General features: G+C 32.6%; 7 protein-coding genes, 1 long non-coding RNA gene and 2 pseudogenes across 11 annotated transcripts in view; 6 read left to right on the forward strand and 4 right to left on the reverse strand.

Moving 5' to 3' along the window:
- The first annotated feature begins 386 nt into the window (after positions 1–386).
- On the forward strand, positions 387–6,672 carry LOC100787310 (uncharacterized). The gene is made up of 6 exons (XM_003532629.5): positions 387–623; positions 855–984; positions 1,423–2,010; positions 2,958–3,447; positions 4,477–4,558; positions 6,308–6,672. The coding sequence occupies exons 1-6, from the start codon at positions 594–596 to the stop codon at positions 6,518–6,520; spliced, it is 1,533 nt and encodes a 510-aa protein (XP_003532677.1). The 5' UTR covers positions 387–593; the 3' UTR covers positions 6,521–6,672.
- A 6,667-nt stretch (positions 6,673–13,339) lies between these two features.
- Positions 13,340–17,316, forward strand: LOC100787836 (zinc finger CCCH domain-containing protein 17). Its single transcript, XM_006584995.4, has 3 exons — positions 13,340–13,737; positions 15,035–15,145; positions 15,271–17,316. Exons 1-3 carry the CDS (start codon positions 13,609–13,611, stop codon positions 17,161–17,163), a joined length of 2,133 nt encoding a protein of 710 aa, XP_006585058.1. The 5' UTR covers positions 13,340–13,608; the 3' UTR covers positions 17,164–17,316.
- Positions 17,317–22,184: 4,868 nt separating this feature from the next.
- Positions 22,185–28,068, forward strand: LOC106799713 (uncharacterized). Its single transcript, XR_001389443.3, has 2 exons — positions 22,185–23,113; positions 26,385–28,068. It is a non-coding gene; the product is annotated as an uncharacterized lncRNA (long non-coding RNA).
- On the reverse strand, positions 23,538–28,667 carry LOC100781243 (tobamovirus multiplication protein 3). Of its 2 annotated transcripts, XR_415428.4 has the most exons (12): positions 27,892–28,667; positions 27,707–27,797; positions 27,545–27,597; positions 27,354–27,446; positions 27,165–27,236; positions 25,742–25,814; positions 25,596–25,641; positions 24,963–25,026; positions 24,816–24,869; positions 24,660–24,737; positions 23,769–24,030; positions 23,538–23,683 (listed from the first exon to the last, which is right to left on the reverse strand). XR_415428.4 is itself a non-coding variant. In XM_003531073.5 (11 exons), the coding sequence occupies exons 1-11, from the start codon at positions 28,054–28,056 to the stop codon at positions 23,938–23,940; spliced, it is 882 nt and encodes a 293-aa protein (XP_003531121.1). In that variant the 5' UTR covers positions 28,057–28,667; the 3' UTR covers positions 23,538–23,937. The 2 variants fall into 2 exon arrangements, 1 of the variants encoding a protein (XP_003531121.1); XM_003531073.5 differs by having other exon boundaries at positions 23,538–24,030.
- A 5,384-nt stretch (positions 28,668–34,051) lies between these two features.
- On the reverse strand, positions 34,052–36,670 carry LOC100788376 (glutamate decarboxylase 1-like; annotated as a pseudogene).
- Positions 36,671–39,099: 2,429 nt separating this feature from the next.
- On the reverse strand, positions 39,100–41,834 carry LOC100781791 (glutamate decarboxylase 1). Its single transcript, XM_003531074.5, has 6 exons — positions 41,422–41,834; positions 41,050–41,254; positions 40,510–40,925; positions 40,138–40,391; positions 39,989–40,041; positions 39,100–39,876 (listed from the first exon to the last, which is right to left on the reverse strand). The coding sequence occupies exons 1-6, from the start codon at positions 41,505–41,507 to the stop codon at positions 39,409–39,411; spliced, it is 1,482 nt and encodes a 493-aa protein (XP_003531122.1). The 5' UTR covers positions 41,508–41,834; the 3' UTR covers positions 39,100–39,408.
- A 5,829-nt stretch (positions 41,835–47,663) lies between these two features.
- Positions 47,664–50,415, reverse strand: LOC100782330 (glutamate decarboxylase 1). Its single transcript, XM_003531075.5, has 6 exons — positions 50,079–50,415; positions 49,742–49,946; positions 49,174–49,589; positions 48,830–49,083; positions 48,654–48,706; positions 47,664–48,376 (listed from the first exon to the last, which is right to left on the reverse strand). The coding sequence occupies exons 1-6, from the start codon at positions 50,162–50,164 to the stop codon at positions 47,909–47,911; spliced, it is 1,482 nt and encodes a 493-aa protein (XP_003531123.1). The 5' UTR covers positions 50,165–50,415; the 3' UTR covers positions 47,664–47,908.
- Positions 50,416–57,206: 6,791 nt separating this feature from the next.
- On the forward strand, positions 57,207–62,218 carry LOC100782872 (protein NRT1/ PTR FAMILY 8.3). Its single transcript, XM_003531076.5, has 5 exons — positions 57,207–57,562; positions 57,962–58,067; positions 58,150–58,367; positions 59,016–59,572; positions 61,093–62,218. Exons 1-5 carry the CDS (start codon positions 57,512–57,514, stop codon positions 61,913–61,915), a joined length of 1,755 nt encoding a protein of 584 aa, XP_003531124.1. The 5' UTR covers positions 57,207–57,511; the 3' UTR covers positions 61,916–62,218.
- A 155-nt stretch (positions 62,219–62,373) lies between these two features.
- On the forward strand, positions 62,374–66,798 carry LOC100788904 (protein NRT1/ PTR FAMILY 8.3-like; annotated as a pseudogene).
- Positions 66,799–68,306: 1,508 nt separating this feature from the next.
- LOC100783406 (histone-lysine N-methyltransferase ASHR2) overlaps positions 68,307–70,993 on the forward strand; it is a 3,141-nt gene continuing 454 nt past the window's right edge. Inside the window, exons 1-3 of one of the 3 annotated variants that reach the window (XM_006585000.4) lie at positions 68,357–68,430; positions 68,537–68,601; positions 69,494–70,993. The exon at positions 69,494–70,993 is cut by the window's right edge and continues 28 nt beyond it. In XM_006585000.4, coding sequence (XP_006585063.1) covers positions 69,742–70,993 — 1,252 coding nt within the window. In that variant the 5' untranslated portion in view covers positions 68,357–68,430; positions 68,537–68,601; positions 69,494–69,741. Of the gene's footprint in view, positions 68,602–69,493 lie in introns of all 3 variants that reach the window. The other 2 variants (XM_006585001.4, XM_006584999.3) reach the window with 2 other exon arrangements.

The following is a 70,993-nucleotide window of genomic DNA, read 5'->3' on the forward strand; positions in this document are numbered from 1 at the left end:
GTTTGATATTCTCTTAAAACATGTTTTTTTTTTTAAATGGTTTTGTATAGTAAACTAACCATATAAAAAAATTTCTGAACTTTAGATGAATATATCATGCTCACTTTAATAATGAATTAATCTCTCATAAATTTAACTTTAATGAAGTAGTATTACTGTGTGATGCACAATCATGTGGCAGCATGATTGGGGTGATCGGAAGTTAAACTCCTCTCTTATCATGATTTGCCCGTTACTAAACCTGCTAAATTTGATGGATTTTGCATTACAAGACAGATAATAACTGCACATACCAGAAGGAACTTAGAAGTAACAAAAGGGATTAACATTATATGGGGTGGGGAAGTGGGCCACAAAAGCCAATGTAGTACAACAACAGGTCAGACTTCAGAGACAGGTCCGTCTATTACTGCATCTTCTTGTCTTCCAACTCTCTCTCTCTCTCTCTCTCTCTCTCTCTCTCTCACTTTTGCAACTCAAAAGCTTCAAACCCAAAGCAAAGTAGTACTTAGCTTATAGCCAGTGAGGAACACTAACTGCATTATGTAAGGATTGCATTTTTGCTCCCACAAGGACAACCTCATTTGTCAAATATGGATTACGAAAGGATCCAAAAGCCTCAGGTATGTATCTCTTCTATTTCTTTCATCCCACTTCACCTGTTTTGTTTTTTTGCTTGATTTGCATTTTTCAATATTTCTTCTCTCTTACATGTGTTGTGGTGGTGTACTTGGAAAGTGAGTATCACTGTCAAAGTAGCTTAGTGTTCTGCAAAGTGCAAGCACTTGTTTTGATCTGCTCATTTTTGGGGCTCTCTGATTTGCCTTTGGCTTTATGGGAACTTGGGCTTGCAGGGTGGTGGGGGATTTTCACCGGGAAAATTGAGGAGCATGCTACTGGGTGTGGAGAAGAAGAGGAAAGAAGAGGAAGAGCTTGATTCTACTTTCACCACGAGATCTCAGAATTCAGACATGGATGAATCTGGTATGTATGCTCTTTCGTTCTTAATCTTGACAATTATGATGCTGCCTTGAAGCTAGAGAAGTTGTAAATCTAAGACACTGAGTTTCACAAAATGTAAGATTTGACTGAATGTGGTGATTTATCCATCACCATTGTTGCCTATGATGTTTTCATTTCACTCCCTTATTTTTGTGGAGATTTAGTAGTATACTGTGATTTAAATTATATGCTAAAAGGGAACAATTTTTTCTTTGATACATAATGTACTTAATATTTCAAATATGGTATACTATTTAAACCTTGTGTCTATCTTTCTTTTGTTTGATGTTTTTGATTAGTTTATACTTTATGCAATGATACTTATATGCAGTGTCATATATGTATGTGTATCAAGTGCTTGTTAATTGTGACTATTATAACAGAATGGCTGGTGTTTCCTATTTGACATATCTGTTACAGGTGGTAGTAGTTCCGATCATTGCAAAGATGTAGATGTTGTGAGTGTCCTTCCTGAATATTCAACTTCTGCTATAGTTCGCACTAGTAGCGTAGAGGCAGTTGGTGGTGATCGTTTTGTGAAGGCTAATGCAGGAGTGAATTCAAGGAGTAGAATCTTGGAAGACCCTTCTTCAGATTATGATAGTGGGCACGATAATATGAGCATGTCCTCGTCAATGTTTGAATTTCAAAAGGCCGAGCGTGCCCCACAGAGGGTTCCCGTGGGGCCATTCTCAAAACCAGCACCATCTAAATGGGATGATGCACAGAAGTGGATAGCAAGTCCAACTTCAAACAGGCCAAAGACAGTGCAGAGCCAGGGGCAAGGTGGGCAAAGTGGGCATGTAGGACCGCGAAAGGTTGGTAGTCTTGGTTATGGAAGCCGGCAATCTTCAATGAAGGTTGTTGTTGAAGTTCCAGATCAAAAAGAAATTGCTTTAGATGAACCAGATACCAAGCAAATTGATACAGATCAGACTAAGATGGAAACTGGAGGACAGAAATTTGTGAGTTGGGAGGCTGATCCCTATGCAATTGCAAGTTCTTGTGGTAAATGTTTGTTTGTGTTTTAGAATTCTTTACTGGATTTATCAAATAAACTACTTTTTGTTTGTTTAAAATGTATAAATTTTATTTTTCTGCTACTTTTGTGAAATATAATATGTTTTTTTCATCACTTCTAGTGTGTGGAGCATATGTTGGTTCTGCATCTAGATGATATAAGCTTACAGATCACAATTAAAATTCAGGTAGGTTAGTGTTAATTCATTTAAAAACTTATTTTCAGGAAGGCATTTGTATGGGCGCTTTTTTTAAAAATTATTTTGAGGGTCTTTATGTTTATTTGGGGCTGGTTATTCAACCTGGGCGTACCACCAATTGTGTGGATCAACTAGCGTGGGGTTGTTCCAACTTAAACCAGATGTCTCTGGTTCAAGTCCTGGGTATGCAAATGCGTTAAATACTTGGAGGGAGAGTTTTGCCGCATATAGTAGTCCTATCTGGCTCAAACAGCCTCCAATGGAGGATACCTGTGATCTAGACCAAAAAAACCTGGGCCTTAAGTTACGGTTTACTTGGTCCCCATGTATGATGGGCCCTGTATGAATGATGTAGTTAGCTATCAAAAATAGAAAATAAAAGATGAAGTGTGACTCCCAGCTGCTAGGTGTGTGATGCATCCCTTTCTCTTTGGAAAATTTGTAGTCCCATGGTACTATTTTTTTTTTTTGGTACAATGGTTACACTTAGATTAGAACCTATGATCTCATGCATACTACTCAAATCCCTTAACTCTAGGCCCAACTCTAGTGGGTCTCCCACAGGTCCTACTTATTAATGAAGGAGTGGGTACTACTGCAATTCTTATTCTTCTTTAAGGCATTGAAGTCATTTTCAAAGCTTGTTCGGAGTTGAATGCTAATTTAGAAGAGAGCTAAGTGTGTGTGTGTGTTAAAAAATATTGCATGGTAATAGTACCCACTTTTTCTGTACAGTTAGTCTCAGCCAGCACAATTCATCTCTTGCAATCCAAAATGAAACAACATTTGTTCCTCCCCCTTCAACAGCTCGGTCTGTATCAATGAGAGATATGGGTACCGAAATGACCCCTATTGCTAGCCAGGAGCCATCAAGAACAGGTACCCCAGTGAGGGCAACAACACCGATGCGCAGCCCTAATTCTTCCCGGCCTTCTACTCCCCCCAGAGCCTCCCCTGCATCTACTTTAACTGATCTGCATAGTGACAATCTGAATCTCAACATGAATGAGTTGTCCGAAAAGGAGCTACAAATGAAAACCAGGCGAGAAATAATGGTTCTCGGGACACAACTAGGTAAAATGAGCATTGCTGCCTGGGCTAGCAAAGAAGAGGAGGATAAGGATGCATCCACTTCCTTGAAAACAAAAACAGAACCACCTAAAAGTGTCGTTGTAGCACGTGCAGCGGCATGGGAGGAGGCTGAGAAGGCCAAGTATATGGCCAGGTCAGTTTATACTAATTATTAGTGTTAACATTATCTGTTAAAGTTTTGATTTCTATCCTGTAACTTCTGTTGTTTTAGACTTTAGAGGTATAAATCCATTAACATGCCCAATTTATTCATAATTAAATTCAATTTCATCAACTATAGGGTGCTGCCCAACTCTTGCATGAGGGGCCTGTGACATTTGAAACAGTGACAAAAGACCATTTATATATATAGAGAGAGAGAGAGGAGGGATCAACTTACACTAAGAGTAACTCCTCATCCCCACCATTCTTTTTCTTAAAATCTAACAGATAAGATTAGGGACTTATTAGAATCATTAAATTTCAAGAAAATGAATGGTGAGGATGAGGAGTAACTCTAAATAAGTTGATCCTTCCTCATATAAGCATCCCCAATATATATATATATATATATATAGTGTGTGTGTGTGTGCGCGCTTAAATAAACAACTGGTGCTTATTTTGAGTAGCGCTACAATGGCAGATTCTTAGGAAGAATGGTTTTCAACAAGTAAGAACGCAAATAAGCATCCCCAATGAAGTTGCTCTAACAGTTTTTTATTAGGTTTAAAGTGACTCAATTATATACCCATCCCTCAAGAAGCAAAAACAAGGAAACAAATAATAAAAGGCAACAGAAAAATTTATAAACCAAGGAAGCACCTAAGTGTCTGAATTCTCTGACAATATGTGGAGTTTATAGCCTATAGGAATATAGGTATGTATTTAAATTTGATGTCTTTCAGTTTCTTTGTATCTCTTAGAGACTTAGGAATAATAGCTTAAAATTTTTCTTCCCTCCTTTTATCATGGATATTTAGTACATATTTATGAATGTGTTTCTTATTTGTGACAAGATGAAGAAAGATGAATAAGATTTTGCTATATAATTAACCAGACTTTTGGAACATGAACCAGTATTTTACGGGCATTTAAACAGTTTCAGAAACACATTGGTTAATATTATTTTGTATTGCTACATTCTGAAATTCTCTGAAGCAGGAATATGTTTTTTATTACACAGGTTTAGGCGTGAGGAGATGAAAATTCAAGCATGGGAAAATCATCAGAAAGCAAAAACAGAAGCCAAGATGAAAAAAATTGAGGTATACACCTGTTATTATTACTGATTTTGTTGTTTCCGACATGGCTGTTTAATTTAGATTTTTGGGACAAGCCTTTGGACATTAACCTCTAATCCTAATATGGAAGAATCTCTGAGTCAGCCTAACAATAGCAACATCTGCGTAAGAAGTTGAATAAGTTACCCTAAATAGGTATAGAGTATGTGAACTGAAACAAGAGAACATCTAATATATTTTAGTCCATATTGTACCATAGTTTATGATCTTACAATTGACTTCATAGGGTCTAATAGAAATATATTTCAGTTTAATAATTCAATTTCGTTTATACTTTGTTCGAAAATATCTTGCATGGACCATTTGATCAGCCATTTAATGTTCTTCAAAAGAGGACAGTTTACTGAAACATGTTTAGAATGCAATAGTAATTATTTGTACGATATGATTATAATTAATCTTTGAAGCTCTATTTTTGTATTTCTCTACTTGTATTATTCTATTGTTTACTCTCTGTTATGCAATGAATGACTGACAAATGTCTGAAAATTCCATAGATGAGATATTGTGATTCATGATATTGTCTAGTAGTAGGAACGAGGAAGGTGAAGTAAATACCTATCCTGATTTGTATTGCTTCTGAAGACAAAGAAGGAAGCAATAGATGTTTAGGAGATTGAGGGCATTTTGTTTCAAAGATTGGCACTTTATGCCTTCTGCTTATCAGGAGGGGTGTTAACCATTTGGGATGCTAGAGTAACTACACAGTTGATTTTCTCTTCACGAATCTATCACTTTGTATGTTTTGCTGGATAGAGGTCATAGACATTGGTAGCTAATGTATACTAAATAGTGATATGTAAAAACACTGAGATTTAATTCTTAATTGGTATACTGTTATGGCCTTTAATGAACAGTTTTTCTTGCAACTTGCAAGTATGATGCATCATGCATGCTCTGGTGCTTTGGTAGTTATCAGTCTTGTGCATAATAGGACATCCTATTTGTTGCTATCTGATGTGATGAGACATTTGTCTTGTGCACCTGATGGCTTTGGCTTAATGCGTAAGATGTGTGGCCCAGTATTGCTCTCTTGTGTTACTAATTTGAGAAAGCTTTAGTAAAATTCTAATGAGTAACTGTAGGTGAAGCCATTTACTGTTCTCTTATTGGTCAAGACTAAGGTACATTGTCATTCATAAGGGTATAATAGTATGATTATCAAATAGATGTGCATTTTGTCCCAATTCCAATAAAGAAACAAGTGGCTATCCCTTCTGGTGTAATAAGAGAATGTGTTTGTGCTTATTTCTTTAGTCTGTATATTTTCACTTTAAATTGGGCATTATGTTCACACCAAATCAACTATCAGGCTTTTAGGAGAATTAGTTATTGACATGGAACTAGAGCCTTTATGACCATGTCATCAGGAGTTCAATCCTTATGCTTGTAAATGAAATTGAATTTCAGCCAAAGATAGAAGAGGCCTTTGAGTTGCATGCACTTCAAAGTCCAAAGAACTCTTGTGTGATGGGGTGCTGAAGTTTTTATGAGAGTTGGTTGCTTTGCTTTGACTGATGCACTTGAATAGGAAAACCAAGATGTTGATGCTGAAAATTAAGCAAGCAATGATGACCTCTATTAGATTTCTAACATTTTGGCAAACTTTCCCAGCAATAAATGAAGTAGTCATATTAATACATTGTATTACCAAAAAAAAATGGTTAGTTACCCAAAAATGTAATTTTATAATAAATAATAATTTGCTTGCAGGTAGAAGTTGAAAGAATACGAGGTAAGGCGCATGATAAGCTAATGAACAAATTAGCAGCTGCAAGGCATAAAGCCGAGGAAAAGCGAGCAGCAGCAGAAGCCAATAGAAATCATCAAGCTGCAAAAACTGAAGAGCAAGCAGAGTATATACGAAGAACTGGTCATGTCCCTTCCTCATATTTATCATTTTCTTGCTGCAATTGGTGCTCTTAAAGAAAGCCAATCCTTGTCAATGTTTGTTTTTACATAGGTATGCAATGCCTTTTGCTGCTTACACCCAAGCATGTTAAATATGTCTGTTGCATTTCCCTCGAGGTGTAAAATGTTACATTGTTCTGCTGAATAATTGCAAATTGAAAGTGCTATGTTATTTGTCCAGTTTTTATTTTATGAATTTCTTTTGGGGTTGATAATTATGCTTAGAATTTGGGTTTTGGGCCTAATTCAATCTAAAAGTTAACTTGTGAGGACCTATTTTTTGGCTATATCGCTAGTCAATACAGAAATTTCAACACACTCTTCTTATGTCAGAGGACTGTACATGGTTTTTACACATGTATCAAAATGATTTGTGAATATACTAATTAGTCGATATTAAATTCATTCGTATAGTTTGTGACTATTTTTTTTTTTTTTTGAAAGGAAAGATAGTTATATTATTTCATTCAAGAGTTGAGAAACAATACATGATGAGATATAATCAAAACTATGAGAGGTAGCATAAAATTTTGAAGTCCTAGAGTTGGAAATAAATTGACTTGCCTCTTCACAAAATTCACCCTAGAGTTGGAAATAAATTGAAACTCCGCCCTACATCTATTCAAGATAAGATTGAATTCTGTAATTTATTTAGAGCAGCTGTTGAATGAATCCGCAACACTTTTACAGTCAAGCTCAAATATGACATTATGTTGAGATGATGGATCCAGCTAATGGCCTTGGAGAGTGCCCAAACTTCAGCTTCCTTTGGGGATGGCATACCTGATACGTTGAAGGTTATTGCTTTCATGAAATTTCCTTTGCTGTCACGTAAACAAGCACCAGCACCGAATGATTTGTTATCCTAGAAAGTAGCAGCATCAAGATTGCATTTGAAGTAATTTTGTTGCAGAGGAGACCACGATGTGATGTTGCTGCTCGTTTGAGAATATTGCTGGATAGTTTGGTTTTTGGACTTCTTCCCATTGAGTGATGTTTTGCATTGCAGTGGAGTAGGCAACCCGAGGTGTAGTGGATATTTGTTCCCAAAGCTTTGTGTTGCGTGTCTTCCAAATACACCAAAGGACCGCTCCAATTTTGACTCTAATTTGTGGAATGGATTCCTGCAAGAGAGTAAAAATAAAAGAGAGAAAGCGATCTCCACTATCCCACTTTTGTTCAATGATGTTCCATAGTCCTGCTTCCATCCATACATGTTAAGCGTGATCACAAGCTAGGAAAAGATGCCATTCATTCTCAATGTTTTTTTCACAGCAAACACAATTCAAAGGGCACAAGATTTGCTTCTTTCTAAGATTTGATCGAGTTGGAAGGCAACACCTTAAAAGTCTCCGTAAGAAGTGCTTTATTTTTGGAGTTGCCGAAGCTTCCAAATGAGCATCCAATCCCCTTCACTTCTAAGATGGCTATTATCTAGAATATTCTCAATGGTATTGTGATAGGCAGTTCTAACAATATAGGTACCCGTAGGGGAGAATTTCCAAATTACCTTATCATTCTCCATCACGTTCAAGAGGGGAAGAGCTAGAATTTTTTCAGCATCATGGTGGCTAAAGATTGCTTCCACGAGATATTTCTTCCATGCACACTTATTATGATCTATTAAATCATCCACTCTTAAGCCATAATTTTCATTTGAAGGAAAAGTCGAGACATAGGAATTGTTATCATTTTTAAGCCAAGGTTGGGACTAAGCATGAATAGAATTACCATTTCCAATCCTCCATTGCTAAACTCCTTTTATCACTACCCGTGAAGTATGGATACTACGCCATACAAAGCTTGAATTATGCCCCAATTGTGCATCCAAGAAATCCACCGACGGAAAATATTTGGCTTTGAAATTTTTTGCTATTATAGTACTTGGTTGGCCATAAATCTCCAACCTTGCTTTCCCAACATGGCAAAATTAAAGGCATGCAAGTGTCTGAATCTCATACCATCATCTTCTTTCTTCATTGTCATTTTGTCCCAATTTAGCTGGTTGATGCCTCTCCTTTGTTGCTTATTAGGGACCCACCAAAACGAATTTATCATTTTCTACAAGTCTTCTTCAAGAGTAGAAGGGAGCAAACAAACACCCATGTAGTATGTGGGAATAGATTGAGCAATAGATTTAACAATACTTTTTTTAACCAACTTTTGATAGATGCTTGATGGTCCAATGGTTGATGTGATTCCAAAGTCTATCCTTGATAAAGACAAAAATTACTTTTTTCTCTTCCCTATAATGGTGGTTAGCCCCAAGTACTTGCTAGAACCAATGGTTTCAGAGACACAAAGATGAGAAAAAAGTTTCCTCCTAACATGATGCTGAGTATTGGCGCTAAAGAAAACTTCTAACTTTTGGTAATTGATGAATTGACCTAATGCTTGATCATAAGTGTCAAGAATCTCCTTGATAATAGAGATTTTTGTGTTATCCGCCCTACAAAACAGAAAACAATCATCAACAAATAAAAGATGTAAGAGGGGTGGAGTCCTTCTACACACTTTCACATCATGGATGTCACCTCTCACCTCTCTATTTTTTAGTAAAGCTGAAAGACCCTTAACTCACAAAATGAAAAGATAGGGTGATAATCAGTCACCCTATATGAGTTCTTTCCTTGAAGATATTTGCCCTACAAGATCTCCATTGATAAGAACAAAATATTGGACAAATTGGAGACAAAGTTTAATCCATGAAACCCATTTTTCATGAAAGTTTAGTCCACTCTATCAAAGGCTTTATTGATGTCAATTTTTAAAGTCACCTCTCCTATCTTTCCTTTATTTTTACATCTCATGTGGTGGATAATTTCCAAGATTAAAGGGACATTGTCAAGGATAGGACGGTCTTCCACAAAAGCTGACTGCTCTTGTGAAATACATTTGTGGAGGATAGGTTTAAGGCAGTTGGCTTGGACTTTGGAGATGATTTTATAGATGATATTACACAAGGAAATAGGTTTGAAGTCTCTCATGATGGTGGAATTTTTTTACTTTGGGAATGAGAACAATGGAAGTTTTGTTTATCTGAGGTGGGAAATTTCTAGATTCAAGCCAAGAGACACCAGAATGGAATAGTTTTGGTCCACAAAGGTGCCAATTTTTTATTATTTAAAAAGTTGGATTTAAGCCATTCGGACCAGGTGATTTGTTTGAATCCATCAAGAAAAGGGCATTTTTGAATTCATCAATGGTGAAAGTGGCCAATAAGGAATAATTGTCATAAGATGAAACACATGCAAAAACTTTATTAACCACTAGAAGGAAATCATTACACCTATTGCCAGATTGAAACAAATTTTGAAAATAGGAAACATCTACATCAAAGATTCCATTGTGATCATTAACCATGGTGTCTTCATCACGTGAGAGGCATGAGATGGAATTTATTTTTTTCCTTGCATTGGCAGAGGCATGGAAAAATTTTGAATTTGTGTCTCCATCTTTTAGCCAGTAGATCTTAGCTCTTTGTCTCCAATATAAATCTTCTTGAGCAACCAGATGGGAGAGCTTTTCCGAAAAAGCTTGGTATTGAATACCATCATCAAGGGTTTGAGAGTGATGAAGGAATTCAAGGTCTGTTCTGCAAGTTCCAATCTATTCTCTGAATTGCCTTTGAAGATGCTTGCCCCATATGTTCATCTCATCAATGCAATGATTATAGTCATTGATTACCTCTATGAAGCCAATAAGAAGCCAATTTAGATGGTCTATCAAGCCAATTTTTTCATCGTTTGATAAAAGGTCATTGAAGTCTCCTATGACACACTAGGGGAGAAAAGTGTCATTTGCTGGAGTGAAAAAAAGAGTCCAGGGATCCTTCCTTCTACCTCTTTCTAGGAAGCCATAGAAGCTTGTGAGCATCCAATAAGGATGGTTTTGACTATTAAGAAGTTGATATGTATATATGTGCATATAGAGATCAAAATATTGTTTATTCTTGGTTTGCAAATGTAATAGTTATTGTTCCGGTAGTCGCAAAGTCTCACATCGTTAATGAGTCGAGACCATAAATCATTTATAAACACCCTTTCCTCTCAATCCATCTAGGTGCCTTTTACAAGGATAAAGCCATGACAATCATAAGCACCTAAGCGAACAATACCCAGATACAAGGACCCTAATGATGTCTACGGATTTGAGGTTAGAACATTAACCCTAGAAGAAGGGATCTAGACTACTCTTACCCCTAGTCTCGAAACTTCAAGGACTTGACTTATTGTTATTAATTTTAAAATATATTTTAATTATTTTTTTGTTATATTATACAAAAAATCTATTTATTTATATATTTATATAAATATTATATATTAATAACATAAATGCTAGGTTAACAATTTTCGTTTTCTAAGATGTGTTTTATAAAAATAAAAAAAACTTAAAATCTTAATTAAATAACAAAATAGTGTCATTTTATATAAGAAAAGAAATTTATTTATTTATATATTTGTGTAAATATTCATTAATATAGTCAAATGCTACATTAATAATTCTTTTCAATTCTTGTTTACATATATCTTATTTTCTATATATAATAATTTAACTTCATATTGTATTGAGCGGTATATTTTAGAAAATATTTTTAAAAAAAATCACATAATATAATCATATAAACTATTAACATTAGAGTATTTATTCCAATATCTCTCCAAATCGTCTCTAGCTTATCATCATTTCCCTATCTTTTTTCCCTTTTATTTTTGTATTTTTTTTTTTTGTTAAGCAAGAGAGCAGGAGAAGTCCATATTACTTTTCCATTTATTACATATTCGTGCAAAAAAAATTCATACTAAATAACACTGCTAGTTCATGAACTTCTTAGATTTTATTTTGAATCTATAGGATGTTTCAGGTTGAAAAAATAAAGAGTTATATGAAGTAGGAGTTTTATTACAAATTTACCACATGAAAACAAGAAAATAATATGAAAACATATTTTAACTGCTTTATTTTTCTTATTTTCGAAAACATGTCTCTATAACTCAAAATAAAAACAATTGATATCAATTATTATTTCTTTTTTACTTTTTTTTATAATAAAATTACATGTATTTTCTTACAAGAGATAATTTTGTTTCAACTTACTAGAATTATTATCGACAATAAAATTTACCCTATTTAACACAAGTGTATATCTAAAGTTTAAATTTGATATTATTAATTAAATTAGAACAACAACTTGCACCATTAAGTAGTAATAATTTTTTTTTTGAAAACTAAAAGTTGTTTGTAAAAAATAGTACTCCGTTCCCAAATAATAATTAGAAGAAAAAAGTTATAATTTTATAAAATTAACCTTAGATCGTTTTAATTTATTTATAAAATTTATAGTTTATTATTTATCAAGAAATATAAGTGCAAATAATAATTAATTCAAATGATAATTATATTAAGACAAAAAATATTTCTTAGACAATAATTATAATGAGAGTATTAAAAAATCCAAGTATTTTAATATTTTTTCTGTGTTATCAATATATTCAAACCCAAATTGAAGTAGGAAGTGTACACAGGAGCTAGCTAGTCCCTTAATCTTAAGGTTGGGGAATTGAATTTTGTACCTTTCTTATTGCATCTTGCACCTCATAGTTTTTTAAGAACCCCAATCTATCCCTTTTATTTGACCCTCTGCTTCCCTTATTCCTCTTTTTTATGCTACACTTAGTGCAAGTCCAAATCCTCTCCTTTCTTGTTCTTCTCTTTTTCTCCTACTCAATTCTTCTTCTCAACTCAACTAAACTCTTCTTTCCGGAATTGGCGTTTCTATTTTGAGTTTTGGATATGTTTTTGGAACAGACATTCTGTAATGGTATAAATAATATTATGGAATGACCCTTTTGGAAGGACAAATTTTATGGAATACCTTTTCCATAAGCAAAAGTAATGCTTCTGAAATTATCATTCAGAAAGATATAAAATGCACTTCTAGAAAAACTATTTTGGATTGTAATTTTTGCTTCTAGAATGATTCTTCCATACGCTAAAATAATGCTTTTTGAAAGATACAAAATAAATTTCTGAAAAGGCTACTCTGGATTGCAGTTGTAGGTTTCGAAATGGATTTTAAGTACAATAATGATTTTCGAAACTCCCTTTCCAAACTATACAAAATACACTTCCAAAAAGACTGCTCCGGTTTTAAAAAAACTGCTTTTGAAATTGTCTTTTTGAAGTAAAAATTCTTCCATAATAATCATTCCATTAAGCATTTTTTGTTTATGGAAAGACCTTTCCAGAAGCATTTTTGCTTACAAAAAGATCATTTTGAAAGCTTTTTTTATAGTTAATTAAATTTGACAAAGGGAGAAGGAGGAAAAAGAAAAGAAAAGAAAAGGGAGAATGAGCCACTTACCTTCATGGAAGGAGGAAGGAGGATGAGGGAGCGCGAGAATGAGGAGAATGAGGAAGGAGTCTCCGGGGAAAGGAGGTGTGTCGTCACTAAGGGCGTGTCGTTAAAGAATGAATGTTGTTATGGGGTATGCCATTGCATGTTGAAAGAATGGAGAAGAAAGGTGTTAGGGTCACATGGGAGATGAAATTTTCATTAAAGATATTGTAGTTTTACTTAACAATGGGGGTGCAAGACTCAGCTTGAGGAGTGTAGGAATAAGTCCCTTAAGGTTGATGCCACCATTAAACATTAGAGAGAAAAGATGATGAACCAACAGATACAAGGCAAGTGTCCCATTACAATTTTTCAGGTATGAAACATCGAAAAAGAATCATTAACACACAAACACACAACAGTCACATTAATTTCAATTTCTACAAAAATAATAAATAAATAAATAAAAGAAAAAAACAGAAGCCGAAACCAGGCTCTCACCCTTACCTCTCTCTCTCTCTCTCAATATAAACCCATCGCATTCACATACTCGAACACACACACTCTCTCTTTCTCTCTCTAAGCTCTGACCCCAATTTCTGTGGCGGCTCTCTCTCTACTTATTTTTCTCTTCTGAGATTGAGATTGAGATTTGGATCCACCCTCTTCTCCTTCTCCTTTTTCTCTGATTTGATCTTTTCCTTCTTCTTCTTTTCATTGGGTTGGGTTGGGGTCTTCAGCTTCAACTTCAACAACAACAACAGCTATGGTTACCCAACAACAGCCACAGCCACAGCTTCAGGTCCAGCCCACACCACCCTCTTCGCAAGATGAGGCCTTGAAGAGGAACACCGATTGTGTCTACTTCCTTGCATCTCCTTTGACATGCAAAAAGGTTCTTTCTCCCACCTTTTTTCTGTTTTTCAAAGAGAAACAAAAAACCCTTTTTTGCTTTTTTGGGAATTCTGTTCTTTAGGGTTTCTGATTCGTGTGCTTCTGGAAATAGTCCTGGTGGGTGGTTTTCTTCAATGGGAAAAATTGAATTTTGGGAAAAAGGGGTTGTGGGAATACCCCAAATTCGTTAATTTGGGGATAATGATGGGGAATTTTGTGGACATAGGGTGTTTTTATTTTTGGATTGCGTTTTTGGGTGTCTAGTTTTTGTGAAAGTGTTATTGATCAATTGGTTTATTAATTGGATCTTTCTTGGCGTTACTTTTTTTTGTATTTTTTCCACTTTTTTTCGTTTTATTTGATAAGGTGAGGGGAATGAGGGAGAACGGGGTTCTTGAACCCTATTGCGATTGGGGATATGAGGAAGAAAAAAAAATCTTTTAATTTTGTTTGAATTGGATCAATCCTATGGATCCTGGTAGAAAAACGTAGGATTGGATCAATCAAGTTTAGGGTTTTTTTATGTATGGTTTAAAGTGTTATTCAACATGTTCTGATTGTATCTGAAAGCAAAGCAACAATTGGCATAGTGACTGAACTTTTCATTACAACAAAATGTTTTAACAAACTACCATTACCTGGTGGCAATAGTTTATGTGTATGTGAGTCATGATGATAGATTCTGCATAATGTTCTATTTGCGAGATCTGTGTTGTCCGTTGGTGTTGCCAGCACTCTGTTACGTAATGCTTGGAGTTTTTATTGTTATCATTAAAACATTTTACTTAACATAGATGCTTGTGTATGTGAGTCATGATGATAGATTCTGTTAAATGCATAAACTTTTTCTACAATTATTCTATTGAATGTGTAATGCCTTTTTTTTGTGCTGTGCAAATCAAGTATTTACTGTATGTATCAACAGATTGTTGTGCGTATGCTTTCTGCATAGTGTCCTGTTAGCAAGATCTGCAAGATATCGTATTTTACTATCACACAATTTTTTTGTGCCGTGCAAATCAAGTATTTTACTGCTATGCCATGTTTTTTTGGTACCTTTCAAGTGAAGTATTTTACCATCATGTCGTGCTGTTTTGATGCCGTGCAAATCAAGTATTTTACTGTATGTAGCATTGCAACGTTTCTTGTATACATTTTGCATATTCAAAGAAAAAGTACGAGTTATCAAGAATATGAGGATATCTGGTCAATTGGTCATCGAAACAGCTTTGATATTTTGAACTCTGGATTCTGTTGCTGGGCATCATTTTGATTTGTTTTCTTCTTTGTCGGAACAGGGAAATGAATGTGAGTACCGCCATAGTGAGTATGCACGTGTTAATCCTAGGGACTGTCGGTATTGGTTGAGTGGCAATTGCTTGAATCCCAAATGTCCATTTCGACATCCGGTGAGTGCCTTTTTGAGAACCAATTTTATATACTTTTCATGCCAATTTTTGGACTATTTTGTATATTTTCCTGTTATTCGTTCTTTGTACGGCTTTTGCTAACAGCATTTTGTTTTTGCATGCAGCCTCTTGATGGCTTGTTAGGAACACAGGCAACAGCGGCTGGTGGACCATCTGTACCCCCATCACAGATTCCAACAGCATCTGCAGCACATGCACCTTATAATTCCAGTAAACAAGCTGTCCCTTGCTATTTCTTCCAAAAGGGGCTTTGCTTAAAAGGTGACCGATGTGCCTTCTTGCATGGTCCTCCTGCTCCTACTCCTAGCACTGGTAATAAAGTAGCTGCTCAGGTTCCAGTGACTATTCAAGGAGCCGAGAATCCAAGTTTTAAGAAGCCTTTTGTCAGCAATGAAAAGTATACTCAGGAAAGGAAAACTTCCCAAGGAAATTTTGCAAAGTCAGGTGGAGCTCCTGAAGCTAAACCTTCCCCCAAAATTGAAACTGCTCCTCAAAGAAATATGTTTGAATTGGAGAAGAAAGTGCCACCACCATCTGCAGAATTCAATAATGAGGCTTCTAGATTTAAGACAATTTCTCCACCAGTGACCAATGGGCCCATTGTGGCCCGGTCAAACCGTCTGCACCAAGCTCGTGTGCCAGATGATCACAATTTCCAGAGTGGCAAGGACAGTGATGAGTTTCTCAGAGAATCATCTCCTGGGTTTGATGTTCTTGTAGCTGATGAACTTAGGAATTCTGATTACTACCATGGGGAAGATGAATTCGGTAAAGCAAGAGGTCAAGATGAAAGGAACTTAGACTCTTTGAATGAATATGATTTAGGACATTCTGGTGATTATAGTTTAGCAGCTGATATTGATCGAGAAAGATTCCGTGGGCCTCAAGGTTATGAGTCATATGATCACATGCAGGAGCCATATGCTTGGGAGCAGCATAGGAAGCCCTCATCCCATTTAGGCAGGAGGACTCGTCGCAGATCTGACAGTCCTGAAAATGCTGAGGTCTCAGATCTTCGACATCATTTATCCAAGCGCAGGAAGGGTAATGGTTTGAAGTCGGTTATCAGTCATGATCATGCCCATGGGGGCCATGGTGAGGAACAGAGTCGCCGGTCCTTCTCTCGGAAGGACTCACTTGAGTTACCGCTGAATGAGAGCTCCCTTGGTAATCGCTTCCGGGGTAGAATAAAACTTCCGGAAAATGGTGACGGTGATCACCCAGAGAGGGAAGACGGGGGAAGATTTAGGAACAGATTACCTTCTGGAAGGTTGCCAGCCACTCACCATTTGTCACCTAGAGAGGGAAGGGTCCATGACAGAATAAGAGGAAGGTTGCAAGATGATGAGAGGAGAAACTCCAAGGATCGATTGATGGGGAGAGAACTACCGGGTGATAGGAGTGATTTTGCTGCGCCAAAAAGTCTTTCTGAACTTAAAAATGGGAGGAACACCGAGAATAGGGAGCAACAATCACTGGGAAGGAGAAGAAGTTTAAGGGACGATCACCCACAATCTGACGATGATTTTCTGTTTGAAGGTCCAAAACCTCTTAGTGAAATTCTGAAGGAGAAGAGAGGAGCTGGAGCTGATTCAGACTCTGGGAATGGCAAATCATCTGACAATAAGAATGTAGAAGTTACCCATGGCTCGGATCCTATGTCTGTTGCAAACACACAAAATGGAGTGCTGTCTGAGACCAAGGAAGATGACAAGAATCTTCTGCTAAATAATGAAGAATCCAAGCTTGAGGTCACTGATGCAGCTGGAGGAGACAATGATGGTGAATATGAGGAGGGAATAGTGTACAATGAATCGGGTGAGGATCAGTATTATGAAGGTGATGATCAGAGAGATGCGGACTATGAGTATGAACAAGGTGAAGAGGGATACTATGAGTATGAACAAGGTGAAGAGGGTGAAAATCAAGAGGAAGATTACATGGAAGAAGAAGATGGGGATGATTTTGCTAAGAAGATTGGTGTCGTTCATTCATAATTATTATGGAGAAACTGAGAAACACGGGAACGTGTCCTCCTTATGATCAACTCTCATATAGGTCTCTTCTCTGACTGAGCAGCATTTCTGCTTAAAATTTGCTTGTAGAACTCAGAACTGCTCTATGATTATCAATTTGTTTTCTTGTATTAATTAGTCCTTTTATTTTTACTGTATTTTCATCAAATTTAATGGATATTTTTGTGATCAGTGGGGCATTTTGCTGTGCTCTCCGCATATATAAATGTCATGCAGAGTGCAGGCCTTTTTAACCTTGGAAAGTTAATAATAGTTGCATTCACTTGTGAGTTTACTCTAATACCTTTGTTGATCTGGTTAAGCCATTGCAGCATTTAAGTTTCAGCCTTAATCATTGGTTAGTTCTTTATACTCTTCAGTTAACGATTCTGATCTCTCAAGTTATGACCAATAAATGCCTGGACTTTTTCTTGGTATAAGTCATTGTAGCATTAGGGATTGGTGCTTCAATGATTTGATACGTGTTCAATAGGATACTTGGTGGCTTTAGTAAGTTCACAAGAAACAAAATTTAAGATGAAGTTATAGTAAATTCTTAGGACAAAAAGAAAAACGATTTAGCTAGAGAACTCAACAAGATTGTGTTATTGTTCACGTCAACTGTACAAGTTAGCGGCTGGTGTGTTTGATTTCATTTTCAGTTAGGAAAAACATTCTCCATGTTAGGATTATTTCTACAAACAAGTAAAAGTATATTCATTGTTTGGTGTGTTCTTTGATTTCATTTTCTGTTAGAAAAAAAAATCCTCCAAATTAGGATTATTTCTTCAGACTACAAAACAAGTATAAGTATACTTATTCTTGAAATTTAATAGGTTGAAATTATAATATAGTTTATAAATTAAATTAAATGAAGGTAGAATCACCCTTATTTATTTATCTTAGAATACTCTTATCTTTTTAATTGATATATTTTCATTAATAATTATAAAAACAATATTTTGTTTTTACTTTATTTTTAAAATTCACAAATGAAAATGGCTAAAATAAATTTGATTGCTTTCACAAGCTTTTAAAATAAAAAGTAAAATAAGAATAGAGTGAAGTATGTATGATTATTAATGAAAACATAGTAAATGAAAAAAAAAACATAAAATAAATCAATCGTATGTATGTAATCTAGTCATTTTTTGTTTAATGGGTACAAGGCTAATAAACTCTTTCTCCTTCAGGTTTGAATGAATTGTAACCACAACTCCCAAATTAATGAATGTAGCAATTAAGTTATTGAATTCTAATATTTGAGAGGAGTTAAATACTTATAATTAGGTTGGGTGCATAGATTTGAAGACCCGAGGGTAGTTACACTTATGACACCTAACTCACCTTCGAAAAAATATGAAGTCAAATTGTGTGGTAACAGCTTTGCCTTATGAAAGTATTATAGTTACTATTTTATCGGTCAATTATAATATTTAAAAAAAAATATTTGTTCTTTTTTATTTTTATAAGATTCTTTTTTTAATTTTTAAATATATTAATTTTTATTTTTTTTCATATTTTTATTTAATTATTCTCTCTTAATATTGATGAGAAATAATTAAGAGGATATAGAAACAAGAAAGAGTAATTTTAAAATAATACAAATAATTAACAGATTTAATATGATTAATTAAATTAATTTGTTGTAAGATGAATAAATTAGTTAAAATAATATTATAATTAGGAAAATAGGAAGTAACTACTAAGAGATCACGTTGGTTCGTCAAAATCCCACGTAATTAAAAGGTTGCAACTCTTCACGAAATCTTAGTTTCAATCAATGTTGCCCAACTAAACTTTTTATACTAATAAGGTTATATCACTTTATCAAAAAAAAAAAAATGTTTCTTTATCCGGTACACAAATGTATTCTGCCGTTACGGTTACTTTGAGTGCACGAACGAAAAGAAGAAAAATCAAACTATAACCTTAGAAAGTAATAAAAAAAATAAACTATAACTTTGCAAGTTACATAATATTATTATTATTTTTACTAGAGTTTTATAAATGCAAGTCATACTCAAGGTCAAAGATCTTCATTGTATAAAGGAAATTAACCATTAATCCAAGTTACACCAAAGGTTTAAAATAAAATACATGGAATTGGAAACAAACTAAGCCCAAAGAAAAATATTGCTTACGCCTTAAATACTATACTTCTTCTGCTGCTCTTTTAAAAACCATAAGAACTTCACGTTAATTTGTTTAAGATAGTTTTTATCAATTAATACTTAAAATCATTTCTTAACTAACTGGAGACTTCAAAAATACCAATCATACATATGACTGTTTAGATATAATTAAGCATTTCTATAGCCAATCATAAAAATAAAATTATAAAAAGCCCTATATTTTATGTCACATGCCAGTTGGGATTCCCCTCTTCATTCAACACTATGGCCCTCCAAGCATGTCCTATGTTGCTTTCAACATATTGGACCAATTTTTAGATGCCCCAATTTCTCTTAATAACTAACGAGAGTAAATGGAGATTAAAGAATGATGACGACCAAGCACTAGTTTGCGTTCCAAAACTCGTGCTTACGTAGACTAATAAAAATGAAATTTAAAAGAGATTAAATGCTTATTCTTTTGTTATTATTGAAAAAAAACTGTTTAAGGAATTGCGACTTATATTATGAATTTAATTATAATACATTGGTAATATACCTTTTTAATTATTAACTAATCATAAATTATTCACGTTCAAAATTGTTATTCATGACATTATCTAACATTGTAGATATTATGGGATATTTATATAATGCATCAAAATTAAAGCCTTAGCTTTTAATCCACCGAACAATCCTTTGCTTTTTGCTGGAAGATCTCAATGACAAAACTGTTTGAGGAATTGCTACTTATAATCCTTTAGCACTTCTTTGGTGATAACATTAAAAATAAGCTAGGGAATCGTTTTCAGCAAAGTTTTCATCCTTGAATGCATTTTTATCCATCAATTTTGTTTTGTTACGAGCCATGTGTTTGGCAAGTTTGCTTGGTTGAGAATGTGATAACTTGGTTTTGGATCCTTTTGGATTTGTAGTGCTGATCCATGCCCTGAGTGTTTGGTTATTAGTTTTCTACTTGGAAATTTTTGTTTCTTCTTCACCTTTTCGTATCTCTATTGGATTCTTTGATGCATGTTTCTATTTTTGTTGTCTGATTAGAGGGATCAATTTTTGTTTCCATTTTGGTTATTGGAATATGAATAGTTTGTCTCAATTTCCTGATTTTCCTCCATTTCAAGCTGACCTACAATCTACTAATACAAGTCCAGTTGGTGCAGTGTGTATTATCTTTTCATCATGTTGATTGAAGCATTACCCTCTTCAACCGGATCTAGCAACCATTTATAATCTATTAATGGAAAAAAAATAAAATGCGTTGTTTGCAAATTTTTTGCATAAGAGTTTTATTCTTTGTAATTGAGTATATGATTTAATTTAGTGTAAAAGAATTTATATTGTGAATCTATTAAAAATCAATTTATACATGACTTTAAAAATTTAAATCAAATCTCAACATTGAATATAGTGCTTAAGCCGTATCTAATTCTAGAGCCATAGTTTTATCATCGCCTTTTGAAGAATTACATAGGTTTTTATAGCCAAACATGTGGAATACGCAAGTCAAGTCATTCGTTTGTTTGATTCGTGTAGGATTTCGGGTTTCCTACTTTACTACTTCTATATTGCATACTTCTCTTCTCTGTGACTGTGTCCTTTCCTCTTACTTCTATCTGTGCATGGTAGTTGATATATCATATATGGATGTACATGTACTTGCACTATGTGTCGATCCTAGTAACTTTTGATTCAAAGAAGGAACAAATAAACAATAGACTGGGACAGAGGGGTATTCAAAAAATTTACCTCCGCACCTGCTTAATATAGTTAGGGTAAAATAATAAATATGTACGTGATTTTCTAATAAATATATGAAAATTTGTGTTTTTTCTTTTATAATTTTTTTATTTGTATTGAGTATTTAATAAAACAATAATTTTATTTCTAGTCTTGTATTCTTTTTTTAATCATTGATAAATTAATGAATTTGAAATTTAGTCCCTGATCATTTTTTTTATTTGTCATTAGTCTTTTTCAAATGAACTAATAATAATGATTTTTTTTATCAGAGAATAAATATAAAATTCTTTAATTTATCATAGACTAAAAAAGTTTTAAAACCAAAAATAAAGTTTAAATATTTATTAGAAATCACAAATATATTTTAGTCTAATTGTAATGAAGAGTGCCTAGGTCAGAAATAAAGGGATGAAAGCTTTTCTATATCAATTTTAAGGAAGACAAATATTTCAAAAATAATCACGCCATATCTAATATCTATTTATGTTGGTACTTTATGAACACTTTAATATGTTAGAGTATAAGTGTGAGGTGAACTTTAATATCGTGTAGAAATAAGAAGATTGAACACCTTATAAATATAAGACCGTAATTCTGGGCCTTAAGGTTGTGGACTAAAATATGGTATCAAATTCACTTATATGTTTATTGGTATAAATTTTTTTGATATTTATCCCTCGGTTGCATAACATTATACATATTTTTTTAAGCTTTTATCTCAATGCAAATAAAGATATCATAATAATTAAAATACTGTAGTCTTTTATTATGTTTACAATGACTCAATTATTTTTTAAAATATTTTTTTTATGTATCAAGGATAATTCATAATTAGAGACTAATTTACTCAAAACAAAAGATCAGCTTTTGTTTCAACAAAGTTTTTTTTTTATACATAAAAGACTTATCTATTTCAATTTGACATTTGTGTTTTATGTTAATCTTATATCCTTATTTTTTTTTGTTGAATAACCTTGCATCATTATATTATTGTTGTATCATGTCTTGTGATTTTTAAAACTAAATGTATTTTTTTTAGAGAGAATTTGTAGAAGGATGTAGTATTGCTGAATATATATATATATATATATATATATATATATATATATATGTTCCAAGGCCCAAGCTCATGCATGATCTTTCTTCTCTCCCTTCTTTCGCACAAGCATGAAATAAGGTCTGGTTGAAAATTAACGGGATACAAAGATTTTAAGTTTGTTTATTTAAACTTCTCCCCGATACCAATAGGAGTTTGAGGGAATATTAACTTCGATAATTGTCCATGTTTTTACCTTGAATTGAATGCTGTGCCTTCTTACCGTTTTTTTTTTAATAGAAGACACATGACTTTCAGCACTTCCTTGATATAAAACCGATCCAAATTTGTAAATTGTAGTGTAATTAGTTAATGAGTTGTGTTTCTTTTATCTTCTTTTTTAGATGAGTTAATACTAATTTTTAACTTCTGTTTTTTTTTTTTTTTTGCACCAACCAGCAAATGAATTTTAGTTCTAAAATTTTCACCCCATTTTTCTACATACAAAAACATGCATAACCTATAAGGCTATAACCAATTCATGAAAGTTATTTTTTTTCATTATCTTTGGGTGAACACAACTCTAGACTCCAACGCAGTGGATACCTCATACTCCCACTCCTACATACACACACGAGAAACACATTTTTAAACGCATCAACGGAACGTTCTTGACGTTCCCGTGTTTTGTTCAATAACTCAAACCTACCATTCTTTTTGTGAACGAAGTCAAACCAAACATTCAAATACTGACTGGCTGTTATTTGATACTTATACTTCTTTAAGATGAAATGAAAGGCTAAAGTGTAGCAAATCCACAACGCCCGAGTCCTCATCAAGCAAGAGAGCATCTATTAACCCCAACCAAAAAACATCGAATTCCAGCACATATGCCCCATGTATGAATTATGATCTTCTAAAGTTCTTGCAAGCATGCTTCAGAATTCTGAATGCTTTTGTTTTCTGGGCATTTTAACAATTATGTTGATTAATGGCATCATCGAATTCCAACAAATATGCTCAGGTATGAATTCTGATCTTCTAAGGTTCTTGCAAGCATGCTTCTGAATTTTGAATGCTTTTGTTGATAATGTTAATAATCATGTTGATGTGGAGAGTTCATGATGGTTTATCAAGAAGGAACAATTCAACTAGGAAAATTTCGTTATGCATTGCTACTATTGAAATTTTAGAGTAATAGCCTGGTAAAGAGCTATGCTTATGTTGGATTTAAACATGGCTGCTAAAATGTGAACGTTTCAAAGAGGAAATTTTAATTTCACTTAGTCGCGGTTACATTCTTAGGAATAATCAAATACATCCGTGAAATTCCAAAGCTAGCAAAGTATATCTGCCAAAAATAGAAATTTAATTTAGCCCTCGTCAAATTCACAAAAGACATGAAAGAAATGATATGTAAAATAGAATTGAATGAATTAGCAGGAACATGACTGAAAAGGAACAATACATTTCACCAACTAGTAACAGTTACAAGACTTGAAAAACTATTTTACAATATATCAGTGTCCTTTTCTCCCAAAAAAGGTTGCTCATCGTGTTGAATTGCAGAACCTCAAACAGCAACCACATTTTCCTAGAGACAACACAAATATCACTTATACAACACAAGCCAACGTGTTTGACAATCCATAAAATGTCACGTTTCAAAACCTACAAACCTTATGAGAACTTTAAGACAATGATATTAGCTTTGTCACTCAACAGAAGAAAGACCGACTTCTCTGTCCTCTAGAAATTATCCTTGCGGAGGGGAGAGAAACATCAAAGAAAGCAGAGGAGCATGCACTCAGGAAATCCTGACTAAATTTTCTCCATATGCTAATCTTTTCAGCGAATTGGGTGATATTGAGTGATACCACGCTTGGGAGGAAGCTTCCTCAAAATGAAAAGGACCAAAGTAGAAGGCAATATTTCCACCAACTGCAGCAACAATGCGAAAAAGATGAGAGAAGTTACCTAGGGCAAATAGAACAAACCCCCTTTGTAATGACTTACCCTTGAGATCAAATTAAAAGCATCTAAAAGAAAATTAACTCAAAGCGTGGGGAAAACTACAATAATAAATACCTAAAAACAGCAATTCAATTCCTTTTAAATTGACTTCAGAAAATTAATTAGCAATTTTTCAATAGAAAAATTTCCATCAGAGGTTGAAAAGTTGCTCAGGATATATCCCCTAATAATATGAATTGGAGGATTTGAAACAGCAATGACTTGATTATCCAATTTATCAATTCCCTTGCTTCTACTGTTTCAGGTAAAAATAATCTTACTAAGAATCAAGACTAAACTCAAATGATGTGCCATAAAGAAAAGATGAATTTATGTAAGGTCATAAAACTAATGCACAGAATTTAACCGAGTCAAACAGAATTCAGGCAGGGAATGTCAGATTTCAACACTAATCTTACACCAAGATTAACCATATAAAGCCCAAAATAGACCTACATGCATAACCCAAAATATAAAAATGCTAACTTAAACACCACAACAATGAGCAACAGTTGTATGGCAAAAAAAAGTACCGCGATGAAGAAATACAAACTCACCAGGTAATACATAAAATTCAGAATGGGATGGTACAAGACATCAAGGTCGGCAGCTTTATCAAATGCATTAAAGCACATCTGACACAATATAATCAAACTCAATTTAAGAACCATGCAACAGGAATTGCTGAGGTTTTTAAAGAAAAAGGGACTGACCATAACACATCTGATAAGGAAGCATGAAAAGCATATGGTAGTCACATAGCCAACCTGCAATAAAAAGATCAGGTAGATTAACTTTGGGAAGGAGTGAGGTGAAGACAAGATAAACAGAAAAATTTCTTAGTAAAACACAAAACAGACCTCTTGTAGCTTCTTGCGTCGACCTTTGGATTCAACAGGAAAGCGTTGCAGCATCAAGAATAGTCTATCATAGAACATGGTCAGAAAAGAAATACAAATAAATGGATAAGGAAATGAGAGGATACTAAAGATACATACACATGATACAAGTACACAAATAACATTTAAAATAGAATATATAAAGTGCCTTGACACATGACTGAAAACTGATAGCATAGTATGGACCCCAGACTTTTCTGGTTTGTTGTGTCTTCAGGTAAATCCCCATTTCATTTTCCTAATTGTTCCCCAGGCAATCAAAGCTTCATCCTTTACAATCCCATTCAGAAATCTTTTGTTCGGAGTGCAATACTTGATAGTATCTACTCAAATTATTTATCACATCACCCTCTACGCGAACGTGTTATGTAAAGCATAAGCTCTGAAATTATGAACCACTTATTCGTGCATCTTAAGGTAGCTACTTTCTTCTGGAACAATCATTTTTTTTTATGAGAAAGTACTTTAGAGCTGATAAGGGTTTTGGTCCAAACAAAGGCAAAATTCCAAACTTAGTGCTATTCTTAAACCCAGATGCATTAATTTCATTCCACAATCCAAATTACAAAAGTGAAAATTGAAATAGACAATCACCTTCCACCGTAAAGAAGAAAACCAAGGGCTGCAAACAAAGAAACCCCTACATACATGCATGGAAAAAATTATTAACGTCATGATCAATAAAATCTGATAGTTAAACCCTCATAACAAGAAGAAAAAGGACTCTTGAACATATAAACCTGCAAAGAACATCTTAGACAGGATGACTAGCACGCTGATAGGTTTCCACCATAATATTAACCATAAAGTAATCTGAAAAACATAAAATGATTTACTGTTAGAGTGGCATGACAAAGAGTGAAGTAAATAAAAGAGGAATCTACAAATTCAAAACCAGTCAACATAATAAAGTAGCAGCTATTTAATACTCCGAATAGATCTTATAGTAATAGAAGAAAAGCACTGATGCCACAGAAAAGTTGAAAAATAATAAAGGTAAATTGACTCAATAGTAAAACATCAATTTTAGGACAAAAATGAAATGAAAGGCAAACATATTAAAAAAATTCTTAATCAATCCTGTTGGAAAACATTTTATATTATCTTAGAACATTTTTCTTATTAGGTTATTAGCCATATTGGTAGACTTGGGCTAGCACAAGTAGTACCAGTACATGACTTAATTATTAGTATAAACAAAAGAATTAGGCTAAGGTATTGGAACATATTATATCTGTCAATTATATTTTCATTTGATTACTTTTAATCTGTCTTTGTCATTTCCTTCTTCTCTAACCCTGAAACTATGACTATATAAATTGATATCAGATCAGTAATTTCTTTGTATTTTGAACCCCACCCCTGAAAAATAAAATTCAACAGACAATGATGTAGAACACATTTCAAGGCTAGGAGTGGAGGGATGGTGAAAGTATGGATGGCCAATGGTTAAGAGCTGCATTGGGGGGGGGGGGAGTCTGTAGGGATTATGGGCACATGCTTCTGGAAATGTGGTGGCTGGTGACTCAGTTCCAACACAGGCAACAACAATCAACGGCTCACCCTCATTTACTCCAGAAACAAATTTTTTATAAGCCTTATCCTACTAGGTGAAACCAGTTACATGGATCACACAACTCCTCCATTAGGCTAGGTTAGAGCAGAAGCAATGATTCCTTCATCCCTGACAAAGTGACAATTAAAAACTGCAAGGATTTTTTATAACCCCCAGCACAACACCCCATTTATGTTTAATAACTGGTCACAAAATAGATCTGATAATGAGTGTGATAGGTTTCTGCTGGGGAAAAACCTGCAGACAGATGGATAGGTTCAACTTGCATCAGATCTGACAAAGAAAGAACTATGGATCTTGGGGCTTCTATAAGTAATGGGCACAGCTAGAAGTATTATGTGAAGGACTATTTCTACAAAGCATTGGGTGGGGACGGCCAACCCATCTTATACAGCTCTAGCTGTACCCTAATAGCTTCTTTATCATATTGATTGGCACACTGTCAATTGTAGTTTCTACATAACCTGAGAAATGCAAAATGAAAATGGAAAAAGACTGATTGCAACATTCATGGCCTCAAAAAGAAGTTCAACCACTGCGCTGAGTGGTAACAGTAACATGTGCAATCATGGGCAAGATTTTTTCACCTGAATAACATAAACCACAGCATTAATCGTATAGAAACTTGGTCTGAGACCATCAGTAGATACGGCACGTGCCTGCAAAACATGTAGCATCAAAGTCATAAACTCATAATCAGGCCACCAAAATAGCAATATCCCATACTCATTAAAAAGAAAAATAGTAAATGTACATATACCACAGAATGAACTTGCCTGGTAATAAATCTCAGCCCAGAACAGTACCAACAGCGCATAAGTTGTAAAGAAAGCAAGACTAGGCATGTCAAGTAAGATATGTTGGACAATCTGCACACACGAAGCTGAGCATTAGCTATGAGATTAAAAAACTTAATTTATAAAGGAATTGAAAAAAAAAAAAAAAAGCTGAAACAAATCATTTCTACCTCTGGCTGCAACTTCTGCACATCCCGACGGAAGACAAAAACAAAACACCGAACTGCAAAACCAGAACGAGCATCAACTTTGCACCAAAAAAACGTCAATCATGAAACAAATACAAATAGATTAAAAAAATAATTAGAAAAAAATATTAGAATGATACAAACCCCCATTCACAATGAAATTGAGAAAGTGAAAGACCTTCTGCGTGGTCCAACCATACTCCGGCACTCTCCATTGTATTCGAACTAATTGAACCTAAAATCATCATATTATTAAAAATATCATAAATAATTGGAAAGGAAACCCTAACGGAAGTGGAAATAGAAATCTGGCGGAAACGGCGTCGTACTAGAGCGACGGCGGCGACGATTCCGTAGAGGATGGAGAGGAGGTGGAAGATGCGATCCTGCCAGAGCGGGGAGCGGTTGATGTCCCGCCACCAGTTGGAGGATTCCGTCAAGTCAAGGGCGGCAACGGCCACCACCGCCATCGCCGGCACGCCTCTCGCCACCATGGAATCGCTGAATGGAATAATGGAAGGAGCCTTCGTTCGATCTTCTTCTTCTTCTTCTGTTGATGAAATAAAGAAAAAAAAGAGTAACAGAAATGCAACTTAATCTATCTAATAATTATTACTACCACTACTTTTTTTAACGTTTTCTGACAAATATTCAAATGTTTTTCTTTCGCCTTGTTCTGTAACAATTTATTTATTTTATTGTTGCTGCGGGGTTTTTGATTTTGTGGCCGGCGATTGCGATATAATCTGGATTCAGACAGAAAAAAAAAGAGAGAGAGGGGTAACGGAAATCCAAACGTCGTGCTGGATACACGTAATTATGTAACTCACTCTACAATTAGAACGTAGTAGTTAATATTCAGTTAACTTGTCTTAAAAAAGTCTTTAACATGAAAGATCTTTGTTGACAATTTTGAGGGGGAAAATAATTTTATAAAATAGAATTAGAAGTGAAACAATTTACATTCAAAAGTTTATATTTTAGAAATTTGGAGCAAGTCAATACACTTATGAGCACATTTTTGTGCCAAAATGAAAAAAAAAAAAGAAAATCTATTCTTGATTTTTAACTTAGAATTATTTCTCTAATGTAGATTAAGCGCATGTATGTTTGGGACGACTTCATATGACCAAGTTGAATACTATAGTCACGATAAATTTATTAAAACAACGCATGGATGTGAATCTTTATTTAAAATTATATTAATAAATATTTCAAGGTGAATTTGAAATATTGAATGTGAATCTAAATACACACTTAATTTAATCTAATGAATTGGAATTTAAATTCGCAAACAATCAAACTAATCATCTATATTATTTAAACATTTATTAAGTGTAATTCATAAGGTTGCTCCATTGGTATAAGATTTTATTGGTGAAAAAACGAAATATTTAACAATAATAAAAACTTGATGTTTAATTGTGTAATTGAAAGATCAAATTTTAATTTTAATTTATTTGATTTGATGGATCATGGCAACTCATAGTTGCATGCGTCACGTGGTCCCTATAATATTTGTTTAATCCATAGAAACTAGTGTCTTTTGATTCGCGTTGGCGCCTCCCTGGCTGTTCAGTTTTTCCTACGAACGTCATCAATAATAACTTGATGTTCGTGTAAACGGTGAATTCTATCAAATTTTACAACAACCCAACTTTCTCCCGTCTCTTGCTGCATTACAATAAATTAACTGATTATACTTGGTGTTGTTGGGAATCTAGAATTTTCCTTCAATGGAGGAAAAAAATAGTTTATAATATTTTTATTAAAAAATATTATAAGCTTTTACAAAATATATATATCATGATATAAAAAATCCAAAATGCAGCTTTTACAAATTATAATTTCTCTAGAATTACAATTACTCTACACATTTTCATATTTTAAAAATGCATAATGAATTTTTTCATTACCAATACTATTAAAAAATTAAAAGGTAAAGTGATAAAATAAATATCAAATTATTCTCTTTTATCTCTTATACCTTTTTTAGATTCATTGTTTAACAAAATAATTTGTCTTTAAGGGGACAACAGAAATTTTTTGGAGACAAAAATAAAAATTGTTAAATATATTAAAGTAAATTAAAATATCTAGTGGGAGCAATTACCCCACCAGCCCCTCATCTCTTAAAAGCATACTCAGTGTGCGAGTATCAGATGACATGAAATTGATCATACAACTATACAAGTATCGTTGCTTAATCAAAATTACGCGATAAAAAATATATTTTTCAAACATTATAGGACTTGCCAAATGAAGTTAAGCACTAATTTTATCAAGCTTAGCATTAGATCAGGGAATCTATGTAAAGTAATAAAATATATGTAAAGTTGTAAGACTCACAAGATTAAGATAAACAATCTATTTAAACAATAATGTATTGTATATGTTCAAAGGTGTTTATGATATCATGTGTGCTACCTATCTATGGTCTTTGGCAGCAAATCTTCACACAAAATACCGTAAGATTGATTCTCAGGTCAAGCAAGGGTGGTTAAGTAAAGCTCTCTTTAGAGTAATGCTCCAAAGATGAAAACCTTCCAACATTATAGGTAAATTTTTCCCGGAGTCAGTTTATAATCACTGTGACCAACCATTAACAGGTGTATGTGCTAGCTTTAAACAAAAAAATTAATGCATTTGATATATTATGCCCGAAATTCTCATGAAGGCATAACTTGACTGAACTCAAACAGATGACTAACCAAACCGTTGGCAAAGATATACAAAATATACAACTAAACTTCTAACAAATTGTGATGGAAATATTTGACATATCATATATCTTTCTCAAGTTTAGCAAAAAAAAATTAAATAGGTTATTTTCTTCAAAAAAGGCATGCCAAATTGGAATAATTTTTTAGGTCAAAGAATATTTAATAATATCAAAATATATTGTCTCCTGATTAGATTAAAAAATTTAAGAGAAATTATAATAGCCCCTATTCAAGGAGAAAAACTAGGTCTAGATATTATGATGATTCAAAATTAGAAGAATTTAATTCTTCTAGGCTTAAGGAAAAAAGTTAACAAATTTATAAAAAAAAAGAAATATTTGTTATCGAATCAGTTCATTTGTCTATAGAAAAATAATAAATAATTTTTTATACATCAAATCAAATTATAATTATAGGTCTTTCATTAATTCAAAAGAATAAACATAAAATTTATCACAAATATCCAGAAAAAAATCATGTTAATAAGAATTTTTTTTATAAATATATTACAAGAATCCAAGACACGACCCAACATTTCCTTGCAAGCAGTGGTTAAATACTCGGTTTGTTATATTATCTCAACCTGAAGTCCGGATCATGATCATGATGTATACAACCACCATGACATCTTTCACTATCAGCCTCTGAAATTAACAACATGCATCATTATTACAAGAGATTGGACAATAAAAATTATTTTAAAACTGAACGAGAAGAAAAAAGCAATTACCAGGGCAGCTAGTCAGAATAATCTTCATCCTCAAAATCTGGAATTCTACGAAAACGAGCTAAGGACTGACCATCTGGGTTGACATTTTTATCTGGCATTATTGATCTCTTTCTCTTAATTGAAAAACCACATCCAGAAACTGAATCATATAAGCCTCCCATGCTTATGTCCTTTCTAGAGTTGGCACTTTCATTCAGAAAGCTGCAGAACAATCCCCCATAATATTGAATTATTGATTAAAACCAATTAGTAAACAATTACTTCATTACCAGCTCTCAACAAGATGTTCAAAGCATATACCAAACGTGTAATTTGCCACTTCATCTTATGGGTAGCTAGAATGGGCCCAATTAATGTTTTCCATATCTAGCACAACCTCTTATGAAAGAGCCCCTCTGGGCTTGATGCATAAACAAAGCCCAGACCCGTCCAACCAATCTATGAGTTAAGATTTAACCCCTTTTTATTTATAAGAATAAGGATAACAAGGATATGCTCTACCCCACATAATCATAGAATTTATAATACCATGTCACAACATAGCTCTACAATCGTGTAAGGGCCCATTATGGTTTTTATATCAAACACCCACCATTGGCTTTCCGATCACACTATATACGTTACAGACTTCAAGATTAATGGAAAAGCATCAATTTGACAATCATATTATTCCCTCTTAAGATGACACACCTGTACTGTACCTATTGATTTGCACTTTCATGCTTAAGTATTTTACGTTTCAGTCAACATAAATTTTATATGTTAATATAAAACTTTGACCCCTATAATTGACACATTTGTGTTTTACTCTTTTCATTAAAAAAAAACTTTACATTTTGGTTCCTACATGAAAAATGTTTGCGAGTTAGTCCTATCATTTGCCGAACTTATAACAGTTTGTGGGGATCACAACAAAAAACGGTGTCAGATGTAGAGACCAAATCATAGAGACTAAAACTAAAAACATTGTCAAGTATACTAGCATAGGGACCTAATTTATCACCATTATAACACTAACAAACAGCAAGAGCCAATTTCTAAACATTTTTTGATGTAACGACTAAACTGTAACGTTTTTTATGTAAGTACTAACAAAAAACAACGTCAGGTGCAGAATGAAATTTTTAATTTAAACAATTTTATATTATAGTAACTTCAATAAAAAAAATAAAAAAATCACTGGGGTAGGACTGGTCCAGAAGTCACCTTTCTCTGGAATATTAGACCAAATCACTCCAGGAAAACAAAAACAATAGACTAGATTAAATTCTCAAAAATATAGTTTAGCCAATCTATTGTAAAATTATAATCTTATTAAAAGAATAAAAAATTGAAATATATGTTGTTAAAAAAAATTATATGAAAAGGGGAAATGTGACAAACACAATTTGCAAACAGAATAGTCATACCGTTCTCGAATTATTTTAAAAGCTTCTTTTGTAGCATATGGCAGGCCAGTCTTTGGATCACGGTACCTACATTATTCCAGAGAGAATTCCTTAACAATATGTGAACAGAATGGGAATAGACTCAGGAAAATATTCCAACTGATATTCTGAAAATGAATGACAATCATAACAATGGTTTAAGGATTCAAGCAAGAACCAACTAGTGTTACAATCTAGTAACTTTGTCTACATTAGAGTTACAATCTCTTGAACAATCTTCAAACCTGGATCTCCAAACCATAATCAACTAACAATCATACCAATTCATAAATCACTTACAGAGGAAACCAAAATCTAAAACCATCAGATATAGTAGGGAAAAAAACTATCAAGCATTTCCAATTTGCACACACATTGTCTCTCATCCAAACTAGAATTGAGAAGAACAAAGCAAGAACCACCAAATTGGTAACTGAGCTCTTACTTGGCAGGCAAACCAGTAATTGGGCAAACAGGTTGTTCTGAATCTGCAAAAAAAAATATATATAAATAAAACCATAAAAGTAAAAGAAAACTAGTAAAATAATGTACTTTGAGTCATCTATTGCTTGATTATCAGAACAGAAGATTAAAACACACTTGATTGAAGCTTTATCTTAAAAATATATCAAACTAATGAGAAAAGCATAGGCAAGTAATTCTTAATATCTTTGTTCTATTTAATTTAATTGTGTATATTTCAGATTTTCTAGATAGCATTTTTAGTTTTTTACCACAAAGATTGTAAAGGTAGTAAAGTCCACACAAATATCTGAATTCTCGTCAATATTCTTATACGACCATCTTTTCTATGGAATCAGGGCACTGTTGGTATGTTGCAATGATACAACAAACAGCGTTGGTAAGTGGGACTCACATGGTACAGGTGCTGTGAGAATGTCTGAGTGAAATGACGACCCTTTAACGAACTCTAAATACTGCTACTACTATTATGTTATTTATAAACAAAAACGTTAGAGATACATCAATTTTGATTGGTTAAAATTTGTTAGATACACCAATTTTGATGGGTTTTATCTGTTCTTTAATGATTTTTTCTCTTATATAGCAGTGAGTTATATCAAATAGGTGATTTTTTTATAAATTTTTTCCTTTAAAGAGAGCGTTAGATAGAATGAGGTTAACATTCTATAAGATTTTGTCGATTTTATAAGGATAAATTTATTATGACTTAAAACATCTCATTTAATGTGGTTTATAAAATGTGTAGATAAACTTGCTTGCAAGTTCTAGAGGTTTTCGGAAGATTCCTGTTGACTCTGACTCGTTGAATGCAATTAAACTTCTAGAAGGAAATTGCAGCAACACTCATTCTTGTTTTAGTTTGACAAAACAGATTCATGATGTGCACAGTAATGAAGGCGAGTTAGCTTGGAATCATGTTCTGAGGGAAGCTAATTATGTAGCGGTAAATACCATAAGTCTTCTTTCCATTATTATGATGGCTAAAGTAGAAATAAAAAATATATAATAGATATAACAGTATATAAATGGATATAAGCGTCTAGAGATACAGCTATATATAAGAGTTATATCCCCGAGTTATAAGTATTAACTTTCTTTTTCTGAAGTTCTATTATCATTGTGTATAAAGACTTGGAAGATTAAGCAATCCAATTATTTCTTCCTCAAATTACATTCCATAGGAACAGGTATGTTTCCACTCTGGTTGTATTATTGTATTATTGATGGTTTGACGTAAAAGGTTATGATATTTATTACCAATAGAACACACAGTGAAGTCTCCTTATTTAATTAGTATATAATGAGATAGAGCTCCCAAGCTAGGCAACCATGATTTTCTGACGCTTGTTGGATTCTTGAGCAATGATTTCACTGTGTGCGTCCAATGCGGTGTTCTTCACCCCATTTTCAACCAATAACTTGTTCTCTTCCTTTGTGTTTTTGGTCACTTTGGAGGGATGTACCTTTTCAAGTTCATCTAGCACACTGTGTATGTCAAGCACAAGGCGTTCAGCAAGGGTGCGCGAAAACTCAGCCCTGATGACCACACGGAGCACATTGATGTGTTGAGCAGCTGGTGGCATTGGATATGCCGGCACGATCCAACCGTGGCGGCGCAACATCTCTGATATCTTGAACTCATCGTACCGGCTTCTGTCTTTGAGAGAAAATGCCACCACAGGAACACCATCGTCTTTTGAGAGTATGTTAAAGTGTCCACTCTTCTCTAAATCTTCTTTCAGCACCATCGCATTTTCTCTGCAGTTCTCCATTATGTTGCGGTACCCCTATAGTAAGTCCAGTAAGAAGGTAATAAGGGTATACTCAAGTTTAACAAATGTTTCTTAGGAAAAAAAATGGTTGGCCATGTGGTTGCCAATTTTGATAAGAATGAACTTCACTCAGATCATAGTGATGGTTTGGGAATTAGCTATTTTATGGTTAAATGTATAGTTGTGATTGAAGATACATTGTTCTTATGAAAACAAATCAAATCATAGTGGGGGGGAGGGGGATAATTGGGTAAATAAATCCTATAAGTTAGAAATCTTATTATTTAACTTTAAGCTCACCTCTTGGCCAAGGCGAATTAGCTGATAATATTGAGCAATGATCTGACTAGAACCTGCAAGTGCCAAATCAATTTTTAAGGATTAAGGGATAAGGAAACTATATAGTATAAGTAGGTAGGTAATCAAGGATAAAGAAAAATACATAGATTATAGTCAAATCACCTTTAGAGAAATTGAGGGTGAAGGTGGGTTGGTCAGCTCCAAGGTAGTTAATATGGAAGACAAGGTCTTCTGGCAAGTCATCCTTGGTCCTCCAAATAACCCAACCAATGCCAGCATAAACAAGCCCATACTTGTGGCCACTAACATTTATGCTCTTCACCATGGGAGTCTGAAATCCCATTCTAGCTCTGGATATAGGAATGGAGCAATAAACCCACCACTTGCAGCATCCACGTGAATAGGCGTATCCCATCTATCATTGATGTGACAAGTAAAGCAATTAGTACAAGGTAAAGGAAAGCCCAGTAAAAATATTTGAATTAGTGGAATATCAATTCATTACCCAGTTTGCTTGTTTTTTTCTAGCAACAGGTCATTTAAAAGCTTGACATCTTCGAACTCTCCATTGTAAGTTGAACCCAAGATTGCAGCCACACAAATAGTGTTCTCATCAACAAGTTCAACGGCTTTGGCAGGGTCCATGACATAATAGCCTTCTCTGACCTCCACTTCCCTCAACTCCACCTCAAAATACCTTGCAAATTTCTCCCAACATACTTGCACATTGGAACCAGTCACCAAATTTGGCTTATCATAAGGCTTTCCCTCTGCCTTGCGCTTGTTCTGCCACTTCTTCTTGAATGCAAGCCCTGCCAGCATTATGGCCTCTGATGATCCAACTGTTCCTGCTCCAATTGCATTCTCATTTTCTCCGATCTCAGCATGGAACATACGTGCTATCATGTTCAGACACCGGTTCTGTTTTCGAAAGGTACAAAACCAGAGAAAGAAAAATGTTAGTGATAGGGATTAAAGTCAAACACCAAAAAATATAAATATTCAATAGGAAAAAACATTAATTATGAGAACGCACGTGAAGGTCAGTGGTGATAGGATACTCGTCCATGTCAACATAGTTCTTGTTGATGGATTCCATGATTAGTTTGTTGCACTCTTCTTCCATGGAAGTGGTCACAAAGGAAGCCAAGTTCAGCTTTGGAATTGCATCAAGCTGCAACTCATCATGTATGTTCTGGTACGCAGCTTCCTTTGGCATGGAGTCCTCGGGCATGCTGAACCTGCATCACCATAACAACACTTCGTTTATCAGAAAATGAAGTCTAACATAAATATCGATACAGAGATATGAGATGGTTTGGGGATTAACGGAAAAAAGAATGAGAGAAAGATTGTGGGTTCCCTACTAATAAAAAACTAACAATGAATAACTAATATTTGTCCATAAAAAAAGATAAACATCGATATTCAATGAACATATAAAAAATGGAAGAGCCAACGAGCCATAATTAAGAAGAATGAAAAGCAATATATATATATATAAACCTGGGAAGAGAGTCTCTGGCATAGCGAGAAGCAAAGTTGGAATGAAGAAAGAGGTCAGACTCAGAAGGAGGTCTTGGAAAAACCATGGTTAAGTGTGTGTACGTTAATGTTACAAGGAAAAGGTGGTAGAAATGTTACGATAATTAATTTGTTTATTTTGAACTTTGGTTGGATGTCATGGTGGGAAGAGGAAAGTTTGTGGTATTTATAGGTGGTGAATGGTGATGGTAGGCTGGTAAGAAGGGGAGAATCGTTATTGGCTTGCGATTAATCTATGCATTAATTAACTACGTACATTACAAGGCACAAGACTTTTTTTCAGATAATTTTAGTTTTCTAGAAGAAAAAAAAAATAGGCATAGTAAGAAAGTTATTATTGTATTTTATTTCTGAAAAATTATACCTTGATAGAGATAGAAAAGAGAAAAAAATATAAGTGATTGATATCTACAAGAATTAAATTAATTTATATAATTAGAAGGGAAATATTACAAACCAAGATGAATATAGCTGGGTTGGATCGATGGTGAGGCAATTTCCCTGACTTTAACAGTTCTATTAAAGCTGGTGAGAGCTAAGATAAAGTTCAATCTTTTTGTTTCTAAGGAAGTGTAACTTAAGTGTATGTACGTAAAAAATTTGAAGTTTAATTATATTTCAGTAGTCCATAAAGGTGTGTCTTGGCAATAATAGTGACTCCTTAATTAGCTTGGCAGGGAGCTTCGCATGAAAAATTTTCCTTTTGTTATATGTCTTGATGTAGGGGGAACTTCCTAATAAATGTAGGATTTCCAATATCATTTGGAGCTAGCAGAGCCTAGAAATAAAAAAAAAGGCTTAATTTGCTTTGGACACTAGCCAACCAAGCTATCTCTATCTTTACAAAATTCCAACTAAAAAAACATCATTTATCTAAGTTCTTTCGAAACGTATACAATTTTTTTATAAAAAAAAATAAAAATTCAACCAAACGCATACAGAAATCCTCTGTATTTTTCCAATGCTGCAGAGGATTGTAAATTGTAATCCATTACCGTAACATACGATATGAAGAAAAATCCAATCAAGGTTTTGTGGAATAGATATTATGACTTTATAGTTTATATAAATCATCTGCATTTTCATATGTATGTGGATTAATGAACTTCAGTTGCCAATATCCATTCGAAACCCCTCTGGGACTGGCGTCGTCCCAGGAGAAATTAATATCACACCTAGCTTGCTAGGCATTAATTGGTGGAAATTGGTAGTATTCATTTATTTTTTTTGGACTTAAGAAACAGTATGTGTAAATTATGTATCAAGTATTTTTTTTCACCAAAAAAATGTAACAAGTATTTTTTGTTAATTTATATGAAAAGCAAATAGATAATTTTTGAAAAAGTAATATTTTTTTTTTGCAAGTTAAAATTTATATATTTTATACTTTTTAAAAAATCATTTTATTTAATTTTCATGAAAATATTGATTTGATTCATTATTTTATTTTCGTACAATATTTAACGAAAAAATTTACTCATAAATCCGCCAGATTATCTAATGCGTACTAGACAACTCAAATCACTATTGCGTAACTTATTAATTTCAACTCTGGTCCCAAATACGCAAGTCGATTAAGCTGGGTCGTGACATCATGTCAAAAGAAGTGGCTAAATCAATGGTAAATACATACATTAATTGTGTTTGTGGTTTTGGAGACCCTGTACTTGTCCTTCCTTACTAACTCCACTGGTTTTTTTGACATGGACTAATAAAAATTATCTGAATGAGGATCCTTTGTTTCATCAAAAATTAACTTTCGTAAAATTGATTTTACCATTAAATACAAATAAGTCATAAGTAAATCATATAAAAAAAATTTGATATTATATCTTAACCCACTTAGATTTGTGAGTCTTTTTCTCTCTTATATAGTACTTACTTTTTTTAATTTTACTTTATGTAGGACTTCACTTATTGAAAAGAGATAAAAAAAAAATTTATAACAATGATTTGGACTTGTATAAAAAGGCTTATGTGGCACAGCTAAGAATAATAGATAGGATGATTTTGAACAATCATACATAAACATCAATTTATTTTAAATATTTGATTAACATCTTTATTTTTTTTCTTTATATCACATCACAAATCATATAATATTTATATTTCTCTATTTTTATGTGTCTTATAGCATAATAAGTGTTTATGATATATTTTTTTATGATTTTTATTCTTGTATAAAAGAGGAAAAAAAGACCAAAAACCTCTTGATATATAATATTCTTGAAATTTTAATTTTTAATTGAGTTGAATGTGTCATATAATTCAAATGACTTCACCTAATAAGTACTATATAAGATTTTATTATTGCTATATTATCTCAAAAACATTATTCACCATAAATCATTTATAATACAGTATAAATCTATAAAAAAAAAAAGTTCCATTTTAAAGTCATCATGTCCCATAATCACAACTTACCTTGAGAGTTTATTCAAATTTTACATCAACTTAACTATTTTGAAACAAAGTTATCTCGGGTTAAGAAAAAAAAAACAACAACGGTGGCAGAGGCAATTAGACTGCATTTAAAATAGCATTTAACAATTTAAAGTAAATATAAATAGGTGAGTATTGCTTCGGAATAACACTGATAAATGCACTTAATAGTTAATAGTGACAGCAACAATAACTTTAACAACAAAATGTAATACATCATCGTCAATTACATATCTCAATTGACATCAAATTATAGGAAGAAAAAAAAACAAATAGTGGAATACGCTAAATGATTAGCCCAAAATTTTCAGAAACAAATAAAGTAACTATAGTTAAGGGTGGATTTAGGATGGAGTTAGAACAAATAGTGATGAAGGCTCTGGCTCCTTATTTAATTAGCATAGTTAGATAGAGCCCCTAACTAAGCTGCCATGATTTTCTGACGCTTGTTGGATTCTTGAGCAATGATTTCCCTGTGTGCATCCAATGCAGTGTTCTTCACCCCATTTTCAACCATGGCCTTGTTCTCTTCCTTTGTGTTTTTGGTCACTATGGGGGGATGCAACTTTTCAAGTTCATCCATCACATTGTGTATGTCAAACGCAAGGCGTTCAGCAAGGGTGCGTGAAAACTCAGCCCTGATGACCACACGGAGCACATTGATGTGTTGAGCAGCAGGTGGCATTGGATACGCCGGCACGATCCAACCGTGGCGGCGCAACATCTCTGATATCTTGAACTCATCGTACCGGCTTCTGTCTTTGAGAGAAAATGCCACCACAGGAACACCATCGTCTTTTGAGAGAATGTTAAAGTGACCACTTTTCTCCAAATCTTCCTTCAGCACCATTGCATTTTCTCTGCAGTTCTCCATTATGCTTCGGTACCCCTATAATAAGTCCAATAAGAAGGTTAGGGAATTTTCAAGTTCAACAAATGTATCTTAGGAAAAATTGTTCAATTAATAAACTAGAATTCTTATTATTTAAGTATAAGCTCACCTCTTGGCCAAGACGAATTAGCTGATAATATTGAGCAATGATCTGGCTAGAACCTGCAAGTGCCATATCAAATTTGTAGTTAGGCTTATAGGATAAGGTATTTAATCAAGGATCAAGAAATGTACATAGTTTGTAATGAATCAAATCACCTTTAGAGAAATTGAGGGTGAAGGTGGGTTGGTCAGCTCCAAGGTAATTAATATGGAAGACAAGGTCTTCTGGTAAGTCATCCTTGGTCCTCCAAATAACCCAACCAATGCCAGCATAAACAAGCCCATACTTGTGGCCACTAACATTTATGCTCTTCACCAATGGGAGTCTAAAATCCCATTCTAACTCTGGATAAAGGAATGGAGCAATAAAGCCACCACTTGCAGCATCCACATGAATAGGTGTATCCCATCTATATATAATATGACAAGTAAAGCAAATTAGTACATGACAATGAAAAGCTAAGTGAACAGTGAAGATAGTTGAATTAGTGAATAGAGAGGTAATTAGTGGTACATTAATTTACTTACCCAGTTTGCTTGTTTTTTTCTAGCAATAGGTCATTTAGGAGCTTGACATCTTCGAACTCTCCATTGTAAGTTGAACCCAAGATTGCAGCCACACAAATAGTGTTCTCATCAACCATTTCAACTGCTTTGGCAGGGTCCATCACATAGTAGCCTTCCCTCACCTCCACTTCTCTCAACTCCACTTCAAAATACCTCGCAAATTTCTCCCAACATACCTGCACGTTGGAACCAGTCACCAAATTTGGCTTATCATAAGGCTTTCCCTCTTCCTTGCGCTTGTTCTGCCACTTCTTCTTGAATGCAAGCCCTGCCAGCATTATGGCCTCAGATGATCCAACGGTTCCTGCTCCAGTTGCAATCTCATTTTCTCCAATTTCAGCATGGAATAAACGTGCTATCATGTTCACGCACCGATTCTGTTTCCAAAAAATACAACATAAAATAAGGTGGGGAAAAAATTAATGTGGGGTTCAATCACCAAAAATAATACCATCTCTTATATTTCATAAATCATAAAAATAATTCATTATGAGAACGTACGTGAAGGTCAGTGGTGATAGGATATTCGTCCATGTCGACATAGTTCTTGTTTATCGATTCCATGATGAGCTTGTTGCACTCTTCTTCCATGGAAGTTGTCACAAAGGAAGCCAAGTTCAGCTTTGGAATTGCATCAAGCTGCAACTCATCGTGTATGTTCTGATACGCAGCCTCCTTTGGCATGGAGTCCTCGGGTATGCTGAACCTGCATCACCAAAACAACACTTCATTGATTAATTACCTCTCACAAAGAAAATCAAATTAAATAATACTATGTTGAAGTCAAATAAGATAAATTACATTCAATGGACATAACAAAAGGAAGAGGCATGATGAAGAAGGGAAAATGAGAAGCAAAATGTAAATATAAACCTGGGAAGAGAGTCCCTGGCATAACGAGAAGCAAAGTTGGAATGAAGAAAGAGATCAGACTCAGAAGCGGGTTTTGGAAAAACCATGGTGAATTAAGTGTATGTTATAACTATGTTGCTGAATCTTAAAGACAGCAAAGAAAGAATAGGTGGTAGTTTAAGGTGTTTGTTTTAGGCTTTGTTTGGATGTGTTGATGATGAGGGGTGCAGAGGGAGGTTGTGGTATTTATAGGTTGTTGAATGGTGAGAACTGAGAAGGGGAGAATCGTTCTTGGCTTGCGAATTTTCTTTGTATTAGTCAACTACGTATACAAGACAAGACTTTGAAACTGCGTTCATAATAATTTTCGCGTTTTTCTTATTATTTTCATTTTCTAGAAAAAAAAATGGAGACAATGTAACAAAATTATTTACAATCTCAGTTCAAATATTTCTTTTTACAATTTTAAAGTAGTAAACTTTTTTTTACAGTAATTTACGATATATATTTTTTTTTATTTTACGACTTTAAGGTCGAAAAACTTTCTTTTTAATTTTTTAAAGGTTTACTACACTTGTTTTTTTTTTTAGTTTTTGTTTTAAATTTACAATTGTTTACCGTTTTATTTTTATTTTAAATAAAAAAATTAAAAATTATATATTTAAATATATAATAAATAATATTAAGTTGACTTATTTATTAATATATTTTTTATGATTTTATTTGATATGTTATTAATTTATTTTAATTTTTTATTATTGTGCATTTTATATTAATGTATTAGTTATGTTGTTTTTAATTTTTATTGATAGATTATTTTAACTTTAAATAAAAAATATTTAAATTAAATTATATTAAAAATATAGTTTTAAATAATAAAATATTAAAATAAATTAATAACATATTAAATAAAATAAAATAAAATATACTAATAAACAAGTCAATTTAATATTATTTATTATTTTTAAATATATTTTTTAATTTTTTTATTTAAAATAAAAATAAAATCATAAATAATTATAAATTTAAAACAAAAATTAAAAAAAAAACAAGTTTACGACTTCAAAGTTGTAAACTTTTAAAAAGATTTTTCGGCTTTAAAATCGTAAAATAAAAAATTATAAATTATTAAAATTGTAAATAATTTTACGACTTTAGTTAAAAAATTAAATTTACGACTTTAAAATCGTAAAAAAATATATATATTTAAACTTATAAATAATTTTACGATTTCAGTTAAAAAATTTTTAAAAAAATAATAAAAAGTTGTAACAAGTGTTATGCCTTATTCATTTTGGGTAATTTTTTAAAATACACCTCCGATTAAAGAATTAGGTAAAATTTTATCCCTATTTAATAAAAAGCCAATTCTTATAAATTTATAGAAGGGAGTAATATTTAATAAAAATATTAGATATTTACCATAACTAAACAGGAAAATTAGAAAAATTAAGAACACAAACTTAAAATTATATTTAAGTTAAATATTTTAATTTGTCTGTATTTATTCAAGGCTGCAGAGGTTTGTAATCAATAACCTAGGCCTACGATATGAAGAAAAATTCAATTTAGTTTTTTCGGGGTAGAGACTTAGATAAATCAAATGCATGGGCATATATGTATGTGAATGAACTTTAGTTGCCGTCCATTCGAAACCCATACGGGACTGGCGTCGTCCACGGAGAAATTAATATCACACCTAGCTTGCGCATTAACTAGTTTAATTAAACGTCAGTTTCCGCAAATTATTTAACAAGTATTCATATCAAAATTAAGTAAAATAAATTAATTTTTTTTGGTAAGTTATAATTAATTTATGTACTTTATTTTTAAAAAAAATTATTCACTTGAGTATTTCATGAACTGAGATATATAAGTTGATTTTAATTTAAGAAAAATATTTTATTTTATTTTCTCATAAATACTTAACAAAAAATGTACTCAAGTTGATTCTAAGTAATTAAATATCAACATAACCTATGGAAAGGGAAAAACAGAAACAGAAACAGCAGAGGCCCATGGAATCCGCCAGCAGTAAGTGACTCATTTCAAGCTAGGGGAGGTAACTAGGTAAAGGTTACTCATTGACCAAACTAAAAATGTGGTTATTTTTAACCAAGTTAGGATAAGTTTATAAATATTTTAATTTAATCCAATAATAAACATTTCTCACTATCAAAGAGTTTTTTCTCATTTACATGTGCAGATTCAGTTTTGGCAATTTAAGAATCGGTATATTTATTATTGGTTAAGTAAAGAAGGTGGATTGTTCCTACTTCCTAATTCCTAGCTCCTAGCCCAAGGTTTTGTTGCAAACGTATAACTTTGTTGTTAGTTTAAATAAACGAGTATCAAATTCTATTATGGTAAAAAAAATTAAAATTAAGGTAATGATGATGCTTCTATTTTTAAAATATCGATTTTAATTTATCTTCGGGAGGCGAATGTGGGTTTTGCTCTTTTGCTTTTGTTCACGCAATGTTTTTCATTTTTATCGTGTCCCTTGTTCAAAACTATGAACAATATATCTTGGTTTCTTTCTGCCGTATAAAAAGGAACAAAAGTGTATGAGAAGAGCAAGAGAAACACCAGGGGAAAAAAGTCTTCGGAAAAGTCAGAAAGAAACCCTGTATATGTATGAAGGTTAAACAATGAACTTAGACAAGTAAGAATCAAATTCCTTAAGAATTTCGGACAATTACTTCTATTCTAGGTGGTCTGATTTTCTCATTATGCAACGGGGCTGCCAGACATAACTATCTTCATCAAATATCAAGTGTAACCAAAATACTTTGGTAAAATTCTTTGGGTGGTGCTATTCTCTGGTTAAAACAAAATAACATGTGTTCGATAATCTTATTCCCCTCTCTGTTGTTTTATTTAATTTCACATATGGAAATATGGGAATTTTTATATATGTATAGGTGTGTACGTAATTATTTTTTAAAACATTAATATCATGTTGTCCTTGAAAATATGTTTTTTTTTCTTTCCTTATTAAAAATTTATTTTTATGTTTAACAAAAAAAATGATGTGATTTTAGTCTTTTGTGAAGGACTAAAACTATGCAAATTTCATAAGGATTAAAAATAAGTAAAACTTTATAAGGATTAACATTAAAAAAAGTCATATTTTAAGAAATAAAGATATGTATGTTTAATTGTCCAAATTTGAATAGTTACAATCTTCCTTATGTAATTTTATTTACTTTATCAGTTGTTTTAATTGTCCAAATTGTTAGACTTTGGTATTTATCCACTATTTTGATTTCCTACACCGCTCCGAATTATTGGCTAAGTTTGGATTTGTTACAGTCACAATTTGAAAGTATTCACGTTGCTATTAGCAAACTAAAATCATTGTTAAAAAATTAGAAAATTCAAATCAGGAATGCGTATCTTTTATTAATTTCACCTTTAAAAAAAAACTTTTATTAATTTGAACTGTGGTCCCAAATCTTAAAACCTGGCTAATGTTCCTTTATTAAGCAAGTCGGTCAAGGGTTAACGGGTCGTGATCGACATGTCAAAAGAAGTGGCTAATAAATAAATAGGTTAACTGTGTTTGTGATTTTGGAGATCCTGCACTCGTCCTTGCTTATTAACTCCACTGATTTTTATTTTTATTTACATGGACTAAATCAATAAATTTGGTACTGAGCCGCGTTATTAGATTATATATTCTCTTAACAATAAGCTTTGAATCCTTTTCATATTTTAGCAAAGTTAATTTTGATAACATTGATTTTAACTTGTTAATATGTATAAATTAAACTTAAATTCTATATCATACCATACAATATAGTGTATAAAATTTATTTTAATCCTGAAACAAATGGATTCATAGTTTATTTGTTTTAAATTTTGTTATAAATAAATAAATTTAAACTATTAAATACGATTAAAATATTCAATTAAAATAATTTTAATCATAAGTATTATATCGGAATTGGTGTTTTGTGTGCCAAAATTAATGCATAAAAATAATTTTGACCTTTATTATAAGGAAAGGTATTATATCTATTGAATTCAAAACATGGCTTCGGTCTCGTTTGAGCTTTAACTGCAAGAATAGTATTGTAGCGTGTAGGTAAACAAAGTAGTAGTATTTTTTTTATACATCAGCGTGTAGATAAACAAAACAAATAAATGTACATCTTTTGCAAACCATTGACCAAATGGCTGTTCATGATGTCTTTAAGGTAGATAGCCCCTTAACAAAGAAAAATTCTGCAAAATATGGTGAAATGATCAACGTTCACACGCCTCGACCTTACATTTTGACTTGTTTTGGCTCATTAATATGAACATGAAATATGGCGAACAACTTAACATACAAAAGTGCCAGCGTTTCAGTGGAAGATGGAACTACAACTACGTCTTTAATTTTGTCTCGCACAACTTAACTTGAATAAAATTACTCGATATTGTTTCACTGAGAAAACATTTTTCTTTGAGTTTATTTTTATTCACTTACACACAACCAAATCACAAATCCTAATAGATATGATTTTTAAGAAAGGTATTATAAAAATTATAAAATTTAACTATCTTACATGCATGTCAATTTATAATTGAATAATAATATATATAAAAAACTCTTCATAATGTGAACACATAAATATTCTCTCTCGATAAGATATTTTTCTATCATACCAAAATATAAAAGGAATCCGCACATGGATGGACTTTCTAGTTGTCTTAAAAAACTTCTCTAAATATAGAGAACTTTTTAGACCATCTGGAAAAAAAATGCATATCATTTCGTGTACTTATAACAAAAGAAAAGTATAAGGATTAAAAACATTAAAATGTTAATTTAGAGAGTAAAAATGAAATTTAAAAAAAAAAGTTTAGAAACAAAAATACATTTAATCTTTTTTTAATATCTAACTGTTGGTTGGCTTTTCTTTTTCTCTATTGATCTTATGATATTTGTACCAGTTATTGTACGTTAAGAAATTAGTTCAATTTTTCATTTTTGTTTTTTTATTTATTTATTTTGTTACATGCCACTATTAATATTCTTATTTTATTCTATTTCCTTTTCATTGATTTAATGCACATTCTCTTTCGGTGACTTTTTTCCTCTCTTTTTTCATTTTTATTCATCTTTGTCCATGAAGTATGCTATGTGTTTTTTTCAATCATCTTATTATTAGTGTAAAGTATTTATCGTTTGTTTATAATTAATTAATCTTTATTGTGAAACCTAATTGATCATTTTTAGTGATTTTTTCTTTTTAATTAATTTTTTCATCAACAACTCAAATTTGGTATCTTTCTTAGAGGGATCGGGATTAATTTCAATCAAACAAAGACTTATTGGTTGTCATGTTAATGTAGAAGTGTGATGCAATCATAGGCTAAAAAGAAATCAAGGTGAAAAAGAGGATGTCAAGACTCTAGTATTGAAATCCAACATACCTCCCATGGGATCTATATAAAGTTCAAAATGAAAAATTCACTTAAAAATGTTTCCTTTCAAAATTGGGTTATGATTTATTAAAAAATTAAGAATATAAATATTTTTTCTTTTTAATAAAGATATGACATATATATATATATATCATATTTATAGCATTAATGTAAGAATAAATTAATTAGTAATATTAGAAATATATAATATTTTATTTTTTCTTATATGTAGAGAAAACATATGTTCTCAAAGAAAAAAAAATATTATTGAATTAAAGATTGAGATTTTCTCATTTTCTCAACCCTTGATATTCTCTTAAATCAACCAGTGGTTGAACTCTATCTCAACTTTTCGGTATTATTATTCTTATGAATCATTAAAACCCTCATCTTTTCCATCAACCTAAGCTACATCACATGAGCTTTATGGATTTTTTTAATTTTTTCCCTTGTGTTCTTTTGTTTCTCTCACCTTTTCTTTGTATTAATACTGTGCAATCTGTGCATGTAATTTTTTTTCTCTTTCTTTTGTTGATTTGTATTGTCATGTTTTCATGTTATAAATTCTTTTTCTTCTTCACATTTTCTTCTTTTTTTTCTTAGTTGTGAAATCCAATTGGATCCGGTTAGTCGGATTGGTCCAATCAGGACTAACCAGTCAATAGCTTAACCGGGCTGATTCCATTATTAGATCGATCACAAATAACATTAGTTATATATTTATATATAATTGATACATATATAATTTTAAATTTTTAATATATACCGGATCAAATTAAGTCAATTACTGACCCACATGTTGAACTGCTAACCCACCCACCCACACATATATATGCACTTAATAGTAACAAACAAAAACTGAACTTTTACTACAAAATCAATGTGGTGAAACATTTAAAAATAATACATCAATGTTGAATTACATATCTCAATTGACATCAAATCATAGGAAAACAAACTAAAGCTAGCTAATTGACTTGCCCAAAATATTAGGAAAAGAATAAAGTGAATATAGTTAAGGGTGGATTTTGAATGGAGTTAGAACAAATATGGCGAAGGCTCTGGCTCCTTGTTTAGTTGACATAGTGAGTTAGGCAGCCATAATTTTCTGACGCTTGTTTGATTCTTGAGCAATGATTTCCCTATGTGCATCCAATGCAGTTTTCTTGACACCAGTTTCAACCAAGGCCTTGTTTTCTTCCTTAATGAAGTTGGTCACTTTGGGGGGATGTAGCTTTTCAAGTTCATGCAGCACATTGTATATGTCAAACACAAGGCGTTCAGCAAGGGTGCGTGAAAACTCAGCCCTGATGACCACACGGAGCACATTGATGTGTTGAGCAGCTGGTGGCATTGGATATGCCGGCACAATCCAACCGTGGCGACGCAACATCTCTGATATCTTGTACTCATCGTACTGGCTTCTGTCCTTTAGAGAAAATGCCACAACAGGAACACCATTGTCTTTTGAGAGTATGTTAAAGTGTCCACTCTTCTCCAAACTTTCCTTCAGCACCATTGCATTGTCTCTGCAGTTCTCCATTATGCTACGGTATCCCTAGCAAGTCCAATAATAGGCCAGGTAAGGGTATATTCAAGTTCAATAAATGTTTCTTAGGAAAAAAAATGGTTGAGCATATATTCCTTCCAATTTTGATATTTCACTTGGATCATAGTGATCGCTGGCTATTTTATAGTTAAATGTGGTCATTTATTAGATATATAGTTGTGATTGAAGATGCATTGTTATTGAATATGAAAATAAATCACAATGAGGGAAAGGGGAAGGGAGTGTCAATCCAATAAGAAATGTTATCATTTAACTAGGAGCTCACCTCATGGCCAAGGCGAATTAGCTGATAATATTGAGCAATGATCTGACTAGAACCTGCAAGTACCAAATCAAATTTATAGTTAGGCTACTATGATAAGGTAATTAACTATATGGTATAATTATGTAGGTAATCAAGGATCAAGAAATACATATATAGTTTGTAATGAATCAAATCACCTTTAGAGAAATTGAGGGTGAAGGTGGGTTGGTCAGCTCCAAGGTAGTTAATATGGAAGACAAGGTCTTCTGGCAAGTCATCCTTGGTCCTCCAAATAACCCAACCAATGCCAGCATAAACAAGCCCATACTTGTGGCCACTAACATTTATGCTCTTCACCAATGGGAGTCTGAAATCCCATTCTAGCTCTGGATATAGGAATGGAGCAATAAACCCACCACTTGCAGCATCCACGTGAATAGGCGTATCCCATCTATCATTGATGTGACAAGTAAAGCAATTAGTACAAGGTAAAGGAAAGCCCAGTAAAAATATTTGAATTAGTGGAATATCAATTCATTACCCAGTTTGCTTGTTTTTTTCTAGCAACAGGTCATTTAAAAGCTTGACATCTTCGAACTCTCCATTGTAAGTTGAACCCAAGATTGCAGCCACACAAATAGTGTTCTCATCAACAAGTTCAACGGCTTTGGCAGGGTCCATGACATAATAGCCTTCTCTGACCTCCACTTCCCTCAACTCCACCTCAAAATACCTTGCAAATTTCTCCCAACATACTTGCACATTGGAACCAGTCACCAAATTTGGCTTATCATAAGGCTTTCCCTCTGCCTTGCGCTTGTTCTGCCACTTCTTCTTGAATGCAAGCCCTGCCAGCATTATGGCCTCTGATGATCCAACTGTTCCTGCTCCAGTTGCATTCTCATTTTCTCCGATCTCAGCATGGAACATACGTGCTATCATGTTCACACATCGATTCTGTTCCAAAATGGTGCAACACCAGAGAGAAGGAAAAAAAAAATAGTGACAGAGTCAAACACTAAAAATAACATCTGTTTGATATTCTAAAATGTTAAGATTGAAATGGAATTTCGTTCTTGTATGGATATGAGAAGAATATGAGAATGTACGTGAAGGTCAGTGGTGGCAGGATACTCGTCCATGTCAACATAGTTCTTGTTGATGGATTCCATGATGAGTTTGTTGCACTCTTCTTCCATGGAAGTGGTCACAAAAGAAGCCAAGTTCAGCTTTGGAATTGCATCAAGCTGCAACTCATCGTGAATGTTTTGGTACGCAGCCTCCTTAGGCATGGAGTTCTCTGGCATGCTGAACCTGCATCACCAAAACAACACTTCATTAATAATTACCACCCCCCAGAAAGAAAATCAAATGAAAGAGTATATAAGACATTAATATTCGATGAACATATATAATAAAAGGAAGAGCCAATGATAGATATAAAACCTGGGAAGAGAGTCCCTGGCATAGCGAGAAGCAAAGTTGGAACAAAGAAAGAGGTCAGACTCAGAAGAGGGTTTTGGAAAAACCATGGTGAATTAAGTTTGTGCTATAACTATGTTGTTGACCTTAAAGACAAGAAAGAAAGAATAAGTGTGTTTGTTTTTAGCTTTGTTTGGATTTTGGATGAAGAGGAAAGTAGTGGTATTTATACGTGGTGATGGTCGGAAAGATAGAAGGAGGAAGAATCGTTCTTGGCTCCAGAATTTTCTCGGCATTAATTAATTACAAAACAGCAGATCGACTTTGAATCTGCGTTCATAACTTTCGCTTTTTCTTACTACTATTATTTTAAATTTTCTAGAAAAGGAGACAACATAATAAAGTTATATTTATTTCTGGGTCAACCTTACCGGTTCTGTTCTATACATACTTACGCAGAAAAGAAATTTTCAAACATTTTATTTAACCATATATAATTTATTTATTAAAAATGAAGTCATATATTTTAATTAGTTACTTATTCTTTGCATTCATTTGGAAGACCGTGTTGACGCGTGCATGTTGTTTGAAATCCTCAAATGGAACCCGTACGAGTTCTTAGCTGTAAGAATTGTAAACTGATATTATATCGAAATTATTATTTTTGTAAATTTTGTATTTCGAATGCATTGTTCTCGGGTTACTACTGTCAAGAAGCAGGTCCCTGCTACCCACAAAAAAAAAAAAACGAAAAATAAAAACATATATTATTTCTCACTACTCTATTTTTTTTTTCTATCTTTAAGAGTTAAATAACCCGTTGGCTGGCGTCGTACCAGGAGAAATTAATATCACGCACCTAGCTAGCGCATTAGTTATTTTGTGTAAATTATTTAACAAGTATTTATATTAAATAAAAATAGAATGAAGTCATATATTTTAATTAGTTTTTGTAAAATGATATATATATGATGTTTATGGAAAAAAAAATTGTTTTAAAATATATCATTTTACAAAAACTAATGCTACATTCAAAAACACCCTTACCCTTAATATACTTAATAAGAATTTAGAGATATTATAATCCTACAATAAATATATTTAACACTCTAAATATATACTTTCTCACTTGAAAGGAGTTTTTGCCATTTACATGTGCAGCTTCAGTGTTTTGGCAAGATTTGTTATATTTGGGTGAAATGAAGAAGGTGGAGACGTGGAGTGTTCCTAGCTCATGGTTTTGTTGCAAACGTGCAATCCGCCACTTTTACATTTTCTCATTGTATTATCTTTATCCATATATTGTCTATACATGCAACGATAGGCCATCATTCAACTATGATAAAATAAATATAATTAATTAAGGTTCTGATGATCCTTCTGTTTTTTGTGTGGTTAATTAATATAATGCTTCTGGTAAATTATCTTCGGAGGACAAATGGGGAATTATATTTTGCTATTTTGCTTATCTAACGTTCATTAATTATCTCCGTTCGCACGCAATATTTTCCTCCTTTATTAATTATGTCCCTCATTCATAAACACAAACAAGAACTTGGTTTCGTTTCTGCCGTGAAAAAAAAAAATGTATGAGAAGCAAGACAGAAACAAGGAAAAAAATGTCTTTGGAAAAGTCAAAAAAAGTCACACAGCAACCTGTACATCAAGGTCAAGCATTGAACTTAGAGAAGGATCAAGAATGTTAAGAATTACATATAATAATTTCAACATGGTCGATTTTTCTCAATTTGCCGCAGGCATGAGTATTGTAAATACTATTTTATTCCTTAAAAATGTGAAATAATGATAAATTAATTATTAAAAGATGAAAAATTTAAATTTAATCCTCAAATGACCAAAAAGTTAATAAATTAGTCTTATGAATAATTTAATGAGAAATTAATCCTTAAATTTTATAACTTAATATTAAATTGGTCCTAAATAATATAATTTATTGTCAAATTAGTTCTTGAACATTATAATTTAATAATGAAATTGTCTCACAAATTTTACAACAAAATCAATCATTCACACTTTTTGTACATTCATAAATTAAATTTGAATTTTTTATTTTTTAAAGATTAATTTGTTGTCGTCTCACGCTTTTAGGGATCAAACTGAATATTTACCCTTTAATTAATGTAAAAAAAACTTACTTACAATTCCTTGAGTGATGCTTCTCTCTAAAGATTCAAAACACACAACATGCATAAGTGTTAGAAACTTGTTTCTTTAAACAAGTGATCTAAGATTCAAAATGAAATAAATCATGCTGACAAAGGATCGAAATACATATTTTGTGTGCGTTCATGGTTTCCAACAAAAAATAAAGTAATTTTTTATGATGAATACTTCGTAACAATATCATTGTAAAAAAACACACATATCATGTGTGATAATTTTATCCCCTTAGTTGTTTTTAATTTACTTTGACAACTATTACATTATTTTTATAACTTGATATAAAATGTTGAATTATAACTATGTATTACCAAAATCGTTTGCCTTAAATTTTATCAAAATTGAACAACAAAAAATAATCAAATGATCTATATTTTAATATATTTTGAAATATATATATTACTTTGATTTTAATTTATATGAAAGAGATAACAAATAATTTTTTTATTAATATGAAATTTCGCATATGTAATTTATGTAAAAATAACTTTTAATTTAATGATAAATTTTTAGAAAATATTATAGAATTAAAAGTTATAGAATCATATATAGCTGCATGCACTTGTATATAAGTGTAAGTAATTTATAATTCATCCTATACACCTGCACGCACTTGTATCCATGGCCCATAGAAGGAGAATGAAAGTCAATTGCGTAACCCTATTTTGTGAATGTAGAACCAACAAAACGAAATCCTGATTTCTGAATTTGAAGAATATCCCATTTTAATGTTTTTCTTTAACATTGTGACGGTAAGGACCAAAATAAACTATTTTAAAACATAACGGATAGAAATTAATTTTTTAAAAGATGAGGGATTAATTTTTTTTAAAAAAAAACAGATCCAAAGTGGTATTTAATCAATTTAAAATATATATTGAATATTTAAAAATATGATTTATATATTCAATTTTTTTTATCATAAATTTAAATTATCATATAATTTATATAGTAACAAATATTCACTTATTATAAAATTAAAAAATTATTTTATACAATAAACAAATTGAAAAAAAGACTATTCAAATATCGAATGCCTAATTTCTTAATTTCAACTCTTTCCCAATTTTAAAATCTGATTATTAGTAACCCACGTGCAAGTTAATCAAGATTTTAAGGATAAACAGAGTTCTGGCATGTCAGAAAAAGTGGCTACATCACTAATTCCGATAGATTGATATATTTTCTTTTCATATTTATCGACTAAGTCCCGATAAATTTGGTATTGAACTGCGTTCTTAGACTATGTATAATCTGATATGGATACATAATTATTTATTGATGAGTTGTTTATGTAATCTCTATATCATCGCTTATAAGAGTTGTTTAAGTTAAGTAATGTTCCTTAACAAAATATAAACAATCCAATGTCATCTATTAAAATGATAAATTTTGTTAGGCAACGTTGGTAACATGAAACAAGTCTTGTAAGCAACTGCATTGAAAATGACTTAAGTATGCAATTAAAGAGTTTGATCCTCATTATGTATATAATAATGGTATTTGTTTAGAGAGTTATTTATGAATTAATCATCTGAAAGATCAATCCTTTAATACTATGTATGGTGGACCTGATTTGGAGATGATGGAGGAAGAGAAAGTTTAATTAGGGTGATTTAAGAAAATTAAGTTGAATAGAGATGGATCCCAAAAAGAATTGTCTTATGAGTGATGCATCACATGAGTAACATTTCAAATGGGGATTTTTTACATTTGTGTCCTCATTGAATCAACATGTTTCATTTTTATTTTTTTATACATATATTGAGTATAAAAGTCTTTTTAAAACTATACTAAATTCTCTCTTTTCATTTTCACTGGATTTCTCATCTATTTTTCTTTAACCAAAAAATCCAACATTTAATTTTATTTATATTATATTTTTCTTTTTTAAATTATCTCTTTTTTTTATTTATTCTATTTATCTTTTCACAATCAAATAAGTAAAACTAATAGTATTTTGATAACTTAATCTCTAACTATTAACCAAAAGATACCATGAGACCTAAAATATAATCAATTTTTTAATGTTTTTAAAATATTTAATTAAACCAAACTTAATCATAATTTTTATATTGAAACTTGTGTTAGAATGGGTCACAATGCATAAAAATTATTTTGACCCTTAAGGGTGTTATATTATATCTATTGAATTCAAAATATACATTTTTTGCGCAAGCCATTGACCCAATGGGCAATGGCTATTCAAGCCGAGCAGGTATGGCGAGCTATATTCATGTCTTTAAGGTAGCCTTTTACAATGAAAAGTTCAGCAGAATAAGGCGAAACGATCGTCGATCAACGTTCACACGCTTCAACCTTACATTTTGACTCATTTGGTCTCTTTAATTAATATGAATAAGAATAATTCACTGAATATGATTAATTAATATATCCAAGTGAAAGCGTTTCAGTGGAAGATGGAATTACTTTTTTTGTCTGACACAATGACACAACTTGAATGGAAATATTCTTCAGTTTAATACTAAAACGTTTTTCTTTTTAAGAACGGGTAAAGTTTTGGAAAGTGTAAACGTAAAATGGGGGCATTTGGCTCCACGAGACAGGCAAGTGTCGAGAATTTGACTTTTTTTTTTCTTGTCTTTAGTATTGATATGAAGTTATTCTCATTAGAATAAGGGATGAATTTTCGTCGGGACAATTCGCTTGTTTTGGGTATAGGATTTGTTTGGAGAAAAATTTCAACTTTAGATTTATATACAAAACTAATAAAAAATAATGTTTTATTTAAAATAATTTAAATTAAACTAATTTTGCACTAGACCAACATTGTTGAATTTGAGTCTAACAACAATTATTCTCTTAATAATATTTGAACTAATCTATTTTGGATTTCTATTCTTGCTAAGTCAAAAAACATTTATATTTTAAACATAAATCATGATTTTAATTATTTTACTTAAATATAAATAAATACAAATGATAAAAGTTAAGTCTAATTATGTGTTTGAAGTCTTTAAATTATACATTTACAAGACTATCTGATATAATATTTAAACAGTGTATTTAAGACCTTCATTTAATATTCTATGTTTGATATTTTTTCTTTTGGTCTTCAAATTAGATTGTTAATTTTTATTATTAGAAGGATTTAAAGGTATGTTTAGATTTTTTGTTGAGAATATTCGTTTGAGAATAATTAAACCTGATTTTAATCTCAAACGAATATTCTCACAAAAAATCTAAACATACCTTTAAATCCTTCTAATAATAAAAAATAACAATCTAATAATTAATATTTATTGATAAAAAAACAAATAGTTCTTTGCCTACCATCAGCCTTGTTTCCAAAGTTGGCTGTAACGAAAGAAGTGTAATGTTCAAAAAGCCCATCACTCTAGCCCGGTATCATTATCTAAGTGTAATATAGCCCAAGTAGCTAGGATTGGGCTGGACCCTTGCACAACCTCATTGTAGTCAGTTTTATGAAAGATGTTAATACATTGCTGACTAAAAATATGTTAAACATTGACTTTTAGTCATTAGAGGTTGATTTGAAGCAATAAAAAGTGCTAAAATTTTATCAAGAAATAATATTTTTTAACGTTTTATATATTTTCATGTAATAAATACTTTCGTCTTCTTCAAAATCTAGATAATTTTAGAGACCTAAAGTTAGTTTTAAAAATTGATGTTAATAGAAATGGATATTTATGTGAGATGAGGATTGAGATTTAAAAAAATGTATTATTATTGCTAATTATAGAGATAATATTTTTGTTAATATTTAATTCATAGAAATAAATATTCACCTTAAATTATATTTTTTTTAAAATTGTATTGATATCTAATTACAAAATAAATATTTGTATCATAAAAATGAAAAAATATCTTTAATATATAAATTAAAATAACTATATTTAACGATATCATTTATAGGAACTATTCTTTAATAGTTTTAGGAGTTTTTCTTTAACAATGAATTATTTTATGATATTTTCCTCATCATTTAAATCTTTCATTTTATGATTTTCATCTTTATTTCTAAATTTAATTTTAATATTTTGAAAAGCATTAACAATTAAAAATAATCTTGTATCACAATGTAAATTATTTATCACAAATCAAAATATAATTATATATTCAAAATTAATTAATTAATATAAATTAAAGTTATATGAAATAAATATTTATCCTATGCATTAGAAATACTAAAACATTAGTTTTTCTAAAACCTTTTTATTCTTCCAATAAACAAATTATTTATTTTTAAAATCATATAAAATGTTCAGTTCAACGTTTTTTAAGAAAAAGAAATTGAAACCAAAAAATCTGCACCAAAGATCTCCATAATATAGTTGATTGATTATTGCGAAGTCTGAATACAGTCTATCTTGCGGGCGATTTCAAAAACTAGATAACACTTATAATTATAAATTGGATAACACTTATAATTATTTTACTTCATAACATGAGTCCCACGACATTTTTCTATAATTGTTAGGATCTTGTTCAACTTTGAATAAAATCACAATAAAAAAATATGTCTATGAATACTGTTTTAGTCTTCTTTTAATTTATTTTTAAAATCAAATATCATCTTTTAATTTTTTAAATCGATACAATTAAATTTTTGGGTCTAAAAACTGTTAGTAAGTAAGTGATCATTTTTAGTTTATATGCTGAAACACACGACATCAAAAACTGGAAAAAAGAAATAAAATAAATCTATTATATTAATACAGTTAGATTAAAGGAAAAAAATATTAACATAAGTAATAAAATATGGATGATATATTTTTATAACAAAAAAAGATTTAGTAATTCAACCAATATCTTTACTTGAGATACAAGATCCTATTTATATACAAAGTTGGTTGAAATCTGTGGGAAAAGTTGAGATGCTAAGATGAAAAATGGTTTAATTGCATTAGACGACAAGTCGTTACGGGAGTTTGTTGTTGCGGAGTGACGCTATGTTATGGGAAAAGGATAAAATAAAACTGAATATATTTATTTAATAATAACAACTGGGTTGCTTCCTCTCTCGGGTTGCTCACCTTATTAGGTTGGGGAAGATAGCGTCTCTCTCTCTCTCTCTCTCTCTCCTTTTTTCTTCTGCTTCTGCCAGCATCTTGCGTCTCTCTCTCTCTGACACAAACTCCATTGATTTGCAACTTGTAAGCAACCGAAATTGATAAAAACAATAGCGGCGTTTCTTGAGCATTCCGAGGATATCTCTCTACCTTCTTTTCTATTGTCTTTAAATTCCAACATTCCTTCACTCTCTTCTCTTCGCACCATAGGGACGACTTATGGGTTCCACAGAGAATGAATTATCGCTCGCTGAAGAGGCTCTTCTTCAGGTCACCCTCTTCCCCTACCTTTTTCATTAACCATGTCTATTTATTTATTATTCATTTCTTTTTTGGTTTCTGTATTGAATTTGAATCAGCGAGCTCCTAAGAGCACGCTGACTTGGCCTAGGTTCTCTAGTTTTGTAGTAACTTATTATTAACGGAAGTTTAATTCAAAATTCACATGTACTTCGTGTTTGTTTTCAGCCGGAAATTGAGTTTAATGACTCGTTTATTTCTTAATGCTTGGGAATGTGAAATTAGTTAAACATAAAATGTTGATCTTCAAGATTTATATTTTGGGACTACGAAACATTTCATATCTCTTCCCTGTTTGAACTTTTACAAAATAAAAAAGATGTTTTGTTCTATTATGATGGATGAACAATTGGCTGCTTTGTACTGAAGGATGATGAAAGCAAACAATACACAGGAGATGGATCGGTTGACTTTAAAGGGAGGCCTGTTCTTAAACGGAATACTGGCAATTGGAAGGCTTGCCCATTTATCTTAGGTAAGTTTTTTTCATTTCTCTTGTGCTTAAAAAATAGTAATTTTTTTTTGTTGATTGCATTTTTATGTAATATGAATCACAGGCAATGAGTGCTGTGAACGTTTGGCGTACTATGGCATTGCGACAAATCTCGTTACCTATCTTACCCAGAAGCTTCATGAAGGAAATGTCTCTGCTGCAAGAAATGTCACCACCTGGCAAGGCACTTGCTATCTTGCACCTCTCATTGGAGCTGTTTTGGCAGATGCTTATTGGGGACGATACTGGACAATTGCCATTTTCTCCACCATTTATTTCATAGTAATTACTAACAAAGATGGCTTTTTTTCTCTTTCTAAACACATCATTTTCCACACACATCCCTCTTATGATATACTTCTGGAAATGTCCTACATAATTTCATAGACAGTCAAGCAAAATATATGCTTGTAATCTGCCAAGGATTTATCTATGCATAAGATTTGTGGGGACAGTCAAGGAATATTCATTGTACAGTAAATTGTAATGGTGATAGGATGTTATTTCTAGTTCTTGTTTGTATGTGGAATATGAATTATTTTATAGATTTCACGTCATAAAAAACAATTAGAAAATGCTTAAGGATATGGAAGAACAGCAAATATTATGCTGTCAAAAAATTTGGTAAAGGGAGATTCATAAGACTAGTTTTGAGTGTGCTGTGATTCAAACTTATTTCTTCCATTGCACTGCTTCTACCTGATATCCAAGTTTCTTAGTGTGGAAGTAAGGAACTTTTACAGATTTCTCTTGAGCACTGAATATAATTTTCAAATGCATCATCACATTTATCAGGAACACTTGCTGTTTGTATCAGCATGTTGGTATTCTTTGTCACCATTTTGTTTTCTGTGCATCTTTTGCTTCTATATGCTTTGTTGTGCAGTGGTCTATACTTGTTTTAACATGTAAAGTGGCTGTTTCATTCAGGGAATGGGTACATTGACTCTTTCTGCATCGGTTCCTGCTTTGAAGCCTGCAGAGTGTTTGGGTACTGCATGTCCTCCAGCTACTCCTGCACAATATGCTGTGTTCTTCTTTGGCCTCTACCTGATTGCACTTGGGACTGGTGGTATAAAACCATGTGTGTCATCTTTTGGGGCAGATCAGTTTGATGATACTGATCCCCAGGAAAGGATTAAGAAGGGATCCTTTTTCAACTGGTTTTACTTTTCTATCAACATAGGTGCCCTTGTTTCCAGCACTTTTATTGTTTGGATTCAAGAAAATGCTGGCTGGGGTCTTGGATTTGGCATTCCTGCTTTATTTATGGCATTAGCTATTGGAAGTTTCTTTTTAGGCACTCCCCTTTACAGGTTTCAAAAACCTGGGGGAAGCCCTATTACGAGAATGTGCCAGGTTGTGGTAGCATCTGTCTGGAAGCGAAATCTGGTTGTCCCTGAGGACAGTAATCTCCTATATGAGACACCAGATAAGAGCTCTGCAATTGAAGGAAGTCGGAAACTAGGGCATAGTGATGAACTAAAGTAATTACTTTGTTTACTTTGTGTTTACTGTTGGAGTATTATTAGCTTTCATGGTCACAATTCACAAACAAACCCACAATACAGGAAAAGGAATATATTGTTATGCATGTTAACTTATTCCTAATATTCTTTTAAGGTGCAATTTGTCTTCCTACCAAATTTAAAACTGATTGTTTAAAGGAAATACTAATTTGTTTAAATAGAGGTTGTTCATGTTAGGCTCTGTCGCTCTGACTAGCCAGTTACAGTTAGCTTGACCTTTAGTGCTTAGGCTTTGTTTATCACACAAGATAAGGCCTAATGTGTTAGGATAACTAATCTTGGTGTTTGGAGTGCATAACAGAGAGCAGAACACTATCTGGTCATGTACTCTCATCAGGTGATTTCTGTATGATACCCCTACTATAACCCTTGTACACCTCTTCTGCTTTAGGACTGTTGCCTTATTTTGTTACCCGTAAGCTTACATCCCTCTTTAGAGACCATAGTTGTCACTATCATCAATTTTGGAATACTTTTTATTGAGAACATACCATTTCTAACTTCTGTGATGCTTTCTACGCTTCTGATGGATTTATTCTTAATCTTATACAAATTTCAATGGATCTGCATATTTTTCCAAAAAAAAATAAATAGGTGCTAGTTTTAGGCTAACTAAAACCATCATCTTTAAATTATCCAGTGAACACCAGCAAGACCCAACTGTTTGATAGTGTCTTGCTAAACAGTCTAGTAATGCTGATTTCTTTTGATCCCATGAGAAAAATATTACTCTTTCCTTTATTTTCCTCTTTTTTATGATTTCTTAATCCATATCTAAAATTCCCTTCGCCTCATCTCTCTGGTTCTGTGGTTGAAGTTTATTGTCAGGTGTGTTCCCCTATATCTGTGAATTTTTTTTGTGTTATAACAGAGAAGAAAACAAATTTGTTTACATTAAATTGGTAGCATCTTGATACTTAAGGGTGTTTGTGAAAAATTTTCCAATTCAATTGTATTTTTCGCAATCAAGAAAAATATGATAGTTTAAATGCTTATTCGGAGGATAGTTATCCTAACCCTTCCTTATCCAGTTCTTATCCTATCCTGAGTGTCAAATGAGGCCTTAAAACAAAAGGGAGTAAAAAATGCTCTGTATACCATAGAAACTATTAATGCTGAGTAAATGCACTGTTACATGTTAATTGCTGTGGTTTTCAGATCTACGTATATATAAGTAAAAAAGGAATCTTTTTATTTCACTTTTTCCAGTAAATTTGTGTTGCAGTATGTGTTTGAAATGGAAGCATATTTTTATAAAAAAATGATCGCGAGTTGCTTATCTAATTATTATATCCTCATTTTGTTGCCTTACTTAAACAGTTATTGCCAACATTTTAGATTTTTCATTCATGGCTCAACTTTGCACATAATTGTCTCGTATTCTGAATTGTGAGAACTGAGAAAAGGTTTATTTACTTGTCTTGGATATCAAAGAATGAACTTGCGATGTGTAATCATTTTCTTTTGTTTTAATGAAGGTGTCTTGATAGAGCGGCTGTAGTGTCTGATGCTGAGAGCAAAAGTGGTGATTATTCTAACCAGTGGAGACTTTGCACCGTGACACAAGTAGAGGAATTGAAAATCTTGATTCGAATGTTTCCAGTTTGGGCTACTGGGATTGTTTTTGCTGCTGTTTATGCTCAGATGTCAACATTGTTTGTGGAACAAGGAACGATGATGAACACAAATTTTGGTTCCTTCAGGATTCCTCCAGCTTCCCTCTCGAGTTTTGATGTGATAAGTGTTATTTTCTGGGTCCCTGTCTATGACAGGATTATTGTTCCCATTGCAAGGAAATTTACAGGCAAGGAGAGGGGCTTTTCAGAGTTGCAAAGAATGGGAATTGGCCTTTTTATTTCAGTCCTGTGCATGTCAGCAGCTGCTATAGTGGAGATTGTGCGCCTGAAGGTTGCAAAAGAGCATGGCCTTGTTGATGAACCTGTTCCTGTACCCCTTAATATATTTTGGCAAATCCCTCAGTATTTCTTATTGGGGGCAGCAGAAGTATTCACATTCGTCGGGCAGCTTGAGTTCTTCTATGACCAATCTCCAGATGCCATGCGTAGTTTATGTAGTGCTTTGTCGCTGTTGACTACTTCACTTGGGAATTACTTGAGCTCTTTCATTCTCACTGTAGTGACTTACTTCACTACACAAGGTGGAAATCCTGGATGGATTCCGGATAACTTGAACAAGGGTCATCTTGATTACTTTTTCTGGCTTTTAGCCGGACTTAGCTTCTTAAATACCTTTGTGTACATAGTTGCTGCCAAAAGGTACAAGCAGAAGAAGTCTGCTTAAGATTTTTCAGGCATTTTATTTGGACTGGAAGGACGACATTCTGCTATTTCCTTCTGTCAATGTCGTGATTGTTCTGCATGTGGAATAAAGATGTTCTGCAGTTATGTACGTTTCTTTCATTTACAAAGTATGGTTCAAAACAGCCCTGTCTCTGCCCTCTCTCATGAAGCCTGAAATTGATGAGATGAGATTGCCTGCTACCATTTAGGCTAAACATGGGCAGTTAATGTTCAATTTCTCTACATTGCTTGCTACCATTTGTAACTATTGATGTAGAAAATGTTGATACTCTTTTTATGTGCACCATCGTTTCAGATTGTAGTGTTTGATCAACGAAAAGCAGAGAGCTAGAAGAATGCACTACGGGATAAAAGTAGCATTTGCTTATTAACACTGAAATAATCAAACATAGACACTACACTGGTGATTTGACAAAGGTTGATTATAATGGATAACATATGAATGCAAATAGTGAGCCGAATAAATTTTCCATGCTTCTGGATATTGGCGACAATTGCAGATTACGGTTTGAGTTCATTAGAGTAATAGTTAAGTAAAATGGTTTTAAATTTTCATCCAAATTCAATAGCAAATTACAATAACTATTCTAAAAATCATAGCTAATTAATTAGTTATCATAATTTTTAATTGGTTGACATTGTTAAAAAAATTACATTAACGATGTACAGAAATTAAACTCATCTAATTATTTCTGGTATCTCATATTATTTATTTTTTTAGACAATATATGTTCTTTATTAATCAAAATAAATTATTATGATAACATAATCTTCTTTATATAAAAAAAATATATTCCTTATTAAAAGAAGTTAGAACTTAGAATATAATTGAGTTTATTTAAGTGAGATGTCATAAATAAGGATATCATTGAAAAACTAATGTTTTATAATTTTTAAAATGATAAATATTCTTACATAAACTACTATAAAAAGTAAAACGATAAAAGAAGTAGTATTACTTGAGATGGAGTGAGTAATGAATTCACATTGAATATACAAGAGCAACCGGCAGTGGGGGTGGGACAATGAGTATTTTATCTTTGCATGTGCGTTTTTTCATATTCAACAGCGATGTTAAAATGTACAGATAGTGATTGAAAATCTAACTGATGAAATGCGATCATCCAGAATGAGCCACATGTAAGACTTTCAATGAGAAATAAGAAACAAAAAAACTGCATCATTGAAATGTGATTCCATTCTTAATTCTGGTCCAAATCGAACTGCAGACGGTGCAGTTTTGAATCTCATGACTGATATATATATATACTATTAATCTATTATAATGGATAACAGATGAATGCTGACTTGTATTGTGGTTGTTTCATATTTTAATTTAATTCTCGTGGTACGAATATGCTAATCAAACTACTAGCTCATTAATGACTACAACCACTCGACAACAAAATAGGTGAAATCCTTGTATATTTTGCCAATGATAATTACTCAAGTATAATTTCTCATGAATTGATAATGACCGACCTTTTATTTTTTATAAGCTAAGATTTCATTACTCCAAAGAAAGCTAGCTTTAAGCACAAGGTGTGCAATTTTTTATATATAATGACAAACCAATTGATAATGACTGACCTAAATATAATTTTTAATTAAATTATTATAAAAACTAATAATCTAAAACAATTTATAATTAAATCACAATGTAAAAAATCTAAAATTAAATTAGAATACACTAATTGTAAAAAAAGTTATATCATTGTCTAATTATATACTACTGTTATCTTTTTGATAAGAATATACTACCGCTATCTAAATCTTTGCAGTAAATTAAAAATCTCTCTTTACATATCTCTACGTATATATGTAGAGAGAATATTTTAGTTAATATCCTTCATCATTTTCTCTCCATAAAATTGTACTTACTGTTTAGAGTTTTGCTCAGTTTAGAAGGAGGAAGAGAGAGGGAGAGAGGCTTCTCACCAAAGAGTAAGACAAGGGTTCCATTGATGATGATACACCGCTTCTGGAAGAGGGTCTCCTTTAGGTTTTTCCTTATCTCAAAAACTCTATCTTCATGTCATGCTACTTACTTGTATACAATACAAAACAATACAACTATACAAGCCACGACATAACACATACTCATAAACACATAGTTTGCTATGAGATATAATTATATATGATTGTTTATTTTACTGTGAAGGATGATGAAGGGAGGGAGCAATACACAGGAGAGGGCTCAGTTAACTTTAGAGGAGAGCCTGTTCTAAAGAAGGATACTGGCAATTGGAGGGCTTGTCCTTTTATCCTAGGTACTATGTTCTTACATTTCTCTCATGTTATTATTAAATAATCAACAAATCATTTTTTGTTTTATATCATTTCCAACAGATCACATGAAGGAAACGTTTCTTCCGCAAGAAACATTAGCATCTGGCTTGGCACTTCTTATCTCACACCTCTCATTGGAGCCGTTCTAGCAGATGGTTACTGGGGTCGATACTGGACAATTGCTGTTTTCTCTGCGGTTTATTTCATTGTAATAAACTAAGATGAAATAGCCCTCTTTTCCTAGTCAAATGTTTCTCCACACACATATCTCTCTTAGTTATCCAGTAGTATGGTAACAATGAAAGATAAACAATATGAACACCCCTGATTCTGTTTTGGATTACCTATATAATATAGTTGATGAATTTATTAGGATGCACCAAGAGTGTTATCTAATCATAGATTTTCATGTATGATAATATTGTTGACTTTTCTAGTAATTACTTTAAAAGATGATTCCTAAAGAATTAAACTCTTACTTGATTACATATATGCTTTGAATGTTTAATTGTCTTTTTATTGTTGTAATAGTGATATGGCTACTGTGTGCAGGGAATGTGTACCTTGACACTTTCTGCATCTTTACCAGCATTGAAGCCTTCTGAATGTTTGGGTTCTGTATGCCCTTCAGCTACTCCTGCACAATATTCTGTGTCCTACTTTGGTCTATACGTGATTGCGCTTGGGATCGGTGGTATAAAGTCATGTGTGCCATCTTTTGGAGCAGGTAAATTTGATAATACTGATCCAAAGGAAAGGGTTAAGAAGGGGTCGTTTTTCAATTGGTATTACTTTTCTATCAATCTAGGTGCCATTGTATCATGCAGCATAGTTGTGTGGATTCAAGACAATGCAGGATGGGGTCTTGGATTTGGCATTCCTACTTTGTTTATGGTATTATCTGTGGTAAGCTTCTTTAGAGGCACACCTCTCTACTGGTTTCAAAAAACAGGGGGAAGTCCTGTTACAAGAATGTGTCAGGTTTTGTGCACATTTGTCCAAAAGTGGAATTTGGTTGTTCCTCAGTGATGGGAATAGACCAACATAATAACAAACTCTATAACAGAATAATAAGCAAAAATACGGGTCGTAATTCCACTATAATCAATGAAGATACAGAGAGTTTCCAACAAGTGCATTAAAACTTGCTACAAACAGTCAAATCAAAATAAATCATCAATTGGTGCAATAAAGACAGGAAGATAAAACCCTGAAATATATAGCGTGAAACACTTATATCTCTCCGGATATCTTTTTCCTGATCCAATCAGATAATTTTAAGTATCACGCGCGTAGAGCCTGCTGTCCAAAAATCAGCTCGATCCAAAGGCGAACAAATCTACAGTTGTAATCTGAAAAACACTCTCTAGTGGATATGCGAAAATCACAATGATTTTCCCTCTCCTTCTCTCTCAATAGTAGTCTTTTGTATGAGACGTCAGATAAAATATCTACAATTAAAGGGAGTCACAAACTGGTGCGTAGTGATGATCTAAGTTAAGTAAAATGTCTTTACTTTGGCATCCCAATCTAGTATTATAAGCTCCTTTCATCATCATCATATAGGCATAGTATTAGGATTATTTTACCATACATGTTGATTTTCTATCTAATATTCTTGTTGAAGTGCAATTTGTTTAACATCAAATTAGGAATTAGTTGTTTATGGGGAAAATGTTGGATGAGCCCTGCTCTAATGTTTCAGAAGTTGTAAGCTCTAATTTTCTATCTACAAATTAGCTATACCTTTATAGCCCTTGATTGGCACACCAAGAAAGATGGAATAATTAATATTCTCCTGATTTATTAGATGTTTCGTTGTTTTCTTTGTTTCTCCTTTCGTTTATTGTGAGAATATTGTAGTCTTTGTCAGTTTTGTGGATAGATTGCAATTAAACATATTTCTTTTAGCCTGTCTTTGCCGCATTGAGAAATTTGTGCTAAATTTTGAAGTATTTTTTACATATTTTAAACTTTTCTTCTAGTCGATAATCTCTAGTATCCTCACTTTCTTAAAAATGCTCTTTCCTCCATACATAAACTATAAACAGGATTTCCTGCACCAAATCCCTCAGTACTTCTTACTGGGGGCAGCAGAAGTATTCGCATTCGTGGGACTGCTTCAGTTCTTCTATGATCAATCTCCAGATGCTATGAAGACTTTAGGTACTGCACTGTCACCTTTGTATTTTGCCTTGGGAAATTACTTGAGCTCTTTTATTCTTAATATGGTAACTTACTTCTCCACACAAGGTGGAAAGCTTGGCTGGATTCCTGATAATTTGAACAAGGGTCATCTCGATTATTTTTTCTTGCTTTTAGCTGGACTTAGCTTCTTAAATATGTTGGCATACGTTGTTGCTGCAGCAGAAGAAGACTTCTTAAGATTTTTCAGACATCTATTATGAGTTGAAGCATGTTCTGATCAGGTTGCTTACTACACATATAGTGATATAGGTAAATTGTTACTTGTAAATGTTCACGTTCTGTACAGTGCAAAAATCACATATATAAGTTGTAAATGACATCAGATTATTTGGGCTCAATAAAAATTATAAATTTTGATTTTTTTTATGTTCTATCTTATTATCATTGTGTTAGATTAACGGGAACCAAAAACGAAGGAGAACGAACTACCGGCGGAAAAGTAGCTCATCAGCACAAGTCATAAAAAAATATATACGGATGGGGTGAGAAAGGTCAATGGATAACATATGAGCAGAACATATTTGCCACACTTGGGGTACTAATAGTAATGGAATTTATCAACAATATCTAATGATGTTTTTCTATGATTTGGGGTAATAATGTATTATACTATTCTCACTAATATAGTTTTAAACAAGTTTTTCTCAACCATGGCATGTTTATCTGACTATTCAATTAGTAGCCGTGTTAAACTTTCTGGATATTTTTGAATATTTGTTACCTCCCAGAATTAGCAAGCATTGTGTAATCAAGTTACTAAATTTAGGACTCATCCAATGATATATTAACATTAACTAACCTTAAGTAGCATCAGTCATTGTCTCATAATTTTAGGACATCAAACAGCAATCACTCTGACATCGATTGCCAAAATTAAAATACAAAAACGTTCTTGAGGTCATAAATATAAAGTTAACAAGTGCTCAACTCCTTTTCAAACCCACCACAGATTTTAGAATGGCAGGTTTCAATTCTTAAATTACCATTCTTTGTAGGTATTATGATAGTGATTATGAAAATAGAATGAAGATGATGACTGGCCCTCACGAGATATTTAAACTCTAATGAGCCTGGTAAATGGTAATGCTAACTAGTACAAAAATGTTTTCAATAAGATTAATTTTTTTTAAACAAATTATAGTTTAAATTTATGTAAATTTCAACAAAAATCTCCTCTATAATTTTAGCATCCCCAAATGATAAACATTTATAAAAATCTATCAATAGTTTGTCAACTTCCAAAGACACAATACCCACCAATTCCAAATAATTCCCAAAAATACATAATGCCCAAAGTACAATATAAAATAAAAGGGGTTGTCAAAACAATATAGACCTACCAAATGAATGATCTATTGGGAAGGACTACAACTTCTAGTAACGTGCAATTAGCTTGTTGATCTGAAAAATGAACCAGGAAAGAGTGAGTCACACATATTTAATAAAAGAAAAACAAATAATGTATGAGCCATCCATAGACAGACTCCATTGTAACATGTTAAATCAAAGAAAGCAATTTTATCTAATCTAATTTTTTAAAGAATGATAGTATAAAGTATAAACCAAAGTTAAGAAACTTATAAAAATAAGTAATATTTTTCTTTAAGCCCGTTTTTAAAATAGATTGCATATAAATAAAATGGAATAATAAATTGTTAAACACCATCAATTTCATTACAGGAAAGGAAATATATGGTTGGCTTAATGATGAAGGAAGAAGGTGGTAAGAGAGGTTATGGATTCCAGTAAAAATTAACAAATTAATATTTGCTTATAAAAAAATACAAATATAAATTATGAAGGAAAAAAAACAAGAAAATTTAACCTAGTTTTGAAAAGCGCATGGGCCCCAAATATTTGGACCTACGAGGCCCAACGAAAAGGTGAACGGCCCGACCCACTCTAATGAAACCCTCAGCAAAGAAAATGGATGCTTCTCTTTCGGCAGGGTTTATAACAAACAAAAATAATACTTCTTTGAAACTTTGTGAAACTGAGGTAAGTGAAATGCGTTCCGTTTCTAACTTAACTACTTGTTCGAGTTTGATACATAGTAATCATAACAATAATAGCGGTTTTATCTCTTCTTTGTTTTGCTGTGTAGTTTCATTTTTCAACCATTCTTATATTGATTTTTGTGTTGGAAGCAGCTCGAATTGTGAGTGACGGGTAAGTAAAATCGATGATAGTAATACTCTGTTTGCGTAATTTTCAATTCCCGTTGTTTCAGTTTTTTTTTATATCTCAATGTCATAGTATGCAAACTTTGGTCGTGTTCCAACAAATCAAACAATTGATAAACCTACGTCGTAAAAGTAGTTTGTTCCCAACAAATGAAACAGAACCATTGTGCAAAAGTTGTTTGTTCTGTCAGACTCTGAATCGGGTTATGTTTTTGGTTTTCTGGTTTTGAGGCTTTAGGCACAAGAGAAATTATCCTAGGGTTGGGCTTAGGTAATGAGAAGAGTCCTTTAGCGAAATGTTCTGTTGCTAGTCACTATTACTAGAAAATATCCTCACCTATGAATTCCCAACATGATCTGAAGAAGTGAGCTGTATTGACTATTGAGAATAACTATCAAGGCTTCCTTTATGATTCAAATGCATCTATCAGGCTCAGCATTCATTTCATCTGGACCTCTGTAAAAGAAATGAAGTACTAGAATTGTTATGATGTTCTGTTAGTCAAAATAAAATCATTCTTGAATCTTTAGAGTTTTGACTAGTTGAAACTTTGGAGAAGGGTATTGCTAACAAAAGATATCTCTGCTGTACTTGGATAAGTTAAAAAAAAAATTGGTTGGTTTCATTTTTATTTATGACCAAATGCAGTTCCCTTGTGATTTTGGAAGTTGTGCCTCCAAATATGACTTCTTTATTAGTAACCTATACTGCTGCTTGAATTTTAATGTGATGTACTGATTCGAATTGGATCTTTATTGAGAAGAAAAGGCACATTTATTAATCTATTTTGTTGCAAATTTATCATAATGCTTTCATAAGATAAGACAGATTACTCAATGTGACATTCTTGTAACCTCTTTTTTTTTCCACCTGGCAGCTGTTTTGATTGTTGATTGCTTTGAATCACTGAGATAACAGGGAGTAGGAGTGCTTGTTCTTGTTGTATTGTGTGTACAAAACCTGAGGTTATTCTATTCAAGTTGTCTTTGGATGTCAGTCATGTGCAGCAAGAAAATATAGCCAAAAAATTCATTGGTGTTGGAGATTCTGTAGAATTTGACAAAGGTGTAGCCTGTCCAAGGTTACCTATTTAATTTTGGGTTGGAAATTTGAAGATACATAAAAATGTCAATGGCTGCTCCAAGTTCCCTATTGAAGGTGGAGGAAATACAAGGAAGAGGGAGGGGAATGGTTGCATCTCAGCCTCTTAAAGCTGGTCAAATTGTCCTCAGAGACTCTCCCATTCTGCTGTATTCGGCTTTGCCCTTGGTCAGACAGTCTCTGTCATCCTCCTCCTCCTCTGCCTCCACTTCCTGCTTCTGTGATCACTGCTTCAGAATCTTGTCTCCTTCTTTACAGGGAGATTCTTCATCATCCACAGTTTTGTGCCCCAATTGTCGCCACCATTGTTTCTGCAATTCAAATTGTCTTTCAAATGCACTGAACTCCTCCCATTCTTCTTGGGTATGTCAAGCATTATCTCATCTTAGAGCCAATTCTCTACTGCTTGAACAGCCCCTTGAGCACCAAGTCCAAGTTAATTTTCTTGTTGCTGCCTACAATCTTGCCAATATCTCCCCTTCAGATTTTCAAATTATGCTTTCTCTTCAGGGTTCTCCTGATGATTCCACCATTGCTGCAGCTCAGTTCCTACACCCCCTTATTTCATCCCTCTGCTCACTTGCTCTCATTGGCCCTCAGAATGGATTTTCTTTAGAACTCACGTCTGCTATTCTTGCCAAGGACAAGCTCAATGCCTTCGGCATAATGCAGCCATTCTCTGAACATGATGACCAGAGGTCCGTCAGAGCTTATGGTATTTACCCCTATGCCTCCTTTTTTAACCACGATTGCCTTCCCAATGCCTGCAGATTTGATTATGTGGATGCTAATCCTTCTGATGACAGCCATAATACTGACTTTATTATTAGGATGATTCATGATGTTCCCCAAGGTAGGGAGATCTGTTTGAGTTATTTCCCTGTGAATGAAAAATATTCTAGTAGGCAGAAGAGACTGATTGAAGATTATGGCTTCACCTGTAATTGTGATCGATGTAATGTGGAGTCAAATTGGTCAGATAATGATAGTGTTGAAGATAATGCTGAGGAAGAAGAGGAGGTTATGGATGAGGACCAATGTGAAACTATGGCAGCATCAGACACTGATGATCATCCCCATGAAGATAATAACGATTTCCCTCATGCTTATTTCTTTTTAAAATACATGTGTGATAGAACAAATTGCTGGGGAACTTTAGCTCCTTTACCTCCACAAGGTGATACTCCATGTAATGTCATGGAATGCAATGTCTGTGGCAAATTGAAGAGTGACAATACCTTTGATATTGATGAAGGGCAAGATGAAGTTTCCATGG

The sequence above is a fragment of the Glycine max genome, chromosome 8 (genome assembly GCF_000004515.6).
Source record: "Glycine max cultivar Williams 82 chromosome 8, Glycine_max_v4.0, whole genome shotgun sequence".
NCBI classification, from domain to species: Eukaryota; Viridiplantae; Streptophyta; class Magnoliopsida; order Fabales; family Fabaceae; genus Glycine; species Glycine max.

Coding starts and splice junctions, on each gene's coding strand:
- LOC100787310 (XM_003532629.5), top strand. CDS start 594: ATGGATTACGAAAGGATCCAAAAGCCTCAG. Junction 624..854: donor AAAGGATCCAAAAGCCTCAG/GTATGTATCTCT, acceptor TTGGGCTTGCAG/GGTGGTGGGGGATTTTCACC. Junction 4,559..6,307: donor CCAAGATGAAAAAAATTGAG/GTATACACCTGT, acceptor ATTTGCTTGCAG/GTAGAAGTTGAAAGAATACG.
- LOC100787836 (XM_006584995.4), top strand. CDS start 13,609: ATGGTTACCCAACAACAGCCACAGCCACAGCTTCAGGTCCAGCCCACA. Junction 13,738..15,034: donor CTCCTTTGACATGCAAAAAG/GTTCTTTCTCCC, acceptor TTGTCGGAACAG/GGAAATGAATGTGAGTACCG. Junction 15,146..15,270: donor AATGTCCATTTCGACATCCG/GTGAGTGCCTTT, acceptor TTTTGCATGCAG/CCTCTTGATGGCTTGTTAGG.
- LOC100781243 (XM_003531073.5), bottom strand. CDS start 28,056: ATGGTGGCGAGAGGCGTGCCGGCGATGGCGGTGGTGGCCGTTGCCGCC. Junction 25,815..27,164: donor CTGTGGTTTATGTTATTCAG/GTGAAAAAATCT, acceptor TATGTTTTTCAG/ATTACTTTATGGTTAATATT. Junction 24,738..24,815: donor TCCTTATCAGATGTGTTATG/GTCAGTCCCTTT, acceptor ATATTGTGTCAG/ATGTGCTTTAATGCATTTGA.
- LOC100781791 (XM_003531074.5), bottom strand. CDS start 41,507: ATGGTTTTTCCAAAACCCGCTTCTGAGTCTGATCTCTTTCTTCATTCC. Junction 40,926..41,049: donor CTATCACCACTGACCTTCAC/GTACGTTCTCAT, acceptor TTTTGGAAACAG/AATCGGTGCGTGAACATGAT. Junction 40,042..40,137: donor CACCCTCAATTTCTCTAAAG/GTGATTTGATTC, acceptor TGGCACTTGCAG/GTTCTAGCCAGATCATTGCT.
- LOC100782330 (XM_003531075.5), bottom strand. CDS start 50,164: ATGGTTTTTCCAAAACCCTCTTCTGAGTCTGACCTCTTTCTTTGTTCC. Junction 49,947..50,078: donor GCCAGGGACTCTCTTCCCAG/GTTTTATATCTA, acceptor TTGGTGATGCAG/GTTCAGCATGCCAGAGAACT. Junction 48,707..48,829: donor CACCCTCAATTTCTCTAAAG/GTGATTTGATTC, acceptor TGGTACTTGCAG/GTTCTAGTCAGATCATTGCT.
- LOC100782872 (XM_003531076.5), top strand. CDS start 57,512: ATGGGTTCCACAGAGAATGAATTATCGCTCGCTGAAGAGGCTCTTCTT. Junction 57,563..57,961: donor CTGAAGAGGCTCTTCTTCAG/GTCACCCTCTTC, acceptor TTTGTACTGAAG/GATGATGAAAGCAAACAATA. Junction 58,368..59,015: donor TCTCCACCATTTATTTCATA/GTAATTACTAAC, acceptor TGTTTCATTCAG/GGAATGGGTACATTGACTCT.